The 72,089-nt window shown below is 37.4% G+C and overlaps 2 protein-coding genes, 1 non-coding gene and 1 pseudogene across 3 annotated transcripts; all 4 read right to left on the minus strand.

The window, feature by feature from the left end:
- Positions 1-26,098: 26,098 nt before the first annotated feature.
- LOC113274486 lies at positions 26,099-27,358 on the minus strand. The gene has a single exon (XM_026523864.1). It carries the CDS (start codon positions 27,356-27,358, stop codon positions 26,099-26,101), a length of 1,260 nt encoding a protein of 419 aa, XP_026379649.1.
- Positions 27,359-28,942: 1,584 nt separating this feature from the next.
- LOC113274487 (serpin-ZX-like) lies at positions 28,943-29,425 on the minus strand. The gene has a single exon (XM_026523865.1). It carries the CDS (start codon positions 29,423-29,425, stop codon positions 28,943-28,945), a length of 483 nt encoding a protein of 160 aa, XP_026379650.1.
- Positions 29,426-37,154: 7,729 nt separating this feature from the next.
- LOC113276668 lies at positions 37,155-37,231 on the minus strand (annotated as a pseudogene).
- A 575-nt stretch (positions 37,232-37,806) lies between these two features.
- Positions 37,807-37,899, minus strand: LOC113276665. Its single transcript, XR_003324600.1, has one exon. It is a non-coding gene; the product is annotated as a small nucleolar RNA SNORD96 family (small nucleolar RNA).
- Positions 37,900-72,089: the final 34,190 nt, after the last annotated feature.

The following is a 72,089-nucleotide window of genomic DNA, read 5'->3' on the forward strand; positions in this document are numbered from 1 at the left end:
ATAAGGGGCACTCCAATTCTTAAGGGGAACCTTCTTCTTCATTTCAAATTTTCAGATTTGGCGGGAATATGTTGCAGCCAACTGGTAGATTTCTGGTTCGAGATTTGGGCGTGATAGAAGGAGACTCAATGGATAGAACTTTGTGGGATTAGTTGATATATACTAAAAGGCTTTATACGGGTCTTTGGTTCGATTGAATATGGCTAGATAATCCGTGGTGAAGAAAACAGAGCTGCATGTTTTTCCGAGAGTTCACTGAAGTAATTTCCGGGAGTTTTGGCGAGACTTAATCACCCAATTAGTTGTAATCATCATGTTACGCTTTAACATGGGTGGTAAGGTATGTTGTTTCGACTAAGTTGGGTTGCATCGTTGGATGGAAGCAAACAGAGGACACGAGTTCTTCACGGGTTCTATATGAGTTACAGCGAGTTTGGGATGTGTACTCCTCATTTTTAGGAAGTTTAGCTGTAAATTGGAGCACACAGAAGGTAAATAAGGAGAGTCAGCCGGAATATATCGCATGCAGGGAAGAAAAGAAAAGGAAATTATGCCCGAGAATAATTTTCCCTTAATGCCGGAATTATTTGGAGTTATGAGGATGTATTCTCGGTTAGATTGGGTATTTTTAGGCTTCTGGGATAACAGAGATGGGGGACGGAGAAAATTGGGAGCAGTTTAGGACATTAGAGAGTCGGAAAAATCAGAGTTACAGAGGTTTAGTTTGTTGCTGGTGAAGAACAAACGAAGAACATAAGACGCACATTTAGCTGCAGTTTAGAACAGTCGTAATTGCTACAGTGACAACGACAGTTAGCTTTTATTGTTCTCCGTAACAATTGATTTTGTAACAAATATAAGTGTTACAACCCCGGTTTTATTATTTCATCTCCGTTTTCATGTTTGTAAACACCCTTTGAGCAATGAAATCAACTTTTGAGCGTGTTTCCAACATCATGATGAGCTAAACCCAATCCTTGGGGGCTATGGAGGAAGCCGTTGATTCGGTAAAAGTGATATATTTCTATTTTTAATTAGTTACAACAACTTTATTATGATTTTTACATTGAACTAAAAATTGTTTATATGATTTTGATTAGTTAGGTGTATTTTCTCTTGATAGAATATGCTTGCTTTAGGGTTTTGATATTCTATGCTTGGATTGACATCTATTCTTTTGAAAATCTACATATCTAGGCAATACTATTAGAATCAATTTGAATGTTGAGTTGCGTAATTATTGTTTTATTAAATCACTAATATCGACCAATGGTGGAATCCTAACCGCAATCTCTCCATAATTTTCACAACACCTTTTTATTTGAGTTTATTATTTTAATTTATAAAATTTAAGTCTAAAAAATCTGCTTTCACAAGTCTTGAACGAACTCTATTACTATGTCATTGAAAATAACCATCAATTTTTGGCGCCGCCAACGCGGACTTGTCTTTAGTCTAAAGTTTTTAGTTTTATTTTTTTAGGTTTTTATTTATTTTTTATACTTTACGTTTTTGGGTTTTTGTCTTTTTAATAAAGATTTTCGAATTTGGAGCGAAAGAAAAATTTGCCAAATCTTTTGGTGAATACATAAATATTTGGAGTTAAAGACAAAGAGAAAAGAGCGAAAGAAAATAAAAAAAAATAGAGAAAATTTTGTTAGATTTTTTTTTTTTATCTTTTATCTTTTTGATTTTTTTTTTGTTTTTAAAATTGTATTAGGATATTCTCTCTTTTTGTAATTTTCTTTTTATTTTTGCACTTCCCTATTTGGACTTTGGACTTGGACATTTGGACATTCTTTTATTTTTAAACCATACGGAAGGGTAGTATTAAATATTAAACTGTTTGCAGAGAAGGACGACGATTACGATATCGCCTCGGCCCCTCGGGTTCGTACATGACACTGGAGTCGTGGCCCGAGTCGACTACAGCGGTTCATCCCCCATCTGGAACGGGAGGTAAGTTTATCTAAACACCCGCGAATCCCCTGTCAGCGGGTTTACTGTATTCCTTCGTTTGCATATATGTCGAGGAACTGAATACGGCTGCTTTAATTTCCTAGTAAAGGGAAAGGTGTGGCCATACAAGATAAGGGTTTAGATTTCATCACCGTTCTCTTCTTACCCGCTATAGGAAAACGATACCAAACGCGAACCCAAGCTTAAAATACTGACTAGAACGAGACCGATAGGGTAACGATCTTAATAGGAAAGTCGTTCGAAAAATATTGGTTGCTCTTTTAAGCATACTCTGAAGTTCATGATGGTTTGTGTAAGTTGAATGCGTCGCCTTGTAATTCCGGTGAGTCCTTGGGTATCAAAGATCTACACAGCTTCCCTCGTCTTTCTTCAACTTACTTTAACTCGGATTGATTCCAGAGGGGTTTGCTCAGATTATAACGAATTCCGTTTCGAAAGAATAGAAGCTGGTCTAGAAACAATCTAAGTGGAGCCTTCCTTCTTTTTGTTTGCTAGAAATCTTTAGGTTTGCTTTGGTGGAGTTAGCCTGTTGTGTGTTTGTTTAGAACCTCCCTTCCATAGGATTTTTATTTTTAATTTTTGTTACTGTATGCCCGATGTCATTAGAGAACGGTCTTGGAAAAGAGACAATCTAGGTCGATTGATTAGTGAAAAACCTAGTAGTTCTTCTTGTGTAGGCGGGGAGCTCGAAGACTCTTCTTTTGAGAACCCTGTTTTTGGAAACTTCAGTTTTGAGAATCTGTCTCTTCGTGAGGAAAGTTCCCCTAGTATTTCAGCTATGCCAGCAATGGCTACTTTGAAAGATTACATGTACCCAACTAGGACAAACCGAACATCTTGCATTAAATTTCCAGCCTCTACGGCTTATTATGAGTTGAAACATGGTATCCTTCAGATGGTCCCTATATTCTTAGGAAAAGACGATGAAAACCCTTACTTTCACATTAGGGATTTTGAAGAAATTTGTGGAACAATTAAGATTAAGGACCTTACTGATGAAGTCTTGAAACTTAGGATGTTCCCATGTTCCTTTAGAGATAAATCCAAGACATAGATTAGCAACCTACCATCTGAATCCATAGAAACATGGCAGGAACTTATTGCTGATTTTTATTTGAAATTCTACCCTAAGCATAAAATGTAGCTGTTAGGCAGAAAATTAGTTCCAGTATGCAACAAGATGGAGAATCTATTTATAGGTTTTTAGAGAGATTCAATGATCTCCTATCTGAATGTCCTCACCATGGGTTTGAGAAAATGAAACTAGTAGAGATTCTTTATGATGGTTTAGACTATTCGACCAAAGCCATGGTCGAGTCTATGTGCGTTGGTGAGTTCACTAGTAAAAATGCCAATGATGCTTTTACCTTCTTAGGAGTTGTTGCTGAAAAATCCCAACAGTGGGAACCTTGTGTTCAACCCCCTAAAAAACTCTTGGTTAATCGAAGTAGCACCAATATGGTATTTACAAGCTTTGGGTCAGATGCTAAGTTTGCTGCTTTATCTAGAAGGTTAGAAGCTTTGGGATTAAATCAGTCTAAAACATAGGTCTCTTGTTGGACCTGATGATAGGATTAGAGACTCTAGTCTCTAGTTGTGAAGTAGAACCCAATAGCTCGTTTTGGGAAGGTCAGGTTAGTGAAGAGCAATCCCACGCTGCTTATAATAATGCTAGGTTTGAGAATCGTCAGAAGTTTGACCCATACTCAGAAACCTACAACCCTGGTTGGAGAAACCATCCTAATTTTTCTTGGTATAAGGGCCAGAATCCAGTTCAGTCTAGTAATTCTCAACCTCCCCCAGGTTTTGGTTATACTCAGAACCCTTCAGGTCAAACCCAGTTTCAGAACACTTCTGAGAAAAAGATCTCTACCTTAGAAGAAGCTCTTACTATGTTAGCAAAGAACCATGATATGTTATCAGTTAACCACCTTAGCTTTCAACAAGAAACCAGGCAGAATTTGAAGGATAATTCCCAAACTCTTGCTAAATTAGAACTTCAAGTCGGTCAAATAGCTAAGTATATAAGTGAGAGAGAAGATGGAAAGTTCCCTATTCATACTGATCCTAACCCCAAAGGAGAGAAATCGTACAATCATGTGAATTCTGTTACAACCCTTAGGAGCGGTAAAACAGTAGACAATAAAGTATCCACGCCTAATGGACGTACTGAAGTTCCACCTTCTACTTCCCAAGAGGAGCCCGTGGTTGAGAAAACTGAAACAGTCTCTAAGGATTCCCAAGAAATTCCTGATAGGTCTACCTTTGTGCCTAGAGCCCCATATCCTCAGTTGTTAACCCCAACAAAGAAGGAGTCAACTTTCAATGAGATAATGGAAATATTTAAGCAGGTGAACATCAACATTCCTTTATTAGAAGCAATTAGGCAGATGCCTGCTTATGCCAAGTTCCTAAAAGATCTTTGTACAAGAAAGAGTAAGCTTAATGTTCATAAGAAAGCCTTTTTAGCTGGTCAAGTAAATTAAATTCTTCTAAACCAAACACCCCCTAAGTATAAGGACCCTGGATGCCCTACCATATCTTGTGCAATTGGTAACCACACTGTTGATAAGGCATTACTTGACTTAGGAGCTAGTGTCAACTTACTCCCGTATCATGTATACACCCAGCTAGGTCTTGGTAAGTTGAAACCGACTAAAATGACACTATAATTAGCTAATAGGACTGTCAAAGTCACTCGTGGTGTCATAGAGGATGTTCTGATTGAGGTTGATAAGTTTATTTATCCAGTGGATTTTGTTGTTTTAGACACCCAGCCATTTCAGGACCTAAGTGCTCAAATCCCGGTGATTTTAGCTCGCCCATTTTTAGCCACAGCTAACACTGTCATCAACTGTAGAACCGGACTTATGAACATATCCTTTGGTAATATGACCACTGAACTAAATGTCTTTAATGTTACTAGACAACCTTCTAAGAACGATGATTTAGAAGAAGTGAATATGATTAGCACTTTAGTTCAGGATAATTTGCTTGACTCTTTCCTGGTAGATTCTCGAGATGATTTTGAGGAAACCATTCTCTTAGATCAGATGTGTGATCAATCTTTAGAAGAATCTCTTGAGTATTTTAAAGATTCTATGGACCCAAAATTTAGGCAATAGTTAGAGGCTTTTCTGTGAGTAATGAAAACCCCAAGTTTGGGGGTAGTGATGGTTCTTGTGATTTTCATGTATCTCTAGTTAGAGTCCCTAACTTGGGACTCGAGCCTTGTGCGTCTGAGATATTACTTGAGTCTATTCAGACTCCGCAACCCGATCCTCCTGATACTGTCCAGGAGGTAACCCAGGTATTAGAGACCCGTTTTTCGGATGAATCTATTTATCGAGACACACATATGAAGTTCAATTACGCGGCCAAGATAAACCCAGTTGTCTTGACAGAAACCTTAGATGAGGATGTGCTTCTTCTTTTCATTTTTCTGAACCAGTATAGTTGTCTCATATTTGTGCTAGCTCTATTTGGTCTTATGGACCCACAATTGTTTCGACTATTGGTATACGACTTTGGAAGGTTTCTTTGTAAGGTATTTGATGTCTAGATAAAGACTTTAAATTTAGCATTTACTGGGAGGCTCCCGCGCTCATGCAAAACGGTAATATCCTTCCTTATCTCTTTTCCCTCAAGTGGTAACAGTTTCTCCTTGTTCGTGCTTTTAATTTCATCTTTAGAACATTGAGGAAAATGTTAGATTTAAGTTTGAGGACAATGTTAAATATTATTTCTCACCGAAAAGATGGAAATTAGAATTGCTAGGGATAACATTCTATTGAGACATTTGAGAAAAAGACATTGAGATCTTTGACATTCAGGAGAGAACATGTTCCTTTTAGAGGGTAATCGTGATGGACCTAACCATCCATGATGGAAAGGCAAGTAGGTCAAAAGGAAATGCCAGAAAGACAAAGAAACCTCACAATGTAGTCTTAGTTACTGGATTACGATCTCTCTCAGTAGAAACTTATCATCATCAGCAAGCGGAAGGACATCAAAATCTATGAAGAAAGTTGAAGACGTTTAAGGATTAGAAGTAACAATAGAATAAAATAATTCAAAAAAAAATCAAAGTGAAAGACTTAGTTACAAGAAGTTATAAGAGAAAACGATATAAATTGTTGAAGTTCATGATACCAAGACATTACAAGTTGCGAAGATCCGAGTTCTAAAGTCCTTCTCTCATGACCATGTAAATTTTGTCTTATTATTTTCGTAAAAAAAAAGAACCATCATATCGTTCTTTTTGTTTTGTAATTATATTTTTGTTCAATAAGGCCATAGGGAAGTAGAAATCTATAAGGAAGTTTCAAGCAAGAAATAAGAGTTAATTGTCAAGGTTTTACGAGGTTCGATAGTTTATCATCAACAGTTGAAGCCGAAGAAGACGTTGTTTCTACTGAGCACTATGAGAGAGTCAAAGAGAGATGCATATTAGTTGCTTTGTTAGTCCGCTTTCCATCTGGCACAAGATCTTTCTAGCACTGGTTCAACTCATCACACGTAATTAGTCCAACTGTGTAGCAGATGTCCCTCTCATCTTTATCTCGCTCCTAATCTTATCCAGCTGTAAAGCGGATGCATCTTACAATGTTTATCTAGTTGTGTAGCGGATATCTCTTTATCTAGCAGTGTTGCGGATGTGTCTCCCCTTTTCTTTAGTCAGCTTTAGAGATGACACCTTTAATTTCTCTGGCATTCTAGTTACTTGGAGATATGTTGAGAATATGTATGTCCTCATAGCTCTTTGGATACTTGTGACCAATAAGAAGTCAAGGTTTTGTGGGTATACCTCTGGTAAACCCTCGCGAGATTAACTCGGTTACTAGGGCCACCTAGTGAGTTAGGTTTTTATTTTCTAGATTAGTTTTGCTCGAGGAATAGCAAATAATAAGTTTGGGGGTGTTTGATAGACGCATTTATGTGTCTAATTTGTCCTCAATGATCCGTATTGTTAGTACTCGATTTTGTACTAATTTTGTGTTTTCATGTGTTTGTAGGTGTTTTTGGGCAATAAACATTTTTAAAAAAATCGGCTCGAAAAGTTGTCTAAAGCACCCAGAGGACACGTGTTATTCGGACTCTTACTTTTGGATAAGGGGCACTCCAATTCTTAAGGGGGCACCTTCTTTTTCATTTCAAATTTTCAGATTTGGCGGGAATATGTTGCAGCTAACTGGTAGATTTCTGGTTCGAGATTTGGGCGTGTTAGAAGGAGACTCAATGGATAGAACTTTGTGGGATTACTTGATATAGCCTAAAAGGCTTTATATGGGTCTTTGGTTCGATTGAATTTGGCTAGATAATCCGTGGTGAAGAAAAACTGAGCTGCATGTTTTTCCGAGAGTTTCACTGAAGAATTTTCGGGTGTTTTGGCGAGACTTAATCACCCCAATTAGTTGTAATCATCCTGTTACGCTTTAATAAGGGTGGTAGGGTATGCTGTTTCGACTAAGTTGGGTTGCATCGTTGGATGGAAGCAAACAGAGGACACGAGTTCTTCACGGGTTCTATATGAGTTACAGCGAGTTTGGGATGTGTACTGCTCATGTTTTAGGAAGTTTAGCTGTGAATTGGAGCACAAAAGGTAAATAAGGAGAGTCAGCCGGAATATATCACATGCAGGGAAGAAAAGAAAAGGAAATTATTCCTGAGAATAATTTTCCCTTACTGTCGAAATTATTTGGAGTTATGTGGATGTATTCTCGGTTAGATTGGGTATTTATAGGCTTCTGGGATAACAGAGATGGGGGACGGAGAAAATTGGGAGCATTTTAGGACATTAGAGAGCCATAAAAATCAGAGTTACAGAGGTTTAGTTTGTTGCTGGTGAAGAACAAACGAAGAACATAAGACGCACATTTAGCTGCAGTTTAGAACAGTCGTAATTGCTACAGTGACAACGACAGTTAGCTTTTATTGTTCTCCGTAACAATTGATTTTGTAACAAATATAAGTGTTACAACCCCGGTTTTATTATTTCATCTCCATTTTCATCTTTGTAAACACCCTTTGAGCAATGAAATCAACTTTTGAGCGTGTTTCCAACATCATGATGAGCTAAACCCAATCCTTGGGGGCTATGGAGGAAGCCGTTGATTCGGTAAAAGTGATATATTTCTATTTTTAATTAATTACAACAACTTTATTATGATTTTTGCATTGAACTAAAAATTGTTTATATGATTTTTATTAGTTAGGTGTATTTTCTCTTGATAGAATATGCTTGCTTTAGGGTTTTGATATTCTATGCTTGGATTGATATCTATTCTTTTGAAAATCTACATATCTAGGCAATACTATTAGAATCAATTTGAATGTTGAGTTGCGTAATTATTGTTTTATTAAATCACTAATATCGACCAATGGTGGAATCCTAGCCCCAGTCACTCCATAATTTTCACAACACCTTTTTATTTGAGTTTATTATTTTAATTTATAAAATTTAAGTCTAAAAAATCTGCTTTCACAAGTCTTGAATGAACTCTATTACTACATCATTGAAAATAACCATCAATGACCATGTTCGAGATCCACGTTGGGTACTTAACTTCCTTGATGGATCCTGCTTCTAATAGTTTACGGAGCTCCTTCTCGATGGCATGCTGATACTACGGGGCTATCTTCCTTATCTTTTGCCTAAAAGGGGTCGTACCTGGCTTGATACGAAGCTCATGCTGAATTATCTTCGGGTCGATCCCGGGCATATCACCTAATTTCCATGCGAACATGTCTGGTACTCTATTAGTAGTTCGATTAGGGATAACTCTCTTTCCTTATCCATCAGGGTCCCTATTTTGATCATCTTCGGATTTTCTTCAGTTCCGATGTTAATTTCCTTCGCGGGCTCCAAAGATGTGAACGTTGGCTTTGGCTCCCCCAGGTGGGGGACGTTCTTTAATTTCTATTTGGTAGGCTCTTCAACCCCCTTAGATGCTGAAGTGCTTGCTTCAGAGTTCAAAACGTTGCCTTCCTTTGGTAGAAATTTTCCTGAGATTTCTTCGAGATAGAGGTGACTGGATTTCTCTTTGGCGGCTTCTTTGTTCCGGCTTCTTCGGGATTTCCGTAGCTCGTGCTGGTCGTTGTTGAGTTGGTTTGTATGGACTGACATTCCCGTGACGTGGTCTGATCTCCCTTTATTTCCATTACCCCTAGGGGTGTAGGAAACCTGAGATATTAATGATAAGTTGCTGCCACTCCTTTGAGTTTATGTACCCATCGTCGGCATATGATGGCATTGTAAGGGGAAGGAGATTCCACCACACTGAATCGAGTATCAACTTTCATTGGTCCTGCGTCCACTTGTAAGAAAATATCTCCCAGAGGCTTTGTTGAGGCCCCGTTAAAGCCGTAGATGGTGTAATACGATGACATCAGCTGTTCGTCGTTAAGATCCATGCGTTTGAAAGTGTTGTAGAACAGAACATTAACCGAGCTCTCGCCGTCGATGAGGATCTTCTGGGTGTTGCACCCTGCTACCGAAAGCGTGAGGACCAAAGGATTGTTATGATCTTCCATATCTTCCTCGACATCATCGGAATCAAAGGTCACGGGTGCGTCCATCCACTGCTCATGTTCGTCTACATCTACACCATCAATTTTGTACAGTTCGCAGTAGTCCTCGAATTGTTTTCGTAGCCTTTTCCCTATTTGAGCTGTCAACGAAGGTCCAACAACTTCGGAACACGAAATGTATTCACCGTTCGGTTTCCTTCAGGTAATTGGACTTGCTTGCTTCGCTAAGCCCTATCTTCGGTTTCTGCTTTCCGTACATACTGCTTGAGATCTCCTGCATCAACGATCTTTTGGATCATTATTTTCAGATTCTTGCATTTCTCCGTCTGGTTCCCGTTGAAGCAGTGATATTCGCAGTAATCTTTGGACTTTTCGGATCTTGGGGGCTGCTTTCCCTTGGACCATGGCCATTCCAAGATCCGAGCATAACTGGCATTTAGCTTCGTGTAGACTAAATATCGAATTTGCGATGTTCACGCCGACGATCATCTCTTCGTCCTCTCATATCTTCGTTTGGACGTTCGGGTGATCCAACCCTCTTTGATCCGCTGGCTTGTTCCGCTGAGTTGGTTCGATGGGATCTTTGAGTCTGGGCTCTAGGATTCTCCCATTGGATTTTTTCCAGTCTCACGTGCTTTTCGATAATTACTCGTAGATCTCCTTCGGTCGTGGGCACACTTCCGTGGATCTCGACAAACATCGGGCTCATCCTGTCTAATCCCCATTTATAACAGTTGATGCTGACCACCGGATCTACATTTCCTATGGCTTGGCATATCTTGTGCCACCTGTCTGTGTATTCCCTTGTTGTTTCCTTGTATCTGACCGCCAGCGAGAATAATTTGTCCATCCCAGCGTGAACAACTTTGTTGTACATGTACGTTCTCAAAAACTTCTCGGTGAGCTGGTCAAAGGAGTCGATGGAGTTGGGGGGTAGGTTATAGAACCAAGATAATGTCGATCCCTTCATGCTTGAAGGGAAATACCTACATAGAACCACGTCTTCCTGATCCCACCGGGCTAGCATGCGATTGTAATATCGGAGATGAGCTGCGGGATCGCTGGACCCGTCGTAGCATTCGAATGCTGGGATTGGCCATTTATTCGGTATAAGTGGTTTAACTAGGCGTGGAGTCAGGGGAGTAGTGTTGGATTCTCTCATTACCTATTCTATCCTTCCACCTCCTTGTCTGGCCTTCAGTTGCTTGATTTCCGCCATCATTTCTGCCTGTAGGTCTTCTATAGCACGATGGTGTTCATCTTCTGTAGAATTTTGTCCTTTGTTCTCGCTGTCTAAATAGTATGAGTCTTCGGGAGTATAATCCGGATCTGAAGGTCTGTCTCCTCTGGTGACTCTTCGACATATTGGTTCAGGGTTGGCTTCGTTCGTCACGAGTATTCTTCGGTCAAGATTTGGTTCTGGTGCTTTAGAATTGGTTTCATCATGTTTATGCACTGCCCCTAAGTTCTGAATCATCTTTTCTTTGAGTTCTTGATTTTCCTGTGCCAACAGCGCTACAGCCTCTGCATACACCTTCTGGTTCTTTTTCAGCTCCTAAAGCTCCGCTATCATCTGGGTGAAATGATTTGATCCTTGGTTTGGGGTCCCAACTTGCCTTTGCCCCTCATCTACCATGGTATGATCTTCATCAGCCGTTTGGATTATGGGTATGGGGGGATCAGTGGTTCCAACCGGCGGTACGTTATGCGGATTCGCTGGTAGGTTCGTCGTTTGCAGAGGCTGGGTGATTGGTAGAGTTTGGTTTTGAGCATTGGTAAGTGGCATGCCGAAGGCTGGTTGAAGTATCGTTGATTCTGCATATCCTTCACGTTTCTCTTGGTTACGAGAAGTCGTTGCTGCTTTTGCTGCATCCGCTTTCGCTGTCACAGCTTTGACCGCTGCCGCTGCTACTTCATTGGTAATTAGTGGTGAAGTGATTTCGAATGTATCTACTCTCTGTGTTGAGGCCTTCACTTTTTCACCCTTCTGCTTGCTTCGAGTCATTACTGGTGTTGTCCTTGGTGTCTCTTTGGATGATGGTTTCGCTTTTGTCGCATCTTTATTTTTCTCCATTTCTGATATCCCTGCAAAAGACGAAACGTAGATAAAGCGGTGGGATCCATGAAGATCTCGTTAGTGGAGTTAATTATGATGAAAAATAAACCTTGACGCCGAAGGTAAAGAAGTGTAACCCAACTATTTCTCCCCTCTTCAGAGGTAGTGGATCTCTCAAGTACCTCAGGTCCATTCTAAAAATTAGTAATAACACGAATAGATATGGTCAAGGTTCGGCCGTTCGAAGTCCTGTTTTTTAAATAGTGTGAGAAAAAGCTCACAAATCCGAAGGTAGGAAATCACGCAAATTAGATCTATAAAACGCCCTTAATTACGGGTTCATAGAAAATCCTTGTCGAAATAGAAGCTAGATCGAATACTTCGAGGGCCCAAAATCGATAAATCCGAAGCGAATTTTGAACTGTACTTGGTTCAAACTTCGAGAAGAGTAAATCACAGTTTTCGTATATGTTCACAGAAAAACCAGATCTGATGGTAAACTAAGATTTGTCGTTTTTAGATGTTTTTAAAAGGGTTTGTATGGTAGTAAATGTCATTTTCGCAAAGATAATAACACGATGAAGATGTATTCAAAACGTTATTTCACATGGAATAACACTGGGAGCCCAAGAGAGGGTAAAATCACAGGAAAGATAAATATTTTACCGGGACAAGGTCCCTGTTTCTAGCGCCAGATTGTGAATACGTAAATTACGATGGCATCCACGTGTGCACAAACAATAATCGCATTGGTAACATAAAGTGTTACAATAAGTAAAATGAATACGACGTAGAGATAAACACGATGACTCATCGACTCAGAGTCTTTGGACTCGTCATGGTCTAGTCAGAGAGGATTTATTTGATTCCTCTATATGATTACAATGACAATACGACCGAATATATAAAGAATGAAAGTAAATGCGGTGCTGAAATATAAATAAGACGATGATTTACGTGGTTCAGCACTAAGGCTTACGTCCACCAGGGTTGGTGTTTCACTATGTATTTGAGAGATTACAATGATAATTGAATGTATGAAATACGATGCTAAGGATGAAATGGAACTCATACTTACTCTTCCTATCTCTCTCTCTTAATCACTCCTAGTGGTTAATTTTAAGCTGGTCGACCTCTTCTCTCTTAGTGGAGAGGGGTATTTATAGGGAAGATACGTGGGGTCCACCTTCAGATGCCGTTACAATCTTATCTTCTTGTGCTTTGTTCTTCTTCCGCTGGTACCTTCGTTATGATTCGATGTCCCCAGCGGTTATATCCGATGACACTGAGCCACCTCTTATTCCTCCACAGATTGATTGACACGTACCCTATGCCTAAGGTATTAAATGCGGGTGGTTGGGGCGATATGCACGCGTCAGACATATGTCTGATCCCCCTGTCACTTCTTCGTCAGTGGGCTTGATCCTCGCCATTGATCTTGGATCTGTCTCGAGATGGAGTAAAGCGGATCTTTGGGCTCTTTACAGTACTTCGCAGTGATTCGTATGTTCAGTGCTCCTCAGTCCTAGTTTGTTGGATCACTATGATGATCATCAGATGTAGACGATGAAAATATCTTGGGTGTTGGTTTGTGGCATCGTGTCTTGATGCCTTCCTGCCACATGCCTTCCACGTGTACATCTTTCGACACGTGGAGGAAGATGAATTATGTGTATACAAGCCAAAAACAGCTTTTATCAGAGCCAAGGGAGATTACAGTGAGTAAAAAACATTATTCCAAAAATATATTTGGGAAACCTTCACCTTTTCCAGGTTAGGATCCTAGGACGTGTGGGTTATGGGCCCACCACACTTCCACTGCGCCACTATGAATTATTGTTGAAAATTGGCCATCAAAACTGAAATATAAAAGAAGGAGTTATGACCATAGGTTATCTTAATTACAGCTTTTAAATCAGTTTTTTAGTTTTATTTTTTTTGATCAGTAAAGAATTTCGTGCTGGCGAGTTTCGTTTTTTTTTATTAGTAAAGAATCTGGTACTACCGAGTTTCGAACTCAGGTCATTGGTATTATTACCCAGTAACTTTACCATTGAAATCCATATGAAATCTTCAATGTGATGATTATGCACACATTAATCATATCATCCTTAAATAATAATCAAAATTTGGGTATTAACCATGGAAGAAAAACATTAAGTATAATCCAGGTGTAAGCATAATAAGGAAAAAAGTTCAATGAGAATTGCAGTGTGGTCTCTTCATACTTTTGGAAGTTTGAAGTCAAGATAGGTTATTCTTTCAACTTGAGAGAGTGAGTGAGAAAAAAGAGATTAGTGATTTGATTTTGAATCACAGAGTGGGGTTTTAATGGAAGAAATTTGTCTTGATGAGAAGAACAAGATAAATGGGTATTTGTTAAAAACAGAAGAACACCAATCTTGTTGAATCAGAAATCAACATCTTTGTTTGCAATTCGACTTCAATGTTCCTTAATCAACCTAATCTTCTTCAACTCAGAATTCATATAAAAAATTTGTGGTAAGGTTCTGATACACTATATTTCATTAATTGATTGTAAAAGTTACATTCCAGTACAACTAGCTTTAGCTGGTTTTGTCATATTGAGACCTTGTTTTAGGGTGTTAAGGGGTTTTTCGACTCTACACTTCGTGGGGAGTTCTTGTTTTAGCCAACCAATAGGGAAAATGCCCCAACACATGGATTTAGGGTTTGAGGGTTTTTTAAGAGGAAGAGTTGCATCTTTTAGTTTTATGGGTAATTCTTGTTTTAGAAGGATAACTACTTGATCTCTTTACTTCCTTCTCAAATTTGTCTGAGGTGTTTTTGATGGGTAGTATAATGGTTTGATGTGCATTAAGAGAATGCGAAAATAACATTTCCGGCCTTAGTTGTAAAGAACCTGAAGAATGTATCTTTTTTGGATTTAACTAGATTTTCGCTTTATAGTGTGTTTGCGCCTGTGAGCTTGTACCATGTGATTGTATGAAGTAGGTAATTTGTTGATGTTGTCATATGGTCACAGGTTGAGTACTGATATGGGATTGCTTGTTCTGGGCAGGGATTATATATGAAGCATCAATTTCTTCTCTTAAATTCAGATTAATCTAAAACATAGCAGGCAGATTTTGCAATGTTGATGTCTTTAAGACATCAGCTATTGCCTACCAATAAAAAAAGAAAAAGATATCGGCTACTGTGTTTTTCTCTCATATGTCAAGACCAGTTACATTTAACAACACTAGCAAGTTCGCAATCAAACCCAAGGAAAGGGGAGGCGTGGGCGTTATACAAGAATTGACAAGTATGACAATGTCACATACTCCGTAAGAAAACTAATTTGTCTATACTTATGAACACATGTACGTTTGTGAACTAAAGTCCCTAGATTTTTAATGCCTTTAAGGTATGCGAAATCGGTTTGCAAATCGTGGCATTACGTTCATGAATTGGTTCTTGTGTACATTCTTTGTACACATACAAACCAAGTCGAACATATTTCAAATGCTTCACATATATTTCCATGAGATTTTAAGCATTTGAAAAATTTCTCCTAAAACACATTTATATACATTTGATCATATATCAAATTGGTTGATTATTAGATTGAGTCTAAAAGTGCTAGATGAAAATAGCTAAGCTAAAATTGTTCATATGGCTGACTTCGATTAACTGTTATTTAGCCAACTCATTATACACGTTTAGGTACGGTATATAAGTATATTTTATTTGTGTGTATCAAGCTAAACCATCTAACGATCGAGATTGATTATTTATTATCTAAGAAAACTTTGCTTGAATCTTTAGTCAGGTTTTTATCTAACGGTGAATACCGATTGCTTTGTTAATAAGTTATCTTAGCTTTGATTATAAGCAACTTTGATTTGAAATACTATATAAGGAGAAGCTCTAACATCTAGGAAAACTAACCCTGACACTTCCATGTGTCCTAATTGCAAACTAGAGTTGATTCTCTTTTAACCTAGGTTTGCAGTTCTTCTAAAAACCCTTGCTATGTTTATCGACTTAAAGACTTCGCTTGGGATTCGTGAAGCCAAGTCCAACTATTTTCTTTGTAGTTGTGTATCCTGATCTTACTATCCTACCATATTGAGTTTGATCTTCTCTATGATTATCTCGAGATTTATCTCTGATAGGTAAGATATAAAAAGTAATCACAACAGTTCTTCGTCTGAGACTCTTGTGATTCCACAATAATTTCTTCTGTTAATTAGTTAGGTTATTGTGAGGTGAATAATATTCTAGGCTGCTCTTCGGGTGACATAAGATCGGAATATTAGTTGTATTTCATGTTCACCTTAATCTTTATCTAAAGAAAGGAAACCAAAATAGGATAGACTTATTTGTGGAAGACATATTTGTTATAAGTCATGGACTTTGGGTCGTATCAATTTTTAGACTGTAAAGGACGTCAGATAGGGGAATCAAGTACGCAGGGTCTAGCAAGATTCAAGAGGCGTAAAGAATGCGACTCTACCTTAATCGGTGTGATACTTGGTTGGGGCTCAACTACATCCAGTCCAAAGTTAACTTGTATTATGATAGAGTCTGTAGCGGCTTAATACAGTATGGTGTTCAAGTCTAGACTAGGTCCCGGTGTCTTTATGTATTTGCGGTTTCCTAGTTAACCAAATTTTTGGTGTCTGTGTTATTTCTTTTCCGCATTATATTTTCTTTATATAAATGAAATATCATAGGTTGTATTGATCAATCACAGTTGATAAATCCGAACTTGTATGTTGGACAAAACTTGATTGATACTTGGACATCAGTCTTTGGTATCATCCAAGTTATTCTCACGCCAATCAGGTACACATATTTATATATGTTTGATTAACTGATTGTGTTAAGAAAGAGATAAAGATCTTTGATGTCTTTCCTTTATTAAGTTTCATTAAATTTTTGCTCTCAGAATTATATTAGAGTTTAGTCCATACAAAGTGTCGAAGGAGAAAGTTGGGTGTGGTTGTTATACCCCCTGCTAGTAGCTCTGGTAAAGATGCCGCTACTGGTAACGATAATCTTACCCATTCGCCAGGTATTACTTCATCGGGGAAAGCTAGTCTTCCCGAGCTGACGATGAATGTAATCTTATCGGATGATGAAGATATGAATCAATACGACGAGTTTGACGAAGAATAAGAGGAGGAACAAAATGATAATGGTGTAGAAGACCAAGGTCCCTAGTGGAAAAGTGGGGGTACAACAACCACACCCAATATTTCGCTTAGCAATCTGTATGGACTAACTCCAATATAATTTCAAGAGAATCAACTAGACTCAATCTTAATAAAGTATATCAAAAAGTGATATTATCTTGATCTCTCAATTTAATTGTTACCCAAACAAATAGAAATCTGCGAGTCTAATTAAATACAAGAGAGATAACTTGGATGGTACCAAAGACCAATATGCAAGTGTCAATCAATGTAAATCAACAACCAATGGTTGGATATTCTAATTGTTTCAACTTAACGCACAACCTGTGATATTTCAATTACATAACAAAGTATAATGCGGAATAGAAATAACACAAACACCACAAGTTTTGTTAACGAGGAAACCGCAATTGCAGAAAAACCCCGGGACCTAGTCCAGATTGAACACACACTGTATTAAGCCGCTACAGACACTAGCTGATGAGTGCCAAATATTGTATATATTTATCCCTTTTTGTTGGCATTTAACTCATCTTTTATGCAGTAATTCTACATTTTATCCCATATTCTGTATTTTCATTGTTTTCAAGAATAAATATTTTTCTTACTTAATTTTGCATTTTTAGGTAATAAATAAAGTCTGGATAACTTGCGGAGCGGAAAAGAGCTGAAGAGTGGTGAAAAGCCGGAAGAAATTACGCAAGGAAGCCGCAAAGAATGGAGCGCACGTCCAAAAAGCTAGGAATGGGCTCAAGAAGGAAGAATTGTTCTTGAAGAAGATATGGGTTTGGCATACCCAAGGCCCAAAACCCTTACCCAAACCCATTTTCTATATCCATACCCGCCTCCATTCTCAGCCGTTAGATCGGATCCATCTCATCATCCAATGGTCGCTTCTTCATCGTTCATCAAAATCTGAAGTCCCTGCAAAACACCATAGTGCCTAAATTCCAAGCCTTCAGATTAGATCACATTTAGATCCTACGGTCGCTTCTTTGCCTGTGCATCAAATATCGATACTTTCGCTTAACACTACAACACCTAACCTCGATCTTCGCCGTTAACTTTGTTGTATCAAGACATCCGACGGTCGCTACCAGCCTCTTCAGGGGTAGCCATCCGATTCACCTACAGCTTCGCATCCAGTGACTCAGATTCGCCAACATCGAAATCCGCTACACCCGACCAATACTCTAGTACCTAATGCCTATACCTTAACCAAACATACCCTCCATCATTCCCATCGACTTCTTCTCCCCCATTCCTCTGCAGAAACACCCATTCCACCACCATCACCTCCACCTGCTACTTCCACTGCCATCGCCACCACCTACACCAACTGCCACCAACTACCCCCCATATCTGCGAAAAAAAACCCATCCACCTAGCCTTTATTGTTTCATCAAACCCACACTCACGCCTCTGAACCCTAGGGTGTGGAGTTGATGAAGTAATTCATGCTAGACACAAAGCAGGAGCGTGAGAAGAATCAGAGCAGAGAGATAAAGCATGGGTCGACGATGTGGTGAAGACCTGTCAATCAAATTAGGTAAAAAAAAATCAAACCCTAGGTCTGTAAAATTAGGGTTTTTTAATTTAGGGTTCATAGGTCCCTTTTTGTATAAATTGAACACAAGGGTGTCGAATAGAAGGTGTCCTTGGACTAGCCAAGTTACCAATTAGGTTTAATTTCAATTTTAGGTTTAATTCCAATTTCAATTTCAACTGTTAAAATTTTAGGGTTCTTAATTTAATTCAATTTCAATTTCTTTTGCTGTTAGTTCAATTTACCTTATGTTAATTTCATGTTCATTGCATTGCATTTCAATTCCAATTTCATGCTTCAATTTTATTCTTAGTGTTTGCTGTTAATTGTCTGTCTTACTGTTAATTTTATTTTGTAAATTTTGTTAATGTTTCATTGTTTAATCTATGTTAGGATAGTTTAATTAGAATGTTGCACTGTTTAATTTCACTGTAAATTCTCCTGATTTGTGTATGTTACTATGTTATCTCTGTGATGTTTACTGTTTTGTGTGTATGTTAGGCTAAAGCCTTTGAAGCATTGGATTGATTGAGCAGTGGGGAGAAATTAGTGCTCACTAGTGACTGTGAGCAAGCTGGTTCTCTTCCCACTCTAGTAGTATGCCTAGGCTCACCTTCACCATTTCACCTTCACCATCTCCACTGCCCTTGGCTTAGGCCTTGGTTCCATTGTTCTCTGCTTGTAGTTTCATTGTACTGTCACATTTACTTCACTGTTACCTTGTGTTTATTGTTTTATCATCCATTGCCTCATTATTTCACTACCATCTTCATTGCTTTGTAAATATCACAGTTTCACTGCCACTATTTGCTCTTTCTTCTCTTGTGTTTCTCCTGTTCTTGTTACTGCATTCACTGCCTTGTTCTGCTGCTGCTACTACTTGCTGTTGTTGTGCTGCTGCTGTGCACTGCTTCTGCTGCTGCTGAAGCCACCACTGCTGCTGCTGCTTCCTCTTCAAGGCCCAGCTCATCATTAGGTTACCAAGCCCAGTTTTCAGTCATTACAAAGGCCCAGGTCACTTTTAAAGTAAAAGCCTGATTCAATCAAAGCCTGAACTCAATTAAAGGCCCAGTCCAATTCAGGTTTAAGGCAAAAGCCTAATTCAGTCCACCAAAGGCCCAGTTCACTGTCAAGGGTAGTCAAAGCCCATTGACATTAAAAGCCCAGTGCACTTCAAGGGCCAATCCTAGTGCACTTCAAGACCAACTGAGCCCAAGCTCAGTTCACTTCATTATCAAACAAGCCTATAATCCAAAGGTACCCTAAGCCCAAAGCCCAAAAGGCTTCATAGTTAACCAACAACAAATTAGAGCCCAAAATAGCTAGAGAATTCCAAACACACCCAGTCTCTGTGGATCGACCCGTACTTGCACGAGCTACAACCGACGACCATGCACTTGCGGTATTACTGTAGGCCCGCGTTTTTATTACGCTTAGTTTTCACGCTTTCCCGGGTCCACCACTAGCCTACTACAAACTAACTTCGGTCCGGACTATAGTTGAACCCCAATCAATCTCACATTTATCCAAGGTACAATTGCGCTCCTTACGTCTCTGACCCCAGCAAGATACTACGCACTTGATTCCCTTAAAGGAGAATTGACTCTAGGTTATACAAATAGTATCACAAAGGAGGTGTGGGGATTAGGTTTCCTAGTTTCTAGAGTTCTCTCTTATATAGTCTTTCAAATCAGGGTTTGTAATCAATGTTAGCTTAGTAACAAAGCATTCAATATTCACCGTTAGATGAAAACCTGATTAGATTCTAGCTAATATCTTTCAACCGTTAGATCAAAACTTAGCTTGTTACACACAAATGAAATGCATGTTTTTAGGTTTGTCTAACCGTACCCAAACATGTACATTTGTTGGTTCAACAGTAGTTAACCAAATGGTTATCCATATGAGCACTTTCATGTTAACCATATTGTTCTTCACCATAACTAGTTCAAATGACTCAGATGAACTAGTTAGAGAGTTGTTCAATTGCTTAGATCTCATAGAAGTATACAAGACACTATCGAAGAAAAAAGGATTTGATTCACTCGAATCGATTCATGAACTTTATAGCGACGGTTAGCAAACTTGGATTACTTAGTTAATATAAATATAAATTCACAAATAATCGTTTTTAGAATATAACCAACCTAAGTACGCGGACTTAAGTACCCGGAATAAGTTTGTAAATAATTCAAAAACTCCAGTAGATTTTCTCGGGAAGAGAACCTCCGATAGTTCGCCAACTGGGTTCGCGTACTCTGTTCCGGTTTCCTGAGCAGCAAAGTACACAGACTTTGGTTCAAGGAATAAGTACTTATACATGTATGTGTTACCGCACAATGATTATATCCAACAATGGTTATGTAATCTAAACTCTCATTTCAGTCATTGAAACATTCTTACAGGACGTTATATAGTTGTTATTCACAAACCATTTTTCGTCAAAGCCATTTTCAAGTGTTTGAAACATAACATGACTTTCATCACTAGGTAAAGATGAACTTGGCCAAAGAGAAAGCTTACCGACAATATTTCGAGAAATAGATAAGTGAGATAATTAAACTCGGCTCGAAATAGCAAATGTGTATAATCAAAGTCTATATAGAAAAACGACTTTTGTCTCAAGATAGGAGATAGAGTAGATAGATTTTTGAGTGATAGGTAAGTTCAAGTCTCCACATACCTTTTAGTCAATGAAGTTCCACCAATTCCTTGACATACCTTCAAGTCTCCACATACCTTCAATTTCTCCGGTGAAATACTGCACATTTCTTTTACTCTTGAAAACTGTCCCTAAATGAACAGCCTCACAGTCCTGCACCAGAACCAACACTTGTATCAGCTGCGGTTCAGTTGACGGACTTCAACAATCTCGTATTCACATTTATCCAGATCGGAGTGCGATAATTAGAGATTAAAATTCTTGTAATACCGCCCACACTTACCTTTTCCTAGGATCTCATGAATCAACTTGTTGACCACCCTGACGACTAAACGAATGTTTTCAGCAGCTCATAGCAACAACAGTGGAAATATTGAACTAGTGAACTGCGCAACTGTTTTGTTTGTCGCCCGCCCCCACTCATACCCATTTCTCAAATTCCAGAGTAAACAAGACCCAAAGTTCTATAATTTCGAGCCTGACTAGCAACCTAACAGAATTTTAACAAGCAAAGTGGTGCATTGAGTCATTAGCAAATGTGAAAGAGGAAGAAGTGGACTAGTGATTATACTTGTTGAACAAAATTTACTTAAGTGTCAGCTCTTGAATAAATTTTCTGTATGAATACCTTCTTCAGTGGTTTTCCAGGTTTTGAGTTCTTGTTACCAAACCCATTTTTTGTTCTTTTATCTGAAGATCGAAAAATCTGGAATGTGCAAGTCAAATCTGTGTCCACACTCATCACAGCACCCGCACTGTCAAACTTCCCACAATAGTTTGGAGCAAAGAATACGGTAAGCAGGTATGGATCAGCAAATTCATATCCACTGAGTAGTCTAAATGAAAACTGAGACATACTGAATGAAATAAAAACGTCATAAGGTAACCACTGAGTAGTCTAAATTAACCAAGACATACTGTACATAAGGTAACCATGATTTTACAGAGAATGTTAAGGGGGGTAATTTCACCTGGTGAGCTCGGCAAATCCATATACGGATTCTATGATGAGTGTAAGATGTGAACACAGCATAGAAGAAGGCAACAAGTCTCTATGCTATGTTCACATACCCAGGAACAAGTAGTCTTTCTCAGAAGGTGATCCAGCACATCTGAAAAGACGGAAAAGATCAATTTAATGATATGAATCAATTTAATGATATGAACCTAATCTCTTGAACCAATTTGTTACAGAAAATTGTGTGGTAGTTAATGAGTTGTCGCATTTCAATGGGACAATCAAAGATGAAAGAAATGCAATCGAGGACTGAAATAAAACAGTTTAGCTGAGGATCACCAACTTGTTCTTTCACGAGTACTGGTTTCTCCAATACTTATACCAGGTATGCTAATCTAGACAAGCAGCAGCTCATATCCTAAAGACATCAACATTGCGAAATCTCGCTGCTACATTCATAATAGTCTGAACTTAAGAGAAGAAATGGATGCACCATGTTGAATTACAAATCAACTTACTCGAACCAGAATATGAGTTGAAGTGTCACCAAAACAAACAAAAACTCAATTGGGGCCGATTTCATTCTCGAATTCATGGAGATGACTTCGAAAGAGATGAGAGCTTTAAGGAAGAAGAAGATGAGATTGTCAAAGCAGAAAAAACTGAGAAGAACAAGAGAGATCGTTGCGTATCTTCGTGAGATGAGAGCTTTAAAGATGGAGATAGATGATGCAGCTGATATATATCTTCCTGAGCCGAAGAAAGTGAGAAAAGTGAAAGAGATGAACGATGCTGCTGCATATCTTCCTGAGCAGAAGAAGTTGAGAAGAGTAAAAGAGATGAATGGGTATCTTCCTGAGGATTTGGTAATCGAAAATATTCTCACCAGATTACCAATTCGGACTCTAGCTCAATACAGCCGCATCAGTAAGTTATGGTGCAATACAATTTTGATTTGCTAAAACGCACTTCCTTCATAACAACAGTCGTAAGTTAAATCTAGTCTTCAGTTTACTTCATATATGGTGTTGCAAAGGAGGAGCTAGTTTCTTTAGTTTAGATGATCATTATAAATTTAGACTATTATTCAACTTACAATTCAAACTCAAAAGTGAACTAGTAGGTTATTGTAATGGATTCGCTTGTGTTACAAAAAAGTTGACGGTCCTAATTTAATGACTGTCATTAACCCAGTTAGGGAGGAAACACTTCCCCTCCCCTACTATAACTATCCTACTGACCAAGGGGAATGCGAGTATTTGTGTCATGGTTTTGGTTTTGATTCATCAACAGACGAATACAAGGTTGTCATCATTTTTACTTCCAAAGGCGATGAGGAGTTGATAACCATGGCCTTTATTTTGGGCACTAATTCATGGAGAAAGTGTGTTACAAGTGTTGCTCAAATCTCTCCACCACCAGGTTGTTCTCCTTTTCCTAGTCGTCGATTGGTAAGAAGACCAGCCACTCTTTGTGGAGGTGATCTTTTCTGGAGGATAGCTGATACTGCAGTAGAAGAAGAGATAATAGTCACTAATTCTCGTGCGCAAGTTCGTGAGAATAATAAGTTTGGCATGTTGCTTTCGTACGATATTCACAAGGAGAAGATTCAATTCATTCGACTCCCGACTGAATTTAGTCTTACCCCGATGCCGACAACGATGAATGTAGTGATTGAACATCATCTTCTGGAGCATAAAGGATATCCTTGCGTTGCATGGTCCGAAAAGACGATGACAAACATTACACATTGGAGCTGTCATTGCCATAATGAGCAGAGTAGGCTTTGTTGTTGCTGCTGTCGTTTTACAATTCAACTGTATGTATTGAAGGACAAGGAAAAGCAAGTGTGGATCAAGGGGGAGACTTTCGGTTTTCAAGTTAAGGAGCTAGGTTTACTGCCAGTTTCCTTTTGTTGTTACTTTGAGACTACTACTGCTTCTACTGCTAGCTTCCCAATGCGCATTCTGAGCGTCTCTGATCAGGTATTACTGTATTGGTTTGATGGAAAATGTCTTAAACTTTACAATTTGCAGACGAAACATCTCGTGGTGGTAGGGGCCCTTTCCTCCTGCAATAATCAAAGTAGTGGAGTTTTTAATATTAAGATGAGTAGATCCCCTCCAATTGTGGGAGTTGATGATGATTTTAGGATGTATAGCCCGTACCTGGAATATCAGCTGCATGCTCGAGCTGCAAACATCCCGTCACTGAAAGCTTTCATTCCTGCAGGAGATACTAGTAGGTACAACGCTCAACGCTCATCTGCATGAACGTAGACCAATTGTGGGTTGGGCTCCCAAAGTTTGCGTCCTGGTTTGGCAAGTAACACAGGGAAACTAATGCAACATGCGATGAACGTATGAAGAAGGAGGGTGTTGTATTAGCATCCAGATGCTATGTTTGTGGGCAGGATCAAGACACACTGCCGCATTTACTCTGGTTCTGCAACTTTACTGAGCTAGTGTGGAGTTGGCTAGGAAGTGAGTTTGGTTTTTGAAACCCAAAACCTTTTGAGGATGTTTTTTTCACCTTTGCAAAATAGTAGAGTGCAACCGTGAAAGAAGCTTGGATTAAAAGTTTGACGGTGGTCATAGGATGAAGGGTTTGCTGTTTAATCAATATCATGATTTGCAGATTTTGAATTATTTCTAAATTGGTACAAGAAAGGTGAAATAGTACAAGGTGGAAGAATGCGAACGCCCTGTGCTGGCTATTCTTTGTTTCGTCGTGACGGAGCTTCCCTTGGGAGTCCAGGTTGTGCAGGAGTAGGTATTATCGGCTAGAATTATTTTTGTGGGGTATATAGGAACAATATCTGGTGGAATAGGCTCTGCAACCAACTACATGGCTGAAGTGATGGCTGTTTTACTTGCAATTGAATGGGCTTTCAGATTCGAAAGTAGTCGTTGGGGATCATATATAGAAAAGGTACAATTCCTTGGTGCACTGCAAGATGGAACAGGGTTAGAGCAAAGTTGGTTGATATGCTACAGAGAGGTTGATTTCTCTTCGGAGCAAAAGCTGGATCAAGACTTGGAGCAGGGGATACAATTGTGAATATGAGGAGGCCTGCCGCTCTGTTTCAATTGGAAATGCCTGACAGATTTGGTTAACTGAGCAGCCTTTGGGTTACTGTGTTTGTTTTGTTTCCTGCAGGCCTGCTGGCCGTGGCTTTGTTTTTGTATCCATTTGAGGTTTTAAATTAATAAATTTTGCGTGACTGGCAAAAGAAGCCTTGGAAACTTTGATTGTTGTTAAAAATGTGGATTGTGTATGACTTGTAGGGAAGGAGAACTAATAGGCTAGAAAAGAAACCAACATACCCCATTACCAGGTGAAAGACGCATATCACGTGTTTGTGCAAAGTTCTGAACGAGTGTTGTCTTCACCAGTGAAGTTCCCAAGGAATGTACCTTAGTTTGGATTTAAATTGATTTTCGCTTTGTAGTGTGCATATGAGCTGGTACCATGGGATTGTATCAAGTAGGTAAATTTGTTAATGTTGTCCTAGGTTGAGTACTGCTTGTTGAGGTTTGGGATCACACATGAAGCATCCTCTGAATAAATTTTAGATTATTTTGAATGAAGCAGCGAGATTTCGCAATGTTGTTCGATATGTTTGACTAGTGCATATCGGTTACTTAATTTATATAGTTGCTTTTGTTTCTAGTGAAACCATCCAGATTCATAAAGATGGGAACTGGCTAGTGGCTTCCAGTGAAACCCATCCCTGATGGATTTGTACTTTGTAGTTTACGTTGGAGACATGATAGAGGTATACCTCATTGTTTGTACTAAAAATTGTTTTTGTTATCCATTGGTTTGGCAGATTTTAACCAATGGTGTCTAATGTAGTATCGAGCACAGGGTTTTAATTCATTCAACAAAAGAGAGGCTTTCTATTGCCGCATTCCATGCAGCCAAAGAAGATGCAGTGATAGGCTTAGCTTGATCGATCTTCCAAACAAGCCAGCACTATTCCGATTTGTACTTTTAAGAGCAAAACCAAGATAATTCAAAAGCTGATTTTAATCTATAGTTTGTTTACCAAAAAGGGGAAAAAAAAGAAAGAAAAAGCAATTAATTATAAAACACCTTCTACTGAAACAAAAAACTACTCCGTGAAAACCATATTTTTCTTTTGGCCTGCCTATTCCCGATTTGGTTGCCGATCGGACTAGTTTCCATACTCATCATACCTTTAATCACTATCCCATGATTCATCCGTACTCCAATCACAATCCGACACATTCAGTGATCCCATATTCTCTATTGCCGCATTCACAACGACACTTGAAGGAGTCAATTGGCTAAAATCAGAATTCTCGTCCAGAAAAGCTTTAACCATATTATTTGAAAACCCATTAACCAATTTCACACCCTTCAGTTGACTCGAAACTGGAGTTGAGCTAGACTCACGCAGGTTCCAAAATACAATCTCAGGGACATTCACGTATCCCTTTTCTTTGAACATAGTCTGTATCACCTGATAATCCGTCTCCCAATTCTTAGCTGCGTCACTGCCAGACAGATGACTGTAGGCACGAGGACTATATCCTGAATTAGCTTCATGGAATTCCATATCGCTGAACACAAAAAGCCTCTTTATCATCTGATCTTCCTTCAAGTTGCCTTCAACTGCCACATGCAATATTTGGTCGAAAACACTCTTGAAATCAGGTGGAAACCCACACTCCATTCTTCTAATGAAGTCTGTCTTAGATCTCAAAGTTTCACCTTCAATCTTTTTCAGTTTAGGATTTTGTGTAAAGGTGATAAGTTTTCTTTTCCATGGCTCATGGCTCATCTCTGATATTAGCAAACCAAGAGCCAGAGAGACATCCATTGGCGTTCCAGTCATACTCCCCGACACATCAGCAATTGCAAGACCGTCTTTAAGTTTACCAATTCTCGACAAGTCTTCCACCATTCGCTTCCATTGAAGCTCAGCGACGCTGCAATCATTTTCTTCTTCAATTCTTAAACACTGAATGATCTGGTAAGGTAACAAGGCTCCAGAAGCAATCTTATACTTATTTTTTTCATCCAAATCATGACAGATATTCCAGCCTTCGCTGTCGCTAGCATCATCCACAGGTAATTTATTTTCCACTAGCTTTTGCAGATTTGATAGCTTTGAAACTAGATGAGAACCCACAAATACTGTCTGATCCTCTTCTTGGGATTTCTTTAGTTCTGCTAACTTTGATTTGACTTCGTCCATGAACTCAGTCCTCTCATTCCTACCAAGATTAATTTCTTGGTTCACTTTTTCTTCTAGTTTATCGAATCGGTTACTTAGTCCCTCCACCTTATCGTTCATCAAAAGAACAGAATCAATCAGCTCTTCCAGAAGAGTCTCTAAACTAGTATTCTTTCCAACCCAACTTGGCATACCACCACCACCACCACCCATTTTTTCTTCCATCAAAAACCAACTTGGCATACCACCACCACCCATTATTTCTTCTTTCAAAAATTAAATGCCAAAGAAGAATAACACAAACAGAAGGAAGCAAAAGTATGAATTCAACTAAATTGTTTAGCGAAAGGTAAGATGTCTTTAATCTTTAATTGAACAAAACTTAATAGACTATACGTATTTATAGGCTTGCACCAGGACTACTAGAAGCATTCCTAAAATCACTAGAATTCTAAATAAAGGACATAATAAGATAAGGAAACAAATAAGACTTCTAAACTAAGGCTAACGGCCGACTTCTAAATAATAGGTAATGTGATAGACTTCCAAGCTCGTTGATTTGGTAGTTGAACAGTTGATGCATGCATGACCTGAATTACCAGTTAAATTAGTAGATTTTGGATGAGTTTTTATTAGATTGATTATACGTACCTATTTTTCTTGTCATACTCGTGTGGCTACTTTGCAAGTTTCTTGGTTTGTAACAGAAAAAGTTCATACAGAAAGGCCAGCAAGAAGATTTCGGACATTCTTTAAGAGAAATACAAAAATAAATAAAAAGCTGATTATATCCCTCCGTTTCAAAAAGATAGTTAGTGTAACTTTTGCCTACCCAAGTGGAAAAGAAAAGAGAGCAAAGGAAAAGGAACTAAGTACACAATTCCTTAATAGTGTGCGAGTGGCTGCCGTTCTTACAAACATTAATTAACAGTCTTGTATGCTTTGTAAATTGTAACGATCATAAGGAAACCCTTACCCACTTGTTATGAATTAATTGTGCATTTGTGAAACAAATGTGGATATATGCACTTAAACTTTGAAACAGATTATGTTTGGGAGGGAACTATACTAGCAAACTTGCACAAATGATTGAACTCTTGATTTTACAACAAGTAGAGAGGAGGAACTTGCATGGGTCGAGATGAGCAGAACGTTGAAGTACTTACTATCAAGCTGATGGCACAAATCGTCTGTAGGCGCTTTTTTCAAGGGAAAATCTCGACTGCAAGCAAGTTGGTGGTTGACGTCAAGCTGCTATTAGCCTCCTGGATTCGTGCATGGCATCAGAAACTGTTTTGGTTTTTTCTTTCTTTACTTTGTTTGTCATGGATTTTGCTAGTCCTGACCTCTACTACGGTAATCATTTAACTTTCTTTCTTGTTTTGCTAAAAATTGGGTTTCCTATTGCTATTCACCACAGTTACATGTCAAAATGAGGCTTTCAGTGTTTTTACAGGTTTATGAATTCTATCAAATAATTTCTTTGTAAACCCAATAATTTCGAAACACAACACATAAGATCACTTGCAAAATGCATACCAATTTTTTTTTTTCTAAACGAACATACCAGAATTTATGTATCCCTAGACAACTCAATTCCCGTTTTTGTTTAAGTTATATATTATGTGAGTTATGTTACACCATGGAACTGAATTTACAGATATAATGTATTTATGTTATTATCCGACAGTTAGTTTCGGTGCAGAAGAAAAAGATAAGTAATTAATAAAGTGTGAATCGCATGAAAATTCTATTAAAACAAAACCTATGAATTAATTCTCTTATAATCAAAGAAGAATAAGAGGGTCTAGACTATTTAGTGACACTTGAGAGACACATAACCTAGTTTAATGAAGGATTAAGGACATGTCCCGTCAACAACACTGCACCACTTTCCTCCTCTCTAATAATGAACATGAAAGGATGATCTGCCACAAAATCGACAGGAGCTGAATGGGGAGGACTCTTGCCATTAACCGTCCTAACAAAAGCAATAGAAGCAGCAACTTCAGTTCCTTTTTCATCAATTTCAACAAAACACTTGTGATAGATCTCAGACACATAACTTATCCCGTTTCCCCTCTCAATATTCAGCATCTTAGTCAGCTCTGCCTTTGATTCATCAAAAGGTAAAACTACACCTGCTTTCTCTAGAACTCTTTTTGCTTCAAAATCAAAAAAAATTTTGAACTTTGGAATCTTGAAATCTCTTGTTGGAACCTTACTATCAACTGGGAGATATTGATCCAAAAAGGCAGGATCAGAGCTCGCCTTTTCTATAAGTTCACAAAGCCCATTGCGTTGCTCTGGTAAAATTATGTACATAGAAAAATGAGGAGGGGTTTCCCAATTACCCTTCGATATGGGAGACGCAGTACTTTAAAGCTATCATAACACTTAATATATTGGTCTGACCGTGATGACATGAAGGGAACATGTACTGATTGTTTTACATCGAGGAAATAGAAGTCTGAAATCTTGGTTATTGATGGTCGAAATTGTTGGTACCAACATCCTTTGAAATAGAGTGCATTCGCCAATATAAGTGTTGTACTTTTATTGACTGCTGCATCAGGAAGAAGATGATTTTTTATTAATCCATTGGTTTCCTTTTCAACCCACGTGTTCACCTCCTCCACCACTTCTGCGCACTAATATCGGTACATTAAATTGTTACAGTGGCGAAACAAAGAAAATAGAACATAAAACAAACAGAAAAGGAGACAAAATGATCATGTAAAGGTTCTTATGAGGTAGTCGGATTAACTGATGTTGAAATAAACTGAATATTTGTCTTCATTTATTAACTTTCATGTTATTTCTCCCAAGCTAGCTGCATTTTCTTTAAAAAAAATCCCAAAGTTGGAAATTAAACTGTTTGTTGTCCTTCCCACCGGAAATGTACTAGGATTCGTTAGGAACCTTGTGGGCAATATTTGTGAGATCCAAAAAACTAACCATAATAACAATACCACCCCGAAATACCTCTTAATTTTTCATGAATCCAGCCTCCTAGAAATTCTGGCATTCAAGGACGGGGCAGCGGTGCTGTTCTTTCCCCTTGGGTCTGAGTCTTTTGGTAGTGTGCTGATTGACTCCTTCCGGCGACTAAGGACGGGTCTGGTATCGATCCTTCCGAGGGTACTTGGTCAGTGGGATTCATGGTGATAATTCTCCACTTTTTTTTTGGAGCGTTCGATCTGTGGTATGGTTCAGGGATGTCAACATATTATGCTCAAGTGGGGGATAAGAATTTTGAAGTATGTATGTTCTGGAAATAGATTAAACCCAAAGTTACAATTATCAAGAGATCAAATGGATATACAAACTCTTGCGTTATTCCATTCGAGGGAGCATTATGGCTTCTCAATACAATCAGGGAAGCAAAATCTAGAGGTCAAAGCACAAACAAGCCGTATCAATGGAGATTTCCTTTAGGACATGGATCTGCTTTATTATTGATTGAGAGAAGAAATAGCAGGGGGAAATATATTGTTGTTGATTGGTTTACCGGTAATAGTCGTGAAAAGGTTCATCACCTGGTGATCCCGGAAGGTTATAGACAGGAAGGATGGAGGAATTTTATAGGTCTGCTGCAAATGGGTTTTAACAAATATGAGGATTTTCACCCGCGGGGAGCGGCTAAAAACAAAATTGAATCTTTGAAGATTAACAATGGATGGCCAGAGTTGCGGAGCCAGAATACTCATGGAGGAAATATCAAAATCAAAGGAGTAGGTGGGAATACTTCATATGTAACAGTTGCAACAAGAGAAGGTCCACAAATCTCGTATGAAGGGAGAGAGAGAACTTTTGATCATTGGGATGAAGTTATCATTTGTACCGTGGAGCCAAAACCGTTAGAGTGGAGGATGGTGGAAGATCGTATTAAAGCGACTTTCCATATTCAAGAACAGTTTAAGATCAATATTTTTTCTGAGAATATGGGGGTATTGTTCATTAAATTAGTTAAAGATCATGATATGTTGATTAACCAAAAATTCATTGCTTTCTTAAGTGGTGAAATCAAGTTCTCCCGATGGTGGCCATCAGTAAATGCTATCAATTCCTCCATTAATGACAAAAAGGTATGGATATCTCTGCTTGGAGTACCTTTTCACTTATGGTCCAAAAATACATTGAAAGTAATTCTCAAAAAACATGTCTCAATCATTGTGATCGACTTTAATGAGCTTGGAGGAATTAAGGTTCTTATTAATTGCAAAAGCAGTATCAATGATTTGCCACACATTGTGACATTGAATGAGGAGGGTTTGATTTTCACGGTGGGAATTGTAGTACTTGATTTGAAGCCGGCATACCACTCTGGTAACGGGGAAGATAAGGGCAAAGAGGTTATTGACAATAAAGTTGTTCTGAATAAAGATAAGATGCATAGTACATCCCATGTGGGAAAGAGAGAGTTTGACAGAGGAAAGAAGGTTTACGGCATGAATGAGAGTCATCATCCTAGTCAACTATTAGCCCAAAAAGGGGACGGTGATGTGATTACTCGGGAAAACATAGATAAGAGGAAGAGCCAGAAGGACCATCAGCTAAATAAAAGAACTCGGTCAGATGCGTACTATGAGAAGAAAAAGGCAAGGAAAAAGAGAAATAAATTGAGAAAGAGAAACAACATTAAGGAAAACAAGAAGAACACAGAAGATGGAGACGTTGGCACCACTAGAATCACACAAATGGGGGAGGACGGGGAAGCCTCTGGGTCGTAAATACATTCAAGGGGTCGAAGAAACATTGGGTAATTGTAGCTGACGGCGGAGCATCGTCGACAGACAATCTTATAGCTGACGATAGAGTAAGTTCGACAGACAAACTCCAAGATCAGATAACACAGAACAAAAACAAGGGCCCTTTGAGTAGAGTACTACCTCAGGAATGCAAAACTGCAGAGCCTCTAAAGACAGCATTTTTTCGTGAGAAGCTAAAAATCCTTTGAATAGTGGTTGTGTTTAGAACATTTTAGGCATATGTCATTAAATAAAAGGCTCTTGGGGTCTGCCAAGTACTTTTGAACATTTTAGCTATAAAGAAACCAATAACTAAGCTAGAATGATATAAAAATCAATCAACGTCCGACTGGAGTTATTGGATGTTAGAACTATATCGAACTTCGGTCTAGTCAAGTTCTGATGATGAGAGAGATTATTCACAATCCTTTGGACATCCAAGTAACTCAAATACACGGTCCCAATTTGCCAAGTAAAACGACTCCATCAAGCTGAGTATGTACGATACTGGATGTGTGATGCAGCATTTGAGGCGCTTTACAGTTTATGCTTGGATTTCTTACACATGTCGCACAGAGCAATCCATCAAAGCAAATAAACAAGCATGAACAAACTAGACTACTTATGATCTAAGCTGCTGCAACTATTAAGTCGCTATTACTTCATTTGAAATTCATTGCTGTCAGCATCATCTATGGTAGAGTTATGGCCAAAATATGATCGATACTGGGTTTATAATGCACCAATAAAACACTTCACAGTTGCATTATTTCTTACACATTTTACACAATACCATCCGAGGCTTGCAAAATACCAACACCGGGAAAGACTCAAAAGAAAATAAACAAGCGACTGTACATGAAAATCAAATTCAAGTTATAAACCTCGGAATAATAACAGAAAATGCGAGGCGTTAAGCCATTCAGTCCCGAAAGATTGTGTGTTCTAATACTGAAAGGGTTTTCAAAATCTCATGACCTATATCCTAGTTTCCGCTGAATAAGTGAAGAATTAGCACCGGCCACTATCCATAAAGTCATCAAATGGGAAAAGTGAAATCGTGTTATGCTCTTTTGTGTTGCCAATCTAATTAAGAATTGGAACTTAGCGACATTTGGTCTTTGCAAAATTAAAACAGATGAACGAAAGGAAGGTGCAATTTGTAAGCATAGTCAGTGCAGCTGTCAGGCACATTACATATATAGTTCACAAACAAAAGGAAAAATGCCATGAAAATTCGAAAACAAATCCCAATGTAGACTGCAAGCCTGTAAATATATCATAGTTTGTTGCTTTCGCTTTTTTACTAATCAAATTACAAAGGACAAATAACAACATTATATGAATATCCAAATTTACCATCAAACTCGTCCACACAGTTGTAGCAAGTAAAGAACAAAAAATTAAATAGATGTGTAATGCAGCAGCACTTCAGAGTTTGCAGTTGCATTTCTTACTCATGTTGCACAGTGCAATATCCATTAAAGCAAATAAACAAGCATGAACAAAGAAATTTAAGTTATAAGCCTCAGAATATGTCACCATTCGGTCCCTAAAGATGGTGGTGTTGTTTACAGTTCGCTATTCTCATTACTTGTTGTATATATCAAAACATGCATCTAAAATTAAAAAGAACATGAAAAAATGTATATCTCATGTCCAGTCCCAACGGAATATAAGACCACCTGAGATATTAGAGATCTTTCGATCATCAAAACGTAAAGTTTTTTCTACAATTAATGCTTAAAAAGAGAGAATTTTTTTTGCTATAATCTCCCCCCGCCGAAAACAACATGTAAGTAACTAAACAGATGACTACACGATCAGATAATCTAGAAACATACCCAGTCGTCAGATGAGGGGACAATGATTATGCACGGTGAATACAAACATGACATTACCGTAACTTCATGCTGCTGTTGAGTTTGTTCATACTCACAAAGCACAATCATTTCTCCTCTCATCTAGTTTGGTACTCATTTCCATAGATATCATCATATCATGTACAAGACTTAAAACAATCATCAATAGTGAAAAACTCCTAATTAACACATGACCAAGAAGATAAGATTACTGAAAAAATCAGATAAAACCAGAAAAAAAGACCATAGAGATGAGAGGAAAATTATTGTGCATGGTGAATGCAGAACATCACATTATCCTAAGATTCCTAACTTCACTAATCTTCAACCAAACCAAGCTCCATTTGTTAGTATTCACAGCACACAATAATTTTTCCGCTCATCTAAGTTGGTACTCTATTTTTTCCAGTCATACCATCTTTTTCAGTAATAGTTTCTAAGAGATTGAACTGAAAAATGAAAATGATCAAAACTGAAAGACAAAAGCAGATGAAAACACATATAACAAGAGTAGGAAAACTGAATCAGAAGTACATGAAATGAAACTCTAACTAAAAGTATGGAGATAGAATGAAGAAGAGATTTGATATGACTCTGAAGATGGGAGGAAAAGAGAGGCTGGATTGGAGGGTTTATATAAAAAATTAGTTAGCCGAGTTGGCTGAGCAGAAGAAGACAAACTCAAAGTAATTGGGACTTCAATGGTGGCCACTTATGATCTGAGCTGCAACTATTAATTCATCTGAAATTCATTAGGTGCACCTATAAAATTCATTTCGGACCAAGCAACATCTATTTTGAAATGGAATGCTGAGGGGAAAAAAGATTTTGTTATTAGGCATTTTGATTTTGGAACCACTATGTCCAAGAAACTTTATTCAAGTTTGAATTACAAAATTAATGGAGATTCCCAAAAAATACTAGTTAAATTCAATGCAATGTGTCACTGTATTATGGTTTTACAATTGAGTTTTGCGTTTTAAAGCCGTAAGAAATATGGACCATGAGGAAGCAACATTTGTCTTACCTGAAAGGTGGTCCAAGCAACCAAAACCTTAGTTGATATTACTTCCGATCACTATCTAATGCATTAACCAATGGTCCATATTCCAGAGATAGTCACATCACACAGATACAAATAAAAGTCCAGGTTATTACAAATAATTTGGTACTTTGACTCCTTTTGGCATTCGACAGCACAAAAATATAGGACTGCTTAACTATTGGGACACCATAAAACACAGTAGGACATTTTAACAGTAATGATTCCGATGAGTCAGATTCCAATTAATAAAAAATAAATTTATCCATCAATGATCAAACATATGGTCATTGTAACTCAAGACTCTAATGAAATCGACTCGCAAAACTCAGCGACTATAGGATACCAAGCTAACTACAATTGACATGTCTGCGCTAGAAAGATTCAACTCCAAAACCATCGGCCAACTACAAGCTAGGTATCCTTGCCTTATTTTACAAAAATCTAAATGAATTTTATAACACATGACTTGCACTCTAATCAAAACATATCTTCATATATTAGAATACAACTCAAAACCACATTGGCAGTGAGTGGAAAGGACCCTAATAGATTATAAACCGCAGGATTTTAAATAACCCAATCATGTGGGACTAATAATAATCTCAACATCATAGTTTCTTAAAATTCTCAGTAACACAGTTGAGACAAACATATGTCCATATTTATGGTGGCCACTTATGATCTGAGCTGCAACTATAAATTCATTTGAAATTTATTATTAGGTCCAACCATAAAATTCATTAGCACCAGGCACTATCCACAAAGTCATGGAAATGGGACAATTGAAAAAGTGTTGTGCACATTGTTTTGGTAAGATTTGGAACTTATCGGGATTGGTTCTTTGCGAAATTCAAATGCTACCAGAAGAATTCAAGGAAAGGTTTAAGCATAGTCAGGAGTGCAGCAGCACATGGTCTACAAACAAACGGCAATATGATAGTAATGCAATTCCTGGCCTACAAAGACTAAAAGCAAGAACAAGTACACAGATCTGTCACCTGGTATAGGAAAACTGGATCTTTTTTCTGATAACTTGTTTAGGGGATCGATTTATATTTTGTTATTAATTTTTTATTTCAATGCATGATTTGGGGTCTTATGAATTTTATTTCAAAAATACCTGCAGAAGTAGTAAAAAGTACAAACTTAAACAGGGTCTTAAATCTTTCACTGGTGATTTAAGGCCTGTCCAATTTGAAAGAAGCATCAAATGTTTGCACTGGTGATTTAAATTTTTCACTCCAACTACAAGCCTTACACCAAATATAGAAACCAATCAAAATCCGATGAAGAAACCACCCAACATACGGCGGAAAATGTAAAATGTTTTGCATATTTCGGAATGTAACAACACTGATGAACTTTTAAATTTCAATTCGCTTAATAAAATCCCAGGAGAATCATATCAAAGGGCATAATAAACTAGTCAAGCTTTAACTTTAACGGAATTGGACACTGCAGTCATTGGCCACTGCAGTCCAAGGCAGCATGCTTAGTCATAGACTTATTATAGTTTCCGGCATTCATTTTTTAAAATTACAAATTGCAGCTTCATTAAGCTATGAATAAAACTCATCACAGAGAAACACTGAGCAGAAGTGACAGATCGAACCAAGCCGAAATATGCTAGTTTGATGCAGGGCCGGCCCTCACATCGAAGTTGCCCAAAGCAGCAGTCAAAAAGTTGCCCCTCTAACCATTTGACCAGGGAGACACAAATTTGTTTTTATTCCATGTAATTACCCTATTATAGTGGCGCACTGGACTATACTGTTTGGTGTAATTATTAGTCACCAGAACTAAAAATGATATTACTTGACCACGTAAACATGGTATCTTGCTTTGCTATACCTATGTGGAGGATACAAGAAAAATGAAGCACTAAAATACTAATCACGTGAACAAAGCATTCAAAACTGACATATGGCAATTCAATAAACGTCTAACGGAAAAGTGGCATATTTTTTAGCACGTCTTAGGATTTCATAATTAAGTTCTATTTAGGGTGGAGTTACTGACTGGCATCAATGTCGCATTAAACTGCTTCCCTCATCACTTCAAAAATTTTGAACCGTTTCTAAAAACTCAACAACCAATTACCATAAATCTTTCTAGAAAATTCTTTTTATTTGGCAGCCCTTGTAAGTATTACGAATTGTAGTAACTTAATATTGTTCACATTTTGGATTGAACACAGAAAAAAAGAAAAAATTGATGCCCCAAAGCTGTGCTTCGAGTGCTTTGCCTCAGGGCCGGCACTGGTTTGATGTACTGCACTCTACACACCTTCAGCACATGTACAGTTTATCTGGATTTGATAACTTTCATGGAGTTGAATAACCCCTTTGTAACAAAACAAGAAAGAGCATGAACATGGACACTGAAATTTAAGCTATAAGCCTCAGAATTGCAGGATATGTTTCCATCCGGTCTCAAAGATGGTGTTCTTTATATCCAATATCCTCATAGGCTAGAATCCAAACTATATACTATCCGATAAAATAAAACAAAAAATGACTAAATGCATGTCTCATGGCCAGCCCAAGAGGTAATGGCTACAACGCAGCTCCCCAAGGCAATGGAATATGAGACCACTTGATCATGGAGATCTCTGATCTTTGAAAGAGAGCATTTTTGCCAATTACCTAAACAGGTCACTAATCTAAAGTCCAGATAAAAATCAGATAACTGGAAACATACTCAGTAAGGAAAATCATTATGAACGGTGAATACAAACATCATATTACAATATATGCTACTGCTGCTGAGTTTGTTCATACTCACAAATCATAATGAGTTCTCCTCTAATCTAGTTCGGTACTAGTTTCCAGATATATCATCATATTTCACATACAAGACTTAAACAATCATCACCGAGAAACACTGAGTAGAAGCGACAGAACTATGAATGCGCTACTTTGATGTATATGGCAGCATTACTACACTCCACAATCGATACAGTTTATGTGGATTTGATAACTTTCGTAGAAATGAGAAGCCCCTCTGTAACATAAAAGGAAAGAACATGGACAGTGAAATTTAAGCTATAAGCCTCGGAATTGCAGAACATGTCACCAAGGCGTTTAAGCCATTCAGTCCCGAAAGATGGTGTTTTTTATAATTCGATATCCTCATAGGCTAGAATCTAAACTATTACTCGATAAAAAAGAAAAAACACAACTAAATGCATGTCTGATGTCTCATGGCCAGCCCAAGAGGTAATGGCCACAACACAGCTCCCCAAAGCAATGGAACATCAAACCACATGAAAATGGAGATCTTTGATCTTTGAAGGGCCAAAATCTCCCTCTCCGAGATGATACAATTACCTAAACAGATCACAAATCTAAAAGTCCAGATAAAAATCAGATAAACTAGAAACATATATACCCAGTCACATGAGAGGAGAATCAATATGATCGGTGAATACAAACATCATATTACAATCCATGCTGCTGCTGCTGACTTTGTTCATACTCACAAATCATATTGACTTTTCCTCTCACCAAGTTTGGTACTTATTTCCAGAGATATTACCATATTTCACATACAAGACTTATAAACAATCATCAACAGTGAAAAACTCCTAAACATGACAATAACAAGATTACTGAAAAAATCAAGAAACAAAAAAAAACCCAAAAAGATGGGAGGAAAATCATAATGCATAGTGAATAAGACATCAAATCTTCACTAATCCTTTACCAAACTAAGCTCCATCTGTTTGGTACTCACAGTACATTATGATTTTTCCTCTCACCTAATTTTGGTGCTTCTTTTTTCTCCGGTAATACCTTGTTTGCCAGTAAAATGTAAAATACAGAGCTGTGTAGAAAAGAAACTAATCTAAGAGACTGATGAACTGAATTCACAAAAATAAAAGTAGAACCACTTTGAAAGATAAAGTAAGATTAAAACACATAAATATAATATACATGAGTATGAACTGAACTCAGAACTACTGAAACACTAACTCAAATATGGAGATAAAATGAAAAGGAGATTTGATATGACATCTAGGGTTTCTGAAGATGGGAGGAAAAGCAAGGTTGGGTAGGGGTTTATATTGACAGAAGATAATGAAGACAAAGCCAAAATTACGGGGACTTTATGGTCGCCACTTATGATCAACTATAAATGACAAAGCTCCTGCAACAAGCTAGACCACTTGTGAACTGGGCTGCGACAATAAATTTATTAGGTGGCAGCATCTATGGATGTAGCAAGCGGTGCACCTACAAAATTCATTTCTCTCCTGCAGACTATATTGGAATATGAATGCTGGAAAAAATTGAAAAGGAATTGGGTACTTTAGGCATATAGCATTTCATCTTGGAACCAGTTGGTGCTATGTCCAACAAATTTTATTGAAGTTGAATTACAAGATTCATGGAGAATTACACAAAAGACTAGTTAAGTTTCAACTCTTGAATTGTGCAAATGGCATAAAAAGATAATGTAATGTGGCACTGGATAGTATACTTCAAGCCACACTAGGAGAAGGCATGAAATAAGTTTATATAGCCCCCTTTGTCGTTGGATGATACGATTTAACTATTCCAAGGTTTTTTGGACTTTGATGACCATCCTAGTTTCCCCTTGACAAGTTGAGAATTAGCAACACTGACCATCCTACTGTTGTGCTCATTGTTTTGCCAATCTAAGTAACATTTGGAACTTAGCAAGATTGGTGCTAGCAAAAATCAAATATGACAAACGAAACTGTAAACATATATTAAGGCACATGGTTTACAAAAGGCAAAATGACCTACGAAGAAGAGCGACGGACAATATTTGAACAAAATTATGAGTTTTGGGTTTTAACGCTGTATGAAGATTGACCATGGGGTAGCATCATTTGTTTATTTAGCCTGAAAGGTGGTCCAAGCAACCAGAACTTCGTCAAAACCTTAGTTGATACTACTTCCCATCACAATTTAATGCATCAACCAATGGTTCCATACAACCTCCAGAAGAAGTGCTACTTTGTTTTCGTTAGGTAGTCACATCTCAGCAGATACAAATGAACAGTCCAAGTTATTACAGAAAATCGTGGTTCGGGACACCATAAAACATAGGATGACATTTTTATAACAGTAAATGATTCAGATGAGTTAGATTCTGATTAATAAAAAGAATTATCAATCAATAATCATATTTATAGGCTTATCATCATAATTCAAAAATGTAACGAAATTATAGAATTGCCAAGCGAACTACAAAGTATAATTGACATGTAGGCGCTTGAAAGATTCAGCGCTAGAACAACCGGCCAACTATAGCTGGGTGCGTATCCATATCAAACTTGTTCTTTCCTTGCCGCGATCAAAACATATATTAACTTCTCTGCAACACAGTTGAGCGGCCAACAAGAGAACAACCTAAAGATCTGAGGCAAACACATGTTAATATTTATGGGGGCCACTTAAGGTCTGAGATGCAACTATAAATGACAAAGCTTCAACTAGGCCACTTATGATCTGAGCTACAACTATAAATTCATCTGAGATTTATTAGGTGCAACCATAAAATTCATTAGCACCAGGCACTATCCATAAAGTCATTAATTGGGAAAATGAAAAATGTGTTGTGCTCATTGTTTTGCCAAACTGATTAAGATTTTGAACTTAGCGTCTTCACAAAAATCAAATGCAACCAAAAGAATACAAGGAAAGGTGTGAGCATAGTCAGGGAAGCAGCAGTGAGGCACATGGTTTACAAACAAAAGGCAAAATGAGAATTAAAAACAAGTCCGTATTCCAAAACATATGATAGTAATGCACTTCCTGGCCTACAGACGTACGGATCTGTCACCTGCAACAAGACTGATAACTCATTTATTGGATCAATTTATATATGTTTTGTTTATGCACTCCCATTAGGCTAAATGAATACTTTGTTAATTCTTATCAGGCAAGTGACTTCCATACTTTTGGAAGTTATTAAAATTATTTCAAAGCATGATTTCGGAGTTCGTACTAGTACCAATTTAAAACTTTCTTTAAGGTTTTTGGTTGCTCATGTCTTGCTTGGTTAAATCCCTATAAACTGGAACCAATGAGCAAACATTATATTTTCATAGGCTATAGCCTCACTCATAATAGGTATAGATGTCAAGATCCATCTACTAGTCATGTATATATCTCGAGACATGTGACATTCAATGAAACTTTTTTTCCATTTAAAGACATTTCTTCCACTTCATCGGTTTCTCTTTCTGATTCATCTGAAGCTCATTCTGTCACTCTTGCTATTCCTTCTATAATGCATATATTTTGTTCCTCCCGCACCATCATTGCCTGTCACTAAGAATGCTCATTATATAACTACTAGAGGTAAAAATGGCATAAGAACCACAAAATCACACTTTGCCACCAAATATACCTTACAACTTGCATTGCTTGCTAATACTATTGCAGTTCCTACATGTATTATTGTTGCTCATAAAAAGAGTTTGGAGAGTTGTTTTTGCAACTGAATTTACAGCTTTACAACAAGTTGGTAATTGGTCTCTTGTTGCTCCTTCTATGGACCAATATTTAGTAGGTTGTAAGTGGGTGTTCAAAGTCAAATATAAAGCAGATGGTACTGTTGAAAAATATAAAGCAATACTTGTTGCTAAGGGTTATTATCAGCAACAAGGCATGAATTTTTAGGTGACACTTAGTCTTGTTGCAGGATCAACTACAATTAAAATTATCTTTTCCATGGCAGTGCAGTTTGGTTGGAAAATACATCGACTGGATGTCAGCAATGCATTTTTCATGGTGACTTGGAAGCAACTATGTATATGTCACAACAAAAGGTTTTATTGATCCTGTGAAGCGAAATAATGTTTTTATGGCTTGAAGCAAGATCCTAAAGCATGGTATGAGAAGTTAAGTACAACTCTTTTGGCTCTGAATTTTGAAAATTATAAGGCTGATCCTTCTCTTTTTGTGCATCATACCGGCTCACACATAACAGTAGATCTCATTTATGTGGATGATATTCTGCTCACTAGTTCTTCTTCAAGTTTTCTACAGCCAGTTATCTCTTAACTTCAAACTCAAATTCCAATACAGGATCCAGGTGATGTGCATTACTTTTTGGGTCTTGAAGTGAAAAAAGATTCTGACACATTGATACTATCTCAAACCAAGTATGCAGTTGATTTGCTTAAAAGATTCAATATGGATGGTGCAAAAGATTTTCAGACTCCATTAGCTGTGTTAGAGCATTGCTTGGTCAAACTCGCAAGTGTTTCTATCTCAAGCTTGTTTTTCAAGTTTAGTTGTCCAAACTAAAAGTATTGATTTTGGTCTACTTATACCTATGTCTCGGACTAGGATAGCTTGTGTAGTTGAGCTTTATACTTCACGACGTTCATTGATTGAAGACGAAGAACTACTAAGGGGAGCTTGTGGAACTTCATCAACAAAAGGTATGTGGAGACTGAAAGTCATCTATCACTCAGAAGTTTATTTCTACTCTATATTCTATTGAGGAAAAGTCGTATAGCTATATAGACTTTAATTTATACACATTTGATATTTCGAGATGAGTTAAGCTCGCTTACATATTTCTCGAAATATGTGTTGGTAAGCTTTCTCTTTAACCAAGTTCATCTTGTATTCTTGACGAAAGCCTAAAGATGATCATGTGAAAATTTCCTGGTAATATCTTATATGATTTGTGTGAAACAACCATTTGATGTAGACTCGGAATATTTCGTATTGATTATTCGATCACTTCAAAATTATTTTGAAACTAAGAGTTTGTGCGAGAAGGCTATTCTCTTCTTCTAAGAATTTTCGATGATTGAAATGGGAGTTTACAACGAATAATCATGATTCGATATGAGCACAGTATGCGTACATGCATATATGTATTCCATGTCCGGGAACCTAGTATACATACCCTTTTGCGTACTGGAAAAGTCAGTTGAAGTCCGGGAACTTTAGTATGTGTACCCATACACGCATTATATTCAGCTGAGTTTGGATGTGTACAACAGTATGCGTAACCGTTGGCATACTGGCGAACACAGTCCATGTCCGGCTACTTAGGTATGCGTACCCGTTTGCATACTTGAGTGGGGTTATGTTCTAAAATCGGTAAAGTCATGAACTAATACATTCATATAATAACGAATACAATCTTTTCCAAACCGTGTTTATAATGTTCATGAATTGATTCAAGTGAATCAAAACCGATTTTGCTTCAAATTGTGTCTTGTATACTTTTATGAGAATATAAACAATTGAGCAACTCTATAACTAGTTTCATTTGAGTCATTTGAACTAGTTGTTATTAAGATGAATAAGGTTCATATGAAAGTGTTCATATGGCTAACTTCGGTTAACTATTGTTGAGCCAACTAAGTGTACACGTTTAGGTTCGGTTACCCATATCTAAAATGAAGGTACATTTCATTTGTGTGTAACAAGCTAAGTCAATCTAACGGCTGAAAGATATTAGCTTGAATATAATCAGGAGTTCTAATAACAATGAATATTGATTGCTTTGCTTAAAATCTATAAGGGAAAACTCAACTAGGAAACCTAATCCCCACACCTCATGTGTGATGCGAGTTGTGACTAGATTCGATTCTCCTAAAATCCTAATAGGTTAACGACTTGGAGACTTCATTCGGATTATGAAGCCAGACCCAACTATTTTCTTTGTAGTTGCTTGTTCTGATCTTGGTTTTTTTTTATCGTATTGAGTACTATCTTCTCTATGATTTGCTCGAGATTTATCTTCAATAGGAAACATAAAAAGAAGTCACAAACATTTCGTCTCATTGTTTGTAATTCGACAATATCTTATTTCACTACCATAAGATTAAGATGATTGTGAGGTGATTGATATTACTTGGCTTTTCTCCGGGAGTCCGGTGTATCAATTGGTTCTTATTCACATTTATCAAAAGACGGAACAAAACTCGTAGATATTTCTGTGGGAGACAGATTTATCTATTTCAATGGACTTTTCTGTATGAGACAGATTTGTTTATCAAGTCTTCGACTTTGGGTCGTAGTAACTTTTAGTTATGGGTGAGATCCGCTAAGGTAATCAGGTGCATAAATTCCTGCTGAGATTCAGAGACGTAAGGAGCGCAACTGTACCTTGATCAGTGTAAGAATGATTAGGGCTCAACTACATTCCAGTCCAAAGTTAACTTGTAGTAGGATAGTTTCTGTAGCGGCTTAATACAGTGTGGTTGTCAAAGATGGACTAGGTCTCGGGGTTTTTATGCGTTTGCAGTTTCCTCGTTAACAAAATTCTGGTGTTTGTGTTCTTTTTCACATTATATTTTCTATATAATTGAAATATCACAGGTTGTGCATAAGTTCAATCAGTTTTTGAATCCGACCTTTGGGTTGTTGATTGAATTCATTGACACTTGGATATTGGTTTTTGATACCGTCCAAGTTGTTTCTTATATTAATCAGGCTCACGGATTTTTATCTGTTCGATCTTCTGATTAAGAAACAGAGATATAACTCTTTGATATACTTTTCGAAAGATTAAGTTTGTCTATCTAGTTGATTCTCTTGAAAGTATATTAGAGTTTGTCCGTATAGATTGGTAATCGAAATATTGGGTGAGGTTGTTAGACCCCAACTTTTCCAAGTTGCTTATGATAAACTCTCAAATGGTGTTGTGCTTTACTTGATGATCCCTATGAATATAGATCTTTAGTTGGTTCCCTTCATTAACTTACTTGCACTAGACCTAAGATGTCTTATGCTGTAATTTTGGTTTGTCAGCATATGTAGCATCCTAGAATTCCACATTTTCTTGCGGCTAAAAGAATTCTCAGATATATATGCTAAGGGTACTCTGTGTTATGGATTGAGGTTCACTAAAGTCGCTTCCTTTTCACTAGGATTCACACATGTTGATTGGGCTAGTTGTGTTGATGATAGAAGATCTAGAATGGATTGTTGCATATTTTTGGGACCCAACACTGTCTTGGTCTTCCAAAAAGCAGACTACAGTGGCAAGGTTTACTATAGTATACATTATTATGTATTTGTGAAGAAACTAACTTGTCCCCCCAACTCGAATTCATGGCACCGTCCCTTCTGTAGCATGACCATGTTTGAGCCTAGCGGTTTTGAATTTTCAATCTTCAGATTTCATCACCCGTTTTATCTATTTTATTGTTGTTTATCATCATTATGTTCGGATTCTTTTCTATAAAATATTTATTTGCCCGAAAGGTTCAAAAGGATTTTTTTCCCATAAAATTTGACCATGACCATAGAACCCGTGACTAGTGTCCATATCGATTTTTCAAGCATTATGAAACCTTGGTTTTAATAGCAGAAGATGGCTTGGTTATTGATTCAATGTTTTGCTCTCAAAAGGTTGTCTCTAATGGCTTGATAGCCAATCTTTCCACCTGTGCATCTCAAATACGTATTAACCAACCCGGATGGAAATCTCTATCTGCTAATTGGAAGCTTTTGGATGCGGGCCAGTGACACTAAATCCGTATCCACCCACCGGTTTCTCATCTCCTAAAATTTATTCTGTGATCCAAGTCCAACAAACACTGTGGATTGCGCGCACACATAAAAATGCGAAGCACTTTTTAATGTTGACATATTTTTAATGAGAACGGCTCCCTAGTTCAGCTGGTCATCCCGTTCCCCAAAGTTTAATGCGTTTCAGGAAGTCCCAAATTCGAATCCCCAGTGACGTAATATTGCAGGAATTAACATGGAAGGTAGTGTTAGTTTGTCCCATTGGCTAGGTTACCCTTTAATTAATATAGTAATATGTCGTTGGAGTTTAGCTTGTTAGGCTTCCAACAAGTTTCACGTAATAATATCTATCCAATAATATTTATATATTTTATTTTATTAAACCATTAAAAAAAAATTCTATGAATAACTTTACATGATAAAACTTGACTAATCCAATTAATAAGCATATAATTATCTTCATCACCAAGATATAATTCTTCATCTCTTTCTACGCAAGTTAGTTGACCACATTAAGAGGCTGAAATATGATTGATATTTACGCATTTAAACAAGACTGATATTGTATGCGAGGAAATAATCTTCACATTCCTTTTACGGCATCTAGGGTGAACATGAGAAGCCACTATAAATATTGGTTGCATGAAAAATCTAATTTAGACTACCAACGAAATCTAGTTTTTCATAGAGAATTTTTTTTTTTTTTTTTTTTTTTGGAAAGGAGGGAGACCCAACCACACACAATAGAACTAGAAAAAAAAAAAAAAGCTAACAACATAGTCTACAAAGAAGACACAAGGGAGTCTACAAGGGACAGATCCCTTAAGACAAAGCTATCTGTAGTAGGCTCTTCCCATGGCATCATCTAGCACTATTTTCTTCAAATCTTCAGAAAACGAACTAGAGTATAGCTCAACAAACCTACCATCAGGTCTAAGGCTTGCGATAAGATCCACAGCACCATTAGCTTCTTTATAAGAATGAGATGCAGAACAACTGACAAATTGAGTCCTTATCTTGATGTACTCCCACTCATGATGGCAGGTCCATGGAGGTTTAGTACCATCTTATTTGAGATAGCTTAGCTTAAAGCTGTCATTGAATTTTTTCGAAGAGAAACTCTCGCGTACCCTTTAAGTTTAAGGTGCACAAGTTGAAGACCTACTTTAATACCTTGTAGCTCATGCACAGTGATCGAAGAAGGTGCTGCACTACCTGATACAACACTAAGAGGAGTGTCGTCTTCATCACGTATAATAGCCCCATAACCTGCACCTTCGTCACACAAGGACCCATCAGACTTAATTTCCACCTCCTCTGTCTCTGGTTTCGGCCAACTGACAACACGTCGGGTAGGAAAATAAAACTCAACGGTGCATCTCAGTCTTGCTGCCAAATCACGCGACTCATTGCAGTCAGGCATTCAAGCCTTGCAAGAGGCCATACGCAATCTAACATCATCAACAATCTTATATAAAATAACACTAGCATGCATATTTATCTGAGTAAAGGTTCTCATGTTCCTTTCACCCCAAATATGATAGATATAAGCATTAAAAATATGTTTTTTTATGGTACCTACGACACTGACTCCTTTGATATTCTCCACACACCAATGAATCTGGTTATCCCAGTCAGTATGTACTATCTCCCCAAGTCCCATCAGTCGCTCCAGATATCTCCATATGTCAGATGAGTAGCTGCAACCAAAGAATAAGTGGTAGTCATCTTCTAGCATATAGTTACAAAGCACGCAAACTGGATCCACATCCATACCCCATGCCAGAAGTTTGAACTTTGTTTTTAAGCCTCGATTAAGCGCAACCCAAACTATAAAACATTGCCTAGGAATGCAGTGAGGGAGCCAAACCAGTTTGTGCCAATCCTTCTTGGTCTCTTTATGCCTTAGAGCATTATAGGTATCTTTTAGCACAAACTCGCCGGTTTTCTCAATAGTCCACACCACTGTGCCATCGATAAGTTGGTCGGTTCTAACTTCCTCAATCTGTTCAACTATATTTACCACTGCATTCCTCAAGTTGGGAGATACATTCCAAACCCCATCAACCAAGCAACTGCTCACTTTAGCCTCAATGTGGTGTAAGGTGTCATACTGCATATGAGGAGGAAAGAGCTCATCAGATTACCTTGGCCCACCCAATTATCTTTCTAAAATTTGTGTTTTCACCATTGCCTATAAGATGTATGACACACTGCGCCGCAATGGTTCTATGCTCTAAGATGCGCCTCCAGCACCAAAAACAGTTCGAGGGAGGTTTCATATGCTAGAAGTATTAATGTTGCTTGATCAAGTTGGCATGAACCCACCTGACTCATATCGTATCCTTGTTTCTTGTTACGTCCCATATCTTCCTGAGATTTGTCGCCATATTCATGGTGGCAATGCACCTAATTACCTACCCTCCCTCTATGGTAGGATGACGAATCCTCGTCCACTGCACCGATGGCTGCTTGTAAGAGAGATCTATACCGGCCCATAGGAACCTCCTGAAGATGGAATTGAGCTCATTAATAGTCTTCTTAGGGAGAACGAAACAAGAAGTCCAAAAAATAAGCATACTGCTCAGCACAACTTTTATCAACACAACCTTGCCATCAAAACAAAGGTCTCTCGCCTTCCAAGTCTAAATCCTAGTCTTGATTCTGTCCATTAAGGGTATGCAATCTTGATGGGACAATTTGGAGGAAAGAAGGGGGAGACCCAGATACCTCATTGGCAGAGTGCCCACTTCAAAACCAAGAACACTTTAATCCCATGAGAAGTTACATCATCCACTTAAGAGATGAATATATTACTCTTCGTGTTGTTTACCGTAAGGCGCATCATGTTAGAGAAAATAGTGAGCGCAGTAGCTAGACCCCTTGCAGATCGGATATCTCCCTTCATAAAGACAAGAAGGTCGTCTGCAAAGCAAAGGTGGGTGATAACCGGGTTCTTGCATTTAGGGTGCAAGGACAACTGGCCGGTATTAACTTGCTGAAGCATTATCGAATTAAATACCTCCATAAGAAGAACAAAAAAGTATGGAGAGAAGGGGTATCCTTGCCTGATGCCTCTCTTACCTTGGATATAGCCATAAACGCTACCATTGACCATGATAGAGAATTTAGGGGTCGTTATGCACATACTAACCCACTGTATGAACTTGTCAGGTATGTGAAACTTCTTAAGAGTTCTGATAATAGCAACCCATCTAATGCAGTCATACGCCTTTCTAAAATCGATCTTGAGGGCACACCTAGCTCCACCATTATCTCTATGATAGTTCCATATGAATTCATGAGCGAGCATTATGTTATCCTGAATGGAACGGCCAAAGATGAACGCAGATCGGCAAGGTCTAACCATCTTTTTAACCACATTCTTGAGCCTTACTGTAAGGATCTCCCCCCTCTTTAATGCAAGCAAGCCAAAATGAAAATCCTTACCCATTTTTTGGTTCACCAAACGGAATAGGACCAAAATGCTTAACGGAATATGGACCTTTTAGTTAATATATATCTAAACAAGGAAAGAAATGATTAACAGATTAGGGACCTAGAAATAATAATAGGTAAAACTGTTTATTTACAGAAATGCCATTTTTATAAAAAAGAAGACAAATATTTAAAAACTTCGTATCTTTCGAATGGTACGTCGGATTTTTGTGAATTTTATATATTTGAAAATCTCTTTGAATTATCTAGGAAACAAGTATAAACAACAATATCAAAATTTTACTTTTTATAATTCTCTAAAAACTAGCTATAATTTAAAGTTAAATTGAAAGATTATATGTAACTTTTATATGTTGCCTATATGATACTCAAATACTTCACTAGATACACTATAAAATTACTTAGAAGAATCTACGGATTTTAGTTTCGCATACGAAAAATTAAAATTGATATTTTCACTTTTCATTTTTACCCAACAATAAGCCAAATGAGAAAATAAAGTGAAAGTACCGATTTTTAAGAGATGGAAGGAAAAATTAAGAAAATGTAATTGTTGAGATTATTAGTCCCACATTGTTGGTTAATCTAAGATATTGCGGCTTATAATACTCCCTTAGAGCCTCTCCACTCATAGCCAATTGGTTTTGAGTTGGATGCTCGTAATCTAACATGGTATCAGAGAAGGCTATTTGCGACGAGTATTTGACCGCGCCTTTACTCCGCGTTACCCGATTTAAGTGTCGACGTGTTAGACCCAACGAGGCTACACGTGAGGGGGCGTGTTGAGATTATTAGTCCCACATTGTTGGGTAATCTAAGATCCTGCGACTTATGATCCTCCCTTAGGGCATCTCCACTCATAGACAATTGGTTTTGAGTTGGATGCCCGTATTCTAACAGTAATGTTGCTGACGTGCATCGCACGTGCCCATTATTTATCTTAGTAATGCATTTATATATTACATTACAACAAGATATGGGCCTGAAATCATTGAGAGCTGAGGCATTAGAAGTTCTTGGAACAAGGAAAATAAGAGTAGCATTTACCTATCCCAAAAGCTTGGCACGACTCGACAAGCATCTCTTGACATCCTTCATAAAATCATACCCAATGATCCTTCAACAGGCCTTAAAGAAATGAGAAGAGAACCCTTCAGGTCCTGGGATTTGTTTGAGTCAATGGTGGAGAGGGCGTAGATAATCTCATTGTTCCACCAGCTCCCAACCATCCTCATTTGTTACTCTATTTGCTAACTCAACTTGATCCCAAGCATTCGTTGGAAAATTGCTAGAAAACAAAAGGAAAAAGGTGGTCTTGGTATTCGGAGAACTAAGCAAGTGAACTCGGCATTACTAAAGATATGGTGGTGGCGTTTTGGTTTGGAGAAAGATGCATTGTGGAAGAAGATTGTTGTTGAGAAATTGGCGAAACCTTTACCGGTTGGGAAACTCTCAAACCCAAAGGACAAAAAGGTGGTAGGTTGTGGTTTAATATCTATAAAGAGCTTGAATATTTCAACAAAGATATTAGATTTAAGATTGGCGCGGGCAAGGAAACAAGATTTTGGGAAGATGCTTGGATTGGTGAAGGAAGATTATGTGATATGTTTCCATTGGCATACAAAGCTTCAATTACCAAGGAGTTTGTGGTGGCTAGTATGTATGAAGTGATGAAGATGGTATAAGGTGGGGATTTATGTCTAGACAAAGATACTCTCAAAATATTTCAAGTGAAGTTTCAAGCATATCAAATCTTCTTTCTTCCATATCTATTTAAGAAGGTGTTTTGGATAGCCTAATTTGGGTAGGAAATGAGCATGGTAAATATACGGTTAAGGATGGTATTAGGAATGAAGAAGATCAAGATGAGCCAAACTTTCTAATCGATGTTGTGTGGAGTCGTAATTACCCTTGCAAACTCAATTTTTTTTCTTTGGCTTCTTTCTCATGATAGGATAATGAAGGCGGATGAGCTCTTAAGAAGGGGTATGAATGCTTCTAGTCTATGTTGTTTTTGTGAAGAAAATGATGAAAATAGCTCGCTTTTTCTATGAATGTTGGAGGACCCGGAGAATATGGGATTACTTTGTTGAAGGATGCCGCTTTCATTGGACTTATAACTCAAATGTCACTATAAATGTGAAGTCTTGGAAGTTTAATTGGGGAGACGAAAAGGCTTAATCGAATATGGAATAACATCCCGGTCGCAATATGGTGGTGCATATGGAGAGAGCGAAATGTAAGTCTTTGAAAACAAGAAAATTTTTTTTGGTTAGTCTCATTAGAAACGTTAAACTACAAGCGTTCTTTTGGGCCGAGTCAAACACAAAAACGTTAGGTCTAACTGCGAATTTCGTAGTAGCTTTATGGGACTCTTTATTTCGGCTTTCTTGAGCTCGTTGTTTGTGTTTTTGGATTGTCGAATTTGTCTTCGGTAATCCATCCTTTTTTGTTAGTGTAACCAAACAGATTACTGTAGAAGGACAAGCACTCACCTATTGTACGTTCATTTGTAGTCAGTATGTTACCAGCAACATCATACAACACCAGAATTCCGTTTTTCGCCCTTTTTTCTAAGATAGACTTGTAAAAGAAGGGAGTGTTGTTATCCCCTAGTTCCAACCACTGGACCCTTGACTGTTGTTTCCTCATCGACTCTTCATACCTTATTGTTTCCTCATCGACTCCTCCTTCTCATTGGTAATAGCAGTTTGTGTGAACAGGTAAATCACGAAGGCATCTATATGTTCACAAACAATGTTCGCATTCTATATACATACTCGCACTGATGAGACAATTGCATTGATTCCTTGGCTCAAAACCTTCGGGTTTATCATAGCCTCATCTAATACCATCACCAGAGGCGTTCACATAGAGGAAGATAAAGAAAACGAAGTATAAAAGTAAAACTCGTGGAGTGTCAAATGAATGTAAAGTGCTGAAATGTAAATAAGACTGGGATTTACGTGGTTCAGCACTAAGGCCTACATCCACGGGGTTGTCGTTTTCACTATGCATTTGATGATTACAGAGGTAGTCGAATGACTTTGGAGTTTACATAGGTCTGTGAATTGTAAAAGGTAAACTTACACTCACAATAATTCTCTCTCCCCTTCTCTCTCTCTTTTTCCGATCCCCTCTCTCTTAGTGGAGAGGGGGTATTTATAGGGTTAGAGTGTGAGACCCGTTTCTGAGGGCCGTTGGAATCTTATCTTCTTGTGCTTTGTGTCCATCACGCGGAGGTCTTCGTTCATTGCTTGATCACGCAGAGTCATCCTCGTTCGTTCCACGGGTTGATCGACACGTACACTGCTCAGAGTGTTTAATGCGGGTAGTTGAGACGCATGCTCGTGTCAGACAAGTGTCTCCTGCCCCTGTCACGTCCATGTCAGTCAACCTTCTCTTCACCGTTGATCTTATCTTCCTTTGGGGATGAGATAAAGTAGCGCTTCGGGAGTTATTTGGTGCTTCGCAGTACACCGTGCTTTTGGTACATCTTTTAACTTCTGCCCTTGGATTTGTTCGGGCAAAGATCCGACGTCGACGGGATGGGCTTCTTGGCTGTGGGCGTGTGTCATCATGTTTTGATGACTTGGTCCGCATGCTCTCCACGTGTCTTCCTATATACACGTGTTTGATGATGAAATATGTACACACAGTTTGACATAAGGGAGAAGCCTGAACTGCTCTCTGAGTAGCGTCCATACGAGCTTTAACAGTAACAACTTGGTCGCTGAAATTGGAGAACTTGCTTCTCTTCCAGGCGGTTAACTTAACTTTGACATTTTTAAGCCTAATAACAAAAATGTACATGGGGGTCCCTTGCACGGAAATATTCCAAGCAACTTCCACGATATTGTAGAACTCCAATTCTTCAGTCCATGTGTTATAGAATCTATAAGCTCTAGGCTCATTACCTCTACCAGAAACAACTAACAAGCATGGGGGAGTGCTCGGCAATACCACTATTGCAGAAGTCAGTTACAGAATCCGGAAACACATCAAGCCAAGCCAAGTTGACCAGCGTCGTGTCAAGCTTGCAGGTGATGCGAATGTCTGCATCTTGTCTATCAGACAGGTGTAGAAACAACCCACAGAAGGACAGTCAAAAATTTCCGAGTCTTCTAAGCAACCTTGCAAAGCAGCCATGCTGGTGGTAGAAGCAGGATTCCTCCTTCCTTCCCATACATATACAGACAAGAATTAAAGTCTCCCATGAGACACCAAGGGAGGCTATTGCAAGCAGCAAAATACTTGATGTAAGCCCGAAGTTGTTCTCTGAGAGGCTTAGTATTGTGGCCATAGACAACAGTAGCAATGAACCAAGGCCCGTTGTGAACGGAAACTTGAACACTAATATACTGATCATAACTAGAAATAAAATTCACTTTCACAGCATCCCCATCCCAGATTAACCAGATTCTTCCCAAATTAAGATGATTATAATCATAGAGAATTTTTTATTTACCAACAAATTAAGAAGATGTTCAGATTGACTACTTTGCTGGTTGTAGCTCTGAGCTTATTATGCTATTTAAGTTAATTAATATCGATCAACTAACTAATCGATGCATGATGCTTCCACGCAGATGATGCGGGTGATGCAGCAAATAATCTACAATGTTATCACTTCGGACTTTCTTGTATCGCCGATGCTGAGTGTTTATTTAAGTGCCAAGAATTCAGTTATCTTGGAGGCTTTTGTGTCCGTCCTATTGCTTCAGATTGCGAGGAGAAGATAGACGTTAACCAATTCAAAGTTGTATCTCTGGCCGGTTGTTGTTGTTTTATTCTTTAATTAACTTTTTTTTATCGAACACTCTTTAACTTATTTTTATTTATTTTTTGGCTCACTACAAAAACTTAATATATTTGGAGTATAAAGGAAGCCACGTCAACCACCACCCTCTGCAAACGGCGCTTGTGCCACTTGAAAGGACACAACGTTTTTGGAACAGTTAGTCCTAAACCAAATTCATCGAAAAAAGTTCCTTTTGGTAAGAGATTTTAATACCTAATGTTTGAAACGTCGCAAACTTGGACTTCAGAATCTTATAAATCGATTATGAAATCGCATCTCCGTTGATGACTGTGACAATAACTCTTTAGCATGCCATTTGGGTAACATTCTGATCCGTTTCTTTGGTTTCGTCTGTTTGTTGTTGACCCAAATATTCAGGAGTATATGATTTCAGCCATTTCAAACCCAAATGTTGGTGGAATACTTCATACTTGAAGGAAGTGAACGAAGACACACGACCCCCGGCTGCTTGATGAATTGCTAAAGCGAGAATGGTTCTTCAATCATGATAATTCTGTTTCGAAGCTTTATAGTAAAATTGTACAGAAAGAAAGCCTTATCAACTCTAATCAGATCATATTTAATCTGGTATGTTTTCGCAATAATAGTTTTATGGTGTTTGGATTGGATTTTTTGAAAAACGTATTTTCTTTTGTTAACTGTTGATAATAATGGAGCCATGTAGTCTACATGTGTAAATTGGGCTGTGCCAGCATGAGCACAGCCCAGCCCAGCACGGTAAAATTTACACGTGACTTAGCTCAGCACGGCACAACACGTTAGTTAAATAGGACGTGCTGGGTTTGACTAATTGGCACAGTAGCACAACACAGCACGCGGCACGGATACGCACGTGGCCCAGCCCAGCACAACACGTTAAGAAAGCACGTCATAACATGTACAAATACACCATATAACAAGGCATAATACATCACATTTTTTGTATCTTTCACAAAAGAGTCACTATTCTAGCTAGTTTTTAACATTTTATGTTGGCTTATTTATAACAACACATATAATACCTTAATACTTGGAAATATATTTCAATATCGTTGTTATAATGTGGTCACCTATATTTAACTAGAACATTAATTTACATGACAATAATCCAATTTTATATTTGATGAGCTATTTCTTTTTATTGAATAAACTTGTTAATTTTACTTGAAATAATTTCAAATGATATGTTGTCTAATTAAATTTTTGTGATAATGTCCGAATTAATATACACATTAAGTGATTTCAAATTGTTTATAGCACGTGTGCTAGCACGGCATGTTTATTCGTGTGATGTGCCCGTGGGATGTGTTTTGCCTAGCTTTTGACTAGTAAAGCACAACACGACACAACACGTTTAAATCATTGGCACAGCACAGCACGACACATGGCACGTGAAACACGCGACTTCGTATACCGGACTGTGCCGGGCCGGCACGTTTTACACCTCTACATGTAGATATGATCTGACTGAAATATACTCCAGCGAGGAAACCTCAATCCCTGTTTTTGGTAGGATGTCAAGTACCTTCGTCTACACAATGATGAGAGTGATACTCTCCAAAACAGGCATTATTTGTAGGCCAAGTACAAGTTTCCTTGCATGGGGTTTTTCTTATCGCGCCCGATTTTGCAAATACGTTTTTGTTTTTGGCTTTTTTTTTCTCACTCTAACATTTCTTCAACCTTTGCAGTTGCAGAACCAAAGAAAAGAGAAGTGAGAAGCAACAACGGTTTGAATTTTGGAAGAAAAAATACATGCATTTTGCATAGGTAATCAAAAGGGTTTCAAGTTTCAACAGTTACTTCCTGACCATTTTAAACCACAGCACCATTATGAATGAACATACATCACTGCTTTCATTCAACATGCCTGTACACAGTACATTCTGCCTATTCACGGTAACAGATCATGGGAATGGTTGAATAGAAGTAGAAAGATTAATGTTTGGCTTTAAAAAACTATTCATAACTAGCTTGATAAAATGTGCGACCTGGATTTCAATCTGCTTGGTAAGAATTTAATTTTTGACAAGTTGAGGAAAAGTACTTTGAGCGGTATTTTGATAAGATCAAAATTAAGAGATGTTTCCTTGCAAACATAAGAGATAGCACTATGGAGAGGGGTATCCCTCCCCTATCCCTTTTCATCCATCAAAATCCAAAATTATCGTGTGCTGTGGTCTCCCAAATTTTGTGTAGGGAAGGGAAATTGCACGGATACTCAATACGCGTATTATTTTACGATTTACGCGTACTGAGTACCCGTAAAGGCGTTGATACGCGTAGTAAGTACGCGTAGCTTTTCACACGGCTACTGAGTATGCGTTTGGTTAAATATATTTGTTTGACCTTTTCTCGTTCACACCTCTCTCACACCCGATCCTAACCATCCATCGTTACTAACGACTCTATTTTCTACACCGTCGGATCTCAATGGCCATTTTTTAAAAATCCTCTATAAATACCACTCTAATTCTTTGCTCAAACCACACCAAATCAATTGATTTCCTATTTTCTCCTTCTTATATCAATTGATTTCTTGTTTCTCTTTATCTTACTATACGTATTTGGTATTTAGATTTACAAAACCACCCAAATTTTTTTTATCTCGGTAGCTTTCAAAATGGTACTTAATTTTGTCGCACAAGAAGAGGTTGATCTTACTATTGCTTTTATTTATGTGAGTATGGACGAAATTGTTGGTTCGGCGCAAAAAACCGCTCTGTTTTGGAAACGTATTCTTGAAATTTTTGAGCAATGCAATGACAAGCCAATGGAAGAGATTGGGAAGCTTTAAAAACCAAGATGAGAAATATTAAAAAAGATGTCAAAGAATTCGTGTCTATTCTTAACGCTTTATATCGGCAAACCAAAAGCGGTGTGAAACACGAAGATTTGGTAAGTTTATAATTTTTTTAAGTTCTTCCAAATAGTTGGTGATAATAGCAATAAACCTAATGTTTGTTATTCAATTTTTCAGACAAAAGATGCTCGCCTTCAATATCATGATCAACATAATCAACCATTCAAGTATGATGCATGTTATGAATTGTTTAGAGCAAAGGTCCCTGGATATAATTATGAACTAACTGTGAGCCAAAACAGTGATTTGTGGGATATTCATCGTAACTTTCTCGCACTCGAAGATGGTACTGAAGTTCTTCCCGATGGAGATACTCGTTGGAAATACAAGGAAAATGCACGTCTTATAGGAACAAATAAAGCCAAAAAACTAGCCAAACAGAAGAATGATCGTGAGCAAGGTAATATAGAGAAGATGATGACGGAACATCTTCGGTTAAGATGGAAGAAGATAAGATCTATCAACAAAGTTGTAGTATTTTGGAGTATCTTAAGGAAACACGATCAAGGAAGGAAAAAAAATGAGAATGGAACAAGAATCCCAATACCAAACTCTTTGGTGGTATACTCAACCACCGAGTTATCAAATGGAAGATCATATAAATTTGCAAGCGCTTCAACAACAGACTCATCAAATGCATCAACAACAAGTGCATTTAAATGATGACAATACAATAATGTGTATGGACCTTAGTCGTTTACCCCCCAATGAAAAACAATATTATCTACGCAAACAAAAGGAAATTTTGAAGGGGAAGAGTATAATCAGCGTTGAAGATTCAGAAGATGAAGATGTAGTCCAGCTCTAATATTTTTATCTTTTATTGACTTTAGTTTTTTATTGATAGTAATGTTTAAATTAAAAGTGTTGTCTTAAATTTCTAACTAGTATTGTTGTTATCTTAAAAGTGTTTTCTAAATTAATATCAATCGTTCTTTGAATTAATAAAATTTATGAATGTGTTGTAACGAAACGATTTTCATATTCCAATTTATAACTTCATTATACTAATGTTCATTAATAACATACAAAAGAAATTACAACAGATCAATACATTAAAAGTAATAACTTCATTAGCACTTCATTAACCGGGTATCGCTCTGCCATTGTTTTTTAACATGGTCCACTCCATGTCTGAATACATTACATGTTATTGTTTTTGTTGGTGTGAGATTTGACGATCAATGCCGCTTCGATATGATAAAAAATTTCTCCTCTCCAGGCTTTGTATGCTTTTTGTGCAGCGATCCTATCCCCTATGGACTTATCGAGAAACTCATTGTACGTGATGCATAATTTCTTAACATGAATTGTCCTTGAACAAATGTAGCATGGCTCATAATCAAAGCATGGTTGCTTTCCCGTATGTTTAACATAAGGATCCCAACCAACATCAGTCCAGAACAGATTATGATCTTTAGGATCTTCTGGAAATTCATCCTTGAGAAGGTAAAAGTTTCTAATTCATTCGGTCTCTTCTTCAACATCCTTTAACCTTTCCCTCATTTGGAATTGTTCTTGACCTCGACTGTTTGCCTCTTGTTTTTCTTGGTATTCCTTGAGTTTTTCATCGTATTCTGTTATGTTCGTAGCGGCTTGATCTCCTTTTTTGCATATCTCTTTTTGCATTGAATCAATTGATTGAGGGGTCCTCTTGCATCTTCTTTGAATCTCTTCTACTGAGTTGGTAGTTCTTGATTGATTTGCCATTCAATAGATGTTTAACTTTGAATTTAACCTCAAAGATTGATACTGCAAAGAATTGGTAGATTGTTGCCGCAAGGATGAACGAGATATCTTCCTTATATATGATTAATTCCTAACGGCCATATTTCTAAAAGATCGAGTATAACGGCTATATTTTTAAAAATTCGGGTCCAACGGCCATATTTCTTAGAAGTCGTGTCCAGCGGCTATATATTTATTTCTTTAAATAAATAACATCTTATCTAACCAAAAACAATCTCAATTCATTCTCAAATATAAACCTCAATCATGAATTATAACAGTTCGAGTAAAAAGGGAAAACAGATAGTATGTGTGGAAGCAAAAGAGGTTTGTCCATGTTGTTTCATGGATAATCATAGTTTGCTTCAATGCCCATGGCTATATACAAAATTTCCACAAAGAGGTTGCACCGGCACTAGGAAGGTTAAAGAGTCGATACCAGAGAAGATAAAGTATTTGGAATGTGAGTATGCTAAATGTCAGGGAGAAACACAATGTTTGGAGGATGCAATGAAAGATGCAATCAAACAAGAGAAAGTTGAAGAAATCTGTCAGGACTTGAAACTAAAAGGAAAGGTGGACTTTGAATGCACAAAAGGGATTCCATGTGAAACTGAGGGTTGTTATTTCTTTATGGAAATGCACCGGTCAAGTGCAAAGAAAACCTTTGGAAAACGTTATTGGAGATGCCTTGAGTGTGGAACGGTAGGATGGGCGGAATAAGTGTTGTTATGCTTTAGTTCAATCTAGATTTTGAATATCAATTGATGTAATGTGCTTTTTTATAACTACTATGTGTATGTTGGAGTTTAAATGTGATGAACATGATGTAATATGTGTTAGAGCATAGCTCGGTCGAACTCGCATGCGTTGTTATATAAAGCATGTTTGTCACTGTTAGTTATCAAAACTATATAGTCTTGATATCTAGCCTATTAGCAAGTCTCGGACTAGGATATAAAAAGTGTAGGTGAGCTCAAGGACTTCATGGCGGTTCAACGACAACGACGAAGATCTACACCAAGGAACCGTGGAACTTCATCAAAAAAAAAGGTATGTTAAGACTTGAACTTATCTGTCACTCATAAGTCTATCTACTCTATATCCTACTTCTTATGAGACAAAAGTCGTATTCTTTATAGACTAGATCAAACACGCTATTATTTCGAGTTGAGTATTCAATGCTTATCTGTGTCTCGAAATATGTGTGTTGGTAAAGCTTTTCGCTTTGGTCGTGTTTTTCTTCATCTTTCAATACTTGGAAATTTCTCTGACGAGAAAGGTCGTTTGAGTCACTCAAGAATAAATATCTCCCTCTGAGAATGTTTCAATGTTGAAATGAGAGTTAGGTTACATAACCCTTGATTCAAAGTTCTCCGAACTTTGTTGAGCAAGTGTATTCGGTAGGTTGGTGGAATTGGCTTGCCAAGTCCGCGAACTGACGGAAGTTCTCAAACCCGAGAATTTATGCTGGGATTTTTAAAACTCGTTTGTGTGACGCAAGTCCGCGAACTCAGTCCGCACACTTAGTCCGCGAACTCAGTCCACACACTTAGTCCGCGAACTGGCGGAAGTTCTCGACCGAGAATTTCTGCTGAGTTTTGGAAAAATCCAAACCGATGCTTAAGTCCGCGAACTTGTTTGTGAACTTAAGTGGTTGTAATATAATATTATATGCTCTTAACATAGATATTAAATTACTAAGGAATTTTTTATGCAAACCGTGGCTATAATGTTCATTGAGCCGATTCAATCGAATCGTAATCATCTAGAGTTCAATTGTGTCTTGTGTAGTTACATAAGATCTCATAGCAGTTGAATGGCTTTCTAACTAGTTCGTTTGAGTCAAGTGAACTAGTTGTGATGAATGAGGAACATGGTTAATATGTGAAGCTCATATGGTTGCCTTTTGGTTGCTATATTGGACCGACATGTATGTAAACGTTTGGGCCGGTTTTCACGAACCTGGAAAACGTTCATGAGTGTGTTTGACAAGCTTTGTCTTTCGATATAACGGTTGAGAGATATTGGCTTGGATTTAAATCAGTGGTGAATATTGTTTGCTTAATTCTTAAGTAAAAACCCTGATTTGAAAGGCTATAAATTGGAGACGTCTAGGGAAGAGAAACACTAATCCCCACACACCTTTATTGTGTGATACTAGTTTTCTCTAAGCTAGAGTTGATCTCCATTAACCCTTGAGTTTCTTCTTCAAATTCGGGACTTAAAGACTTCATTGGGATTGTGAAGCCAGACCGATACTACTTTTGTTGTAGTTGTGTGATCTGATCTTACTTTTCTATCGTTAAGAATACAATTGTTTCTGATTGGCTCGAGAACTTGTTTCTCTGATAGGCAAGATAAAATATTCACGAACATCTTCGTCCCACTGTTCGTTAATCCTCAACATTCTTCTTGTGTATTCAAGAATCGCGTATTGAGAGGTGATTGATTTATCTAGGTTGTTCTTCGGGAATATAAGACCGGATTTATCAATTGTTTCCTTGAATATACCTTGATATATTTTATCAAAAAACGGAACAAAAGTTAGGGTTTATCTGTGGGAGACAGATTTATCCTTTGGTAGACTTGTCTGTGTGAGACAGATTTGTTTATTGTCAACGCCTGCGATTTTGGGTCGTAGCAACTCTTTGTTGTGGGTCAGATCAGCAAAGGGAATCAAGTGTATAGTTTCCTGCTGGGATCAGAGGCATAGGGGTGCAACTGTACCTTGTATCAGTGGGATACTAGTAGGGGTTCAACTATAGATCAGTCTGAAATTAATTGGTAGTAGGCTAGTGTCTGTAGCGGCTTAATACAGTGTGTATCTAATATGGACTAGGTCCCGGGGTTTTTCTGCATTTGCGGTTTCCTCGTTAACAAAATCTCTGTTGTCTTTGTTATTTCTTTTCCGCATTATATTTGTTATATAATTGAAATAATACAGGTTGTGCGTTGTTAATCAATTGGAGATCCAATCTTGTGATTGCTGGTTTCATTGATTAACACTTGGATATTGGTTTTTGATACCGTCCAAGTTGTCTCTATTTAATCGAGACTCGCTATTCGCTTGAGTAAGATTATATTGAGAGATTGAGATAGTCACTCCTTGAGACACTATATTCTAGATTGAATCTAACTGTCTAGTTGATTCTCTAGTAGAGTGCTTCGGAGTTTGTCCATACAGATTTCTAAGCAAAATATTGGATGGTGTTGTTAGACCCCCGCTTTTTCAATTGGTATCAGAGCAGGCAAACACGTTTAATACCTAATCAGTCTGTGTTTGTAGCAATCTAACTATATGGACCTTAAAGTATCAATTGACGCTTCACCAGAAAATAAAAACAATGAGAACACTCCTTCTGGAAAAGTGTTTGTTCATGATCCAGGTTATGTCCCTACTTTTGCATTCAATGCTGAAACAAGCAAATTCTCTAGCTTGTCATGGGCATACGAGTGTTGTCCCATTGGTAATCAGTTCAATAATCTTTGGATGACAGAAAGGATCAAGGACTTTTTTAAAGGAAGTGTTAGTTTTGAAAAACATATCTGGTCAACTACTACTTCTATGAAAGAAAAATCTTCTTTTGTCAACACTTTGGATACGTCGTTTGGATGTGAAAAAACCGCAGCCCTTACGGCAAAAACATCTATCTACTCAAGATCTGATTCCGAGATTGAGTCTGACACAGAGTTTTATGAGTTCTTGAATAAAGAGATCCTTCAAGAAAATATTCAATTAAGAGCCTCATTGAAGAAACTAGAATCACTTATCCAAGTAAAGAAACTTGAGATAGATTGTCTGAATGATCTACTCAACAGAACTATTGGTCTGAAAGAAAAAGAGATTAATCTTCTCAAGGATGATCTTCAACGATTATCTGGAAGTTCTGATAAAATCTCAGCAATGCTGTTTGGTCATAAATTCTGTGGAAACACCAATGGTTTGGGATACAAAGGAAAGTCTGCAGGCATCATTAACTCTGTCTCTAAACATCCTGGAAAGACAGAGACAGGCAGGTGTAACAGACAGAAGGCACTCCATTAAGACAAAGAATCATCGACCTGTTCGTTTTGCGGAAATGCAAATCATGTTCAAAACTTGTGCTGGAGATTCAAGTAGAAAAACAAAAGAATTTCTAAAATACAAGAGAACATGCAAATGTTAAATCTGGATAATCAAAGGTCATGCAAAACCAAGGTCTCCAGAAGCAGAAAAAGGAAACATGTTCGTGCAACATGCCTTGATATGCCAGAGAGCATTTGGCTCACTTTGTCTTGATTAAGCTCAGAGACGTCTGCATCCTCATTCTTAAGCTTGAGAAGTTGAGGTTATGCATATTGTGGCTCAAGTATGTATCTATTTTTGTAAAGAAAATATTATGCTAATGTTATTGATTATGGTTCCTTAAACTGTGGAAGACTATGTCAAAATTAGGGTTTGACACTTATAAATCCTCTTATCTTCTTCTTTCATTCCTTACGTTTGCATGGATCCTATTACCAGAAGTAAAAGCAATACAGTAGATGAAGTCAACGGAATTACTTCCTCAAGGATGATAAAGAAGAAGTCTTCTATCAAAAGAAAAGGTTCTTCCCCTAACTGTATCTTTTCTGTTTGTCGTGCTGATAATCACTTTAGAGAAATGGTCGATGTCTTCATCAATAAGCGAAATGATTTAAAATCACGAATCATTTCCTCTATGGAAGAAATAACTCACTATGAACAAAGGTTGTCTCTGACCAAGATTACTCTGCGTGATCTAAAAAGAGAACTTAGCGAGTTAACTGATATTTCTGAAGACTTAGAGGAACTAAACGATCCCATAATCAATGATTTCTTCAATAACAAGAAAGAGTTTTCAGTAGTTTCCCTGAGAAAGATCTACGATGCCTAGGAAGTTTTCTTTAGATTTTATGAAGAATAACTAGTGATGATAGCCAAGATTGTGACTACACATAGATATCTTTTGTTTCATTCTCTTTTGTTATTTTTTAGGTTCTTGGGTATTAAAATTCTAAAAATATTTTGAGGATGATTGTTATTGCAATATTAAGTTTGGTTTCTTTTATTGCAATATTATTTATGGGATATGTATTATTCATGGTTGTGAACTTGAAGATCCAATATTTGTTGTCAAAAGTAAAGTCGTTTATGATCGGTATTCGTATTGGTTCAAGGACGAATCGACTTTTGACAATTACAAACGCAAACCCTATGCAATCATGTATTTGATGGAAAATAGGATGTGGTCGCTTGTTTTTCAAGGATAAAGTCTATTATGTCACTTTGTGATACTGAGATAGAATTGATCTTTGTGTATCCGCGGTTTTGAACTTAATTGTTTTATTTTATGAAAACCGTGAAGGCTCCATTGTGTGTCTCATGTTGAGCACCGTATAACTAAGTAGATTAATCTTGGCTTGGTTGGTTGTTCCATGAGATGCTATATGTTGAGAATTTGAAACTAAATCAATCGACTTGTTTGGTTATTTAGTTTTGTACTCCATAAGTCTTCTTTTCTTCTTACTTATGTTGATTACATGTACGGTTAGGTGCGTCAAATCCTTGATACCTTAATCGGAGTTCCATAATCTCTTATGTTGATCCCAAAAAGGATGATTGAATTGATCGCTTCGGTAATTAGTTTCGTTAACGTTATCCGATTAGATTAATTATAGGTTATCCTGTAGTTAATCTAATTGAAGTTTTAAATAATCCACAATCTTTTGTGTTGAATATTTGGAATACTATAGTAATCATGATTTCTTTTGGTTATTGTAGTCATATATTCCATTGGGTTTTCCTTATGTTGAGTATATGAATGGTTAAGTTGGTTATCTCCGTATGATTAACTTAGTCGTAGTCGGTTGCTCCGTGAGTTTACTTATGTTGAGCACTTCCCAATTAAATTGATCACTTTTGTGGTTTTGATTTAATTGCTCTTGACAATTAAATTAATCATGGGTTTATTTGTGGTTAATTTGGTTGTTGTTTGGATATAAAAGATCATTCACTTGATTTTTGGTGTCCAAATAAATCCTTATTTTTAAGGCCGCTTATGTTGTTCTCTTTTGGGAATGACATATTATGGGGGAGAGTTCTTTTGAACTTGTGCTTAATGGTAATATGATAAGAACTTAATAGTTCTTACCCACGTCCAGCAGAGTAGACTTTAAAAAAACACATAAACTTAGAACAAACTTATAATTCTCATAGATAATCAAACTAATAACACTAGACCTTCTTATATTTGCCACTGAACTATAAAATTAAGGAAAGGTAACCTAGAAAGGAAACTACTTCTATAACTAGGAATCTAAAATAAAATTCTTAAAACAGAACAATTTCCAAAAATAAACTAATGCCTAAAACAAGAGAATTTAGGGATTTCTAACCCTAACCCTAGTTTTAATTAAGAATTCTAAGTAATTGGGGATTTCTTATCATCCCCCCCCCCCTAAGATTTTCCTTGACCTCAAGGATCAGTTCAACCATGGAGATTACTGGATCAACCTCATCTTCTTCTTCTGGTAGATTATCCCCAACAGATGTGTTAGGAAACAAAGCCTTCTTCAGAAACGATACATGAAATACCGAATGTATCTTTGACTCCTTAGGCAAGTTCAATCAATAAGCCACAGGTCCCATACGCTCCAAAATCTTATAAGGTCCAAAATATCGTGAAGATAATTTTTGGTTGTTCCTTTGCACATTAGAATTTTGCCGATATGGATGCAACTTCAGATACACATAATCCCCAACTTGATATACAACGTCTCGACGTTCTTCATCTGCCATTAGCTTCATTTTATTCTGCACCACTTGAATTTGATCCTTAAGCATTGATAAAACTTCATTCCTCTTGGTTATTGCCTCATCCAAAGTTGTGGTTTTCGCTTCTCCTGGTAAATAAGTTGTTAATATCGGAGGAGGAATGCTATACAAAGCCTCAAATGGTGTAGTATTAGTTGAAGTATGATAGGATGTATTATACCAATACTCTGCCCATGGTAACCAAGATGACCATCCTTTTGGTTTATTTCCAGAGAAACACCGTAAGTAACCTTCCAAACATCTTTTAACCACTTCAGTTTGACCGTCGGTTTGCGGATGATAGGAGGAACTCATTCTTAATTGAGTTCCATGTAGGCGAAACAACTCTTGCCAAAAATTACTTGTAAATACAGCATCCCTATTAGAAATTATAGATTGAGGAAATCCATGAAGTTTGATGACTGTTTCTAAAAACTTCTGGGCTACCGATGTGGCTGTATATGGATGTTTTAATGCAAGAAAATGGGCATATTTATTTAGTCGATCCACCACTACAAGAATCACAGTTTTTCCTTTAGACTTTGGAAACTCTTCAACAAAATCCATGGATAAGGGTGCACACGGTACGGTTCGGATCGGTTCTTGCGGAGGCCGAGTACCTGTACCTCCCTAGCCTCGGTTCCAAAATTTTGGACCGGTACCTGTACCTTGTACCTGGGTTCCGGTACAATTCGGTACACGTACGGTACCAGGTACGGTTCCAGTATCAGTCGGTACTTTTGTAAAAAAAATTCTTGTTCTCTATAATCGAAGATGGATGTAATATTAACAATCCAAAGCTAAATACATAGCAAGTAGAAAGTAGTTGTAACACATAGACATACACAATTACAAACAATAGTCTTGAGACTCTTAAGTAATTTGAATGAAGAAAAGAAGGACATTGCAAAGAAAAGATGACTATTCGGCTATTCCAACTCCATGACAGCACTGGTGGTGGCTATGATAGAACCAGTGGAACTCTGCAAAAAAAAAATAAATAATAGCAGTTAGTAAGTAATTTGAACCAAAAACAACATTTTTAAGTATATAAGAACATACCGATCACCCAACTCAGAAATATATGAGCAAAATGAAAGAAAAATGAGCAAGCATTTCTATAAAATGAAAATTTGAAAATCCGAAGAAGAGTTTACAGTTTAATACATAAAAGACCAACAAAGCACAAGATAATGCAAACAGAAATGCCTAACACTAATGGAATAAACTGAAACAGGCCACAAAAACATGATTTCGATTCACAATCACAATCCCAACAACAACAACCATTATCATTTGCAGATTCAGGATGCCATTTCATATAAAATACATAAGAAAGATTACAAAGTGCCAAACTACACACATGTTCATGAATCAGTAAGAGCAACTAGAACATCAAACAAATGCACAAGTCAGATAAGGAATGAGAGAGTCATGGTTTCCAAATTTGCACACACCATATTTGCAGGGAGTGAATGATACAAAGCAAAGCAGAAGTTTCAGAAGCAACCATAGTAAAAATCTATCACAAAAGCATCATTTCACATTATTGTTTCAAGAAACTTACCGCCGGCACTAAACCGCGAGTAGAAACAATTACTATCTCTTTTTTTCTTCCTCCTTGTCTTGTACAGCAGATTCGCAAGCACCTTATAAGCTCAAGAAAAAAAAACAGTTCACAGAAATATATATATTTACAAAACAAGGAAGTAAGTACCTTAAAGCTATTACTAACAACGAATTATTTAGTGGCGACAACTTTGTACTACAAATATAACAAAGCTACACTAGATAATACAAGTGTTAACTACAGACACAATTCTAATAAAGCAAAAATGGACATGATGCAACTTGAAAACAAAATAAATGAAAATTTACATAAAAAATCTACTTAGGAGTTAGGACCTACAAATGCAAATGATGTACACAATCCACTTAGGACCTACACAATTTACTAGATGCATAACATAACAAAGTCACGAAATCTACAAAAAATGGCTTCCCCAAATTTACAAGAAAAGATTTATCTGAGCAACACCATTATAATTATAATTATATGGGCACATAAAGATCATGTTGCTCTGTATCCCAGACCATTTCCTTTAACAAAAGGAAAACATCAAGATCCTTGTTGTTGTTATAAAGTTGGATTTAAAGGCTCTAGAATACATTGCTCATAGCAGAGAGCACACTCCACTTATATCCTTAAAATAGACAAGTTAAACTCATTTACAAATCTCAAGCTAATAAAGTCATATACAGTTCCCCAACCAAACCTAAATCAAACCAAAGAAACCCTACACAGCACAGTAAACAAATTTTAGATATTCTGAATTCCATTACAATATGGTTTAATGAATTTTCACATAAATTTTTTAATTAGCATCTCAAGTCACTGAATTAGAAATCCGAGGATCAAACAAACATAAATACCCTACAAAAATGAGAGATTTCACATAACAAAAGAAGATTTCACAGGAAATGAATGAGAGATTTTGATGAACTTACCCTTGATTAACAATTTCTGAGCTGGATGGTTCCTTGAATCCTTTCCCTTCGTCTTCTCCTTGGCGTGATATAACCCTATATCAAACCCTAAATTAAATTAATTCAAATCCAAGCAATTGGCCATCAAAAATCACAATAAAAATAACGAATCAAGTTCTGTGAATCACAATAAAACACAATAAATAAAGAATCAGTAAAATTGGAGAGAAAAAAAGCAAAAAAACTTACCCTTGGTTAACAATTTCTCTTTCTTCTTCTCGATCTAGAGGTGGTGTAAGTGTAACTGGTGTTCGTGGAGTTGAAGTCTAATGGAGAAGAGAAGATTCAGAATAAAACTCTTCCCTGTAACTCTAATGGAGTTCTTCTCCTTCTCTGAGAGAGACGGAAAAAAGAAAAAAGAAAATAAGAAACCCTAGCCTTATGTTCTATATATACCCCCTTAAATCTAATGGCTATTATTAGTTTACTACCTCTAAATCTGATGGCTAGAATTCTTCGGTATATTCGGTCCGGGATGGTACGGGACTTAGGCAGGACCGTGTACCTGTACCTCATCAGCCTCGGTTCCTATTTTTTGGACCGGTACCTGTACCCCCTTCCTCGGTTCGGTACAAAAACAGGTACGGTTCCGCCGGTTCCGGATCGGTTCGGGTTTTCGGCTCGGTTCCTGTGCACCCTTATCCATGGATATATCTGTCCATACTGTAGTAGGAATCGGCAATGGTTGAAGATATCCTGCTGGAGAAAGAGTACTATATTTATTCCTTTGGCAAACATCACAGCAAGCAATGTAGTCTCTCACCTCTTTATGCATTCTAGACCAGTAGAACAACTTAGATAAACGTTTTACTGTCTTCAAATATCCGGCATGACCAGCAATTGGAGAGTCATGAAACTCAGCTAGTAGTAGTGCCTTCCACCTTGAAGTAGGACTTATCACTAGTTGATGTTGTTTATAGTAAACTAAACCATGTTGTACGGTAAAGTTATTCTTGCTGAAAGAAGGCTGACTCACTTTAAAGATGAAATCTGTGATCCACAGATCTGTTTTTAGTTCAGCCAATAGGTCTTCCATCCAAGCACAACTAACATAAGTTACGGAACAAATTTCAGCGTTTTAAATTTTCGAGAAAGTGCATCAGCAACCTTGTTAGACGATCCCTTCTTGTACTCAATCGCGTAGTCATAGCCTAATAATTTTGTTAACCATTTTTGTTGTGCCGGTTTTCAGCTCTAGCATCCAAAAAATACTTCAAACTTTTTTGGTCTGCCCGAATAAGAAATTTTCTTCCAATTAGATAAGGTCGCCATTTAGTAACCGCATGAACTACTGCTAACAACTCTTTCTCATAAGTTGACAAACCCATATGACGAGGTCCAAGTGTCTTACTTGTGAAAGCAATTGGCCTACCTTCTTGCATCAAAACTGCACCTATTCCTACTCCACAAGCATCACTTTCAATAATTAAGGTCTTTGTAAAGTCAGGTAATGCTAGCACGGGTGTGGATGTCATTACACTTTTCAATTTAACAAATGCGTTTGTTGCTTCATCTAGGAATCCTCGTAATGCCTTGACAGTTCTTGGTAACAGCCAGTCCAACATATCCCGTATCTTGCTAGGATCAGCTTCCACTCCTCTTCTTGAGATGATATGACCCAAATACTCAACCCTCTCAGTACCAAAAGAACATTTACTTAATTTGACCTTAAGTTGATGGCTTTCTAATATCATGAATACTTCACGAAGGTGCAATAAATGTGCTTCCCATGTAGGACTATAGATCAGAATATCATCAAAGAAAAACCACGACAGATTTTCTTAATTGATTTCTGAACACATCATTCATAAGATGTTGAAATGTAGATGTAGCATTAGTTAATCCAAACGGCATCACTAGGAATTCATAGTGTCCGTCATGGGTTCGAAAATCTTTTTTGTAGATATCTTGTTCATACATCCTAATTTGATGATAACCTGATATTAAATATAGATTCGAAAAGAATAAAGCTCCATGTAGTTCATATAATAACTCATCAATGACTGGAATAGGAAACTTATCCTTGACAGCATCCTGGTTTAAAGCTCTATAATCAACACACATAAGCCAAGTGCCATCTTTTTTCTTAACTAATAAAACAGGAGAAGAGAAAGGACTCGTGCTTGGCCTAACTAATACTGAGTCTACCAACTCTTTAACAATCTTTTTGATCTCACCTTTTTGGTAATGTGCGTACCTGTAAGGTCGTACATTGGTTGGAGCACTCCCAGGTTGTAACGTTATGCGGTGATCATGGATTCTCATAGGTGGCAGCATTGTGGGTACCGAGAACACCTCACCAAACTCTTCAATTAATTCTTGTATCTCCCCTGGTGTTTCTTGACTAATTTGTGCTTCTGAACATTGGTTGATTTTGCAAAAGAACCCAGTTGATCCCTTATTTAAGAGTTTCTGGATGCTATTGATGTTGGCTAGCTTTACTTTATTTTTCTTATCTCCTTCTAGTCGAATACGCTCACCATCCCTCTTAAAATCCATGGTTAAATATTTGAAATCCCAAGTTATGGGACCCAACGTTTCTAACCATTGGACTCCCAGAACCACATCGCATCCCCCAAGTGGCAATACATAAAAAGTTCCTTTGAACCCATATTTATTTAACTTATAATCCAGATCCAAGCATCTTCCTTCACAAGTCATTCTAGCACCATTAGCCACCAACACCTCAAAATTCTCATCTTTAATTATCTTAATTCCCATTCTTTAATTAACTTTAGCCTTCTTAATTTCTCCTTGTTCCCACATGGTTTGTTGAGCTAATGATCCATCCAGTGCATGCATAGAAATCTCGACGGCTTCTTTTTAAGATTCTTCTTCTATAGCAACTTCATCTGTACCTTTATCTTCATCTTGATTGTCATATCTATCAATTAAGAACAATGTCTGAGTTTTACAGCGATGACCTCGGTGCCACTTTTCATCACAGTTATAACATAGTTGTTGCTTTCTTATTTCTTCAGCTTCAGCCTGAGTTAATCTTCTAACAACTGGAGTTTCTGTTATGGGTTTTGAAGATGATATAGGTGCTCTATAATTAAAAGGTCTACTAGTATTAACAACACTAGGTGTCTTTGGTGTTATTCTATATGATTGTTTTCGCAATGTTACCTTCTCATATTGTAACCTTCCAATTGCCATTGCATCATGTAAATTAATAGGAGTGTGGGATTGAGTTTCTAGTCTTACCTCGTCTTTTAATCCACTTAGAAAACAACTCACTAAAAATTCTTCAGGTAAATTATCCACCAAATTTGATAATCGTTCAAATTCTTCACAATATTTTACATATGAACCTGAATGCTTAATTTTAGGGAGTTTTGCTCTTGCATCTTCATATAAAGTAATACCGAAACGTCTAATAATGGCTTTCTCAAATTCTCCCCAAGTAACTACAAGTTTAGTTCTCTTCAACCACATATACCATTGTAAAGCTTTACCATCTAAATTACATGTTTCCAACTTGATTTTCTGATTCGCAGGTGTTTCATAATACTCAAAATATTGTGCAGCCTTAAAGAGCCAACCTTCTACATCAGATCCATCAAACTTGGAAAAATATAATCGCTCACCTCCTCTTTTTGATTGGTTTTGTCCCTCATTATTCCCAACTGCTTTGCTTTCCACAAGCTGGCGGATCCTCTCAATTAACAAAGCTTGATTTGATGTCATCTCAGCCATCTTCTCCGTTATCTCACCTAATTGCTTCTCCATAATTACTTGTTTTTGTTTTCGAGTTTTGGTCATAAACAGGATACGCCTGCTCTGATACCAATTGATAAGAACTTAATAGTTCTTACCCACGGCCAGCAGAGTAGACTTTAAAAAAACACGGAAACTTAGAACAAACTTATAATTCATATAGATAATCAAACTAATAAAACTAGACCTTCTTATATAGGCCACTGAACTATAAATAAATTCTTAAAATAGAACAATTTCCAAAAATAAACTAATGCCTAAAACAAGAGAATTTAGGGATTTCTAACCCTAACCTTAGTTTTAATTAAGAATTCTAAGTAATTGTGGATTCTTATCATAATATCTTGCGGGGAGTGCAGCTGTGGAATTTTTTAGGGGTTATCTTGTATCTTAAAACTCCTTGATGAATGTTGTTAGCTTCGGCTATGAGATTGCATCTAAATTTAAGTTTATGTGTGTCTTCTCTTTTGGTTATGTCTGTCTCTTATGGGAATTCATTATGAACCCGCTCTTTACCTTTGCCAATTTTATTGACAAAAAGGGAGAGAAATATTGTAGTTCACACTACATAATACATATGCTTTTCGGATCATTGTGTAAGGGGGAGTGGTTTCCATGATCGAGATATGTATCGACTAAGGGGGAATTATACATATCACCATAGTACTATTGTTGAAGTCGTGATGCAATTGGACTTTGATAATCATAGTAGTACTATGACACTGTTTAATGGTGATTGAGAATCTCGATTTCTCTCATTATTTATGATATGGATCTTCAACAACGGTGATGCTAAAATTACAACCTTTGGGATCATTGGAGTACTTGGAAAGGACGAAGATTTCAAGGAACGTTGAAGATTAGACTATGGAATAGGAGCCACTAAAGTTTATTTTTTTTGTATTCCATATGTATTAA

This window comes from Papaver somniferum, chromosome 4, assembly GCF_003573695.1.
Source record: "Papaver somniferum cultivar HN1 chromosome 4, ASM357369v1, whole genome shotgun sequence".
Lineage (NCBI taxonomy): Eukaryota > Viridiplantae > Streptophyta > Magnoliopsida > Ranunculales > Papaveraceae > Papaver > Papaver somniferum.

Bases quoted from the DNA above. Each gene is read 5' to 3' on its own strand.
- LOC113274486 (XM_026523864.1), bottom strand. From the start codon at position 27,358: ATGGGTGGTGGTGGTATGCCAAGTTGGTTTTTGATGGAAGAAAAAATG.
- LOC113274487 (XM_026523865.1), bottom strand. From the start codon at position 29,425: ATGTACATAATTTTACCAGAGCAACGCAATGGGCTTTGTGAACTTATA.